Here is a 72089-nt window from a genome sequence, read left to right as displayed (position 1 = left end):
TGCAGCATCTCCTCTCCGGGCTTCTCCCGGAGAGGAAACTTACAATGTAGGTAAGTATGGATTAATAACACGGAGATAAAGTACCAACCAATCAGCTCCTAACTTCCATGTAACAGGCTGTGTTTAAAAAATGACAGTTAGGAGCTGATTGACTGGTACTTTATCACCGTGCAATTTATCACTTTCTATGTTGAGGTTAGCAGCTTAGCATTTTTCCCTGTGGCAATAGAATTTAACATACATTGTGTTCCACTCACCAGGTGACCGGTGACATGTTTCTAACCTGTGTTACACAATGGCATGTCTGCTTTATGTGTGATTAAATATTACCATACATTTAAACTAACAAAGGCAAACAGTAAGTGCACTCTCTTTTTTCGAACAATGCTTTCAGTTCTTCTGTATCTGAATTCACAGCACAGCGAATACACTGCTTAAGGTAATGGGGGAGGGAAACCCATTTACTGCATGAGGGACAGATCATAGGGAACTGGTAGTCCATAATGTGCAAGACCTTTAAATTGGTGTCTTATCTTTCCTGCAGTCATTTCCTGCCTTGTGCCTTTATCATCAATCTGCAAATAAGAGTGATTCAGCAGCATTTCAAAAAAATAAAGTACAGTGACTGGTTTTAGCTTAATTACTGCTGACCTGCTCTTTCACTTCAGTTCAGAGCACTGCCCCATTGAGTTAGGTAATTACTCTAGTGTCTCTGCAGGAACTGATGACTGCTATCTCCTAGTGACACATTTACTAAAAAGTGCATAACTGTCAGCGTGGAGTGTAGTCCTATCTAAGGCTGGTGCCATACTCACTTTGCACTCCCTCACTTGTACAAAGCAGAGTTTGCATGATTTCAGAAGCTCCCATAGTGACACATTCCATACAGCATAAGCACTGTTCCTGTCATGTTGAGGCCACTATAACTGTGCAAATACTGCGCCTATTACATTCCAAGTGAGATTCGCCTATGCTGTAATACAAGACGGCATGCAGCAATTGTGGAGAGGCAGCGCACTACTGTGACATGAATATCACCCGTTTTTGGGTTAAGACAAGTTTTCTGCATCTTCTGCCATATTAAAATATTTGATGGCATCTCTCTAAATTGGGGGCTTGGTTTGAGGAGGTTGGAGCTCTACCTCATCTCTTCTTGGGCTCATAAACTTGGATTACGCAAGTGTCCAGCCTAGTCATCCTGACACAGGGACCCTCCAGACAAGAAGAGTGTCCGCTCTGTTAATAGTATCCCCTTAAGTGCCGTACTGACGGGGAGATTTCCCCAGAGATGTGTGCCGAGCGGTCTAACACAGACCGTTCAGCACATCTCTCCCCCCGCTCAGCACAGCGAGATGTGCTGAGCGAGGGGTGGACGGACACGGGGGGCGGTGAAATGAGCGACCTGCAGGATTGTGCCTGCATGCAGGCAAATCTAGCACCGGTGATAGAAACGCGCGGGATCACACATCACTGTCGTCGGCACCCCTACACACGGAGCGATGTACAGCTAATTTCTAAGTAATCTAATCAGATTGCTTAGAAATTAGCTGAACATCGCTCCGTGTGTACCCCCCATTTTTGTCAGCAGAAGGTGAAGTGCAGAGATGGCACCACCATTCTCTTATTCAGCAAGAGATTTCGGTATAGACAATTTCTTCCTTCCTGCTATGTGCTTCGTTTACCCCTTCTCAAAGCAATGCCTAGGGTACTCTTAGGAAGTAGGACCATATCAATTAAAATGAACTGTCTTAGTTAGAGCATTGATCAATCGTCCTGATGGTCAGGCCAAATTCCCTTCGGCCTGGACCAGTGGAGATTGGCCGTACAAACTAGCTGATGTAACGAACGGTGGAACAACATCTATTTCTGTCCTTTACAATGCACTGAGGTGCATGCTATATCTTCAGGTTGGCTGTGCAGCATGGCAAAACTTAAGTTGTTGCATTCGACCCGCGGATGTGTGCAATCATGTATACACATTAGGCGATATGCACGATTTATAGTTACGAAATACAAATTTCATATGGTCTAATGTGTACCCACCCTAAGGCTCTGAAAACATCAATAAAGATACAGGACGGTATTCAATTCTTTTCACCCCCTTCCACACCCATTCTGTTTCTGCTGACGGGAGTTGTATAATCATTTCAGCTCGCTACCTCTGGGGTTTGCGAGGGTGCCCAACCCTTTACACAACTAAACCTGATTACTATGGGCACAATATGCACGATAATGGGGATCACTTTAGAAAGGGTTGGATGTGATATATCATTTGAATACCGCCCATTGTATACGTGTGCACAACAAATCATTATATATCCGAACACTTTTTCTTGTATCTAGTATGTAAGCTTGCAAGCAGGGTCCTCTTGTGTGATATTACCCAGTCTTGTTTTATTACTGTTTTGTTCCCAATTGTAAAGTGCAACGGAATGCCTTCCTACCTCTGTCTGTTTTTACCCACTTTTGTTCTATTACTGTTATTCTAATTGTAAAGCGCAATGGAATATGCTGCGCTATATAAGAAACTGTTAGTAAATAAAATAAATAATACAGTATTCTGGCGATACATTAGAAAATGTAAATAAAATAATTTAGTTACAACTGTATTTTGAAGCTACAGCCTATTTTCAACCCTACATTTCTGAACACAAAGGCTGAATAAGATGGTGGCCAGTTTAAATTCATAATAATGGTAAAGCGCCTTCCTGTAATACTGTATACTTTAACGAGGTTTGTTTTACTAAGCAAGTATTATTGTGAAGACGTGTGATAAAGCAGAAATATGTAAGTCTATTTAGCTAAGCCACACACAGAATATAAAATTCCTATAAGCTGCTTTTATCCTTAATGGACAATAATGCTGAAATCCTGAATGGATAGGAAAGTCTGCCTAACAGGCCTGTAGGTGAGTTTTAACTGGATTTTTATTACATAGTACTCAACTTTGCTACTCTCCGTATTTGAAGACTCTGCATCAGTTACATAACATAGATGTCTTGAGACGTTAGTAGGAAATGACTGCATTTCAAAGCGAGGATACGCTAAGATACATTCCTCATGTTTACATGGAAGAAAATTTGGAGCGTGGTACCACTGTCACACTAGAGCAATACTGCATGAAGAGCTCTGACAGCAGATAAGCCAGTATGTGGCTAAAGAAAACCAGAAACTATGCATTCTGTGGGACAGTGTTTTTGTGGACAACAAACTTTGGGCCTAATTTAGAGGTAGTCGCAGAAGTGCCAGCTTTAGTGTTTATTGGCGGTCGCCTGTCTGTAACTTTATGCAAATGCTGCTACAAACACCTTCATTTGTGTAAATGCTTGTGTCCAAATGTGCAAGGACTGAGATTCCCACATTTAGGGGTATATGCAATTAGCGGCGAATCGCGGCAATTTTTCGCCCGTTTTTTAATTCGACACAATTCGACCATCTAATTTCGGCAAGTGGGTGCCGAAATTGACCATATTCAATAAAAAACGGATTCGACAGTCCCGCTGTCGAAAAACGGGCGATTTGACGGATTTTGATCCGATTTTTAAAAAACTGTAAAAAAAAACGAAAAAAAATGGCGTGGGGTCCCCCCTCCAAAGCATTACCAGCCTCGGGCTCTTCGAGTCGGTCCTGGTTCTAAAAATCCGGGGGAAAAAATGTCATGGGATCCCCCGTATTTTTAAAACCAGCACCGGGCTCTGCGCCTGGTGCTGGTGCAAAAAATACGGGGGACAAAAAGAGTAGGGGTCCCCCGTATTTTTTACACCAGCATCGGGCTCCACTAGCTGGACAGATAATGCCACAGCCGGGGGTCACTTTTATACAGCCCCCTGCGGCCGTGGCATTAAATATCCAACTAGTCACCCCTGGCCGGGGTACCCTGGGGAAGTGGGGACCCCTTCAATCAAGGGGTCCCCCCCCCCAGCCACCCAAGGGCCAGGGGTGAAGCCCGAGGCTGTCCCCCCCATCCAAGGGCTGCGGATGGGGGGCTGATAGCCTTTGGAAAAATGAAAGAATATTGTTTTTTCCAGTAGTACTACAAGTCCCAGCAAGCCTCCCCCGCAAGCTGGTACTTGGAGAACCACAAGTACCAGCATGCGGGAGAAAAACGGGCTGTCAGACAGCGCATCGCACAGCTCCCTCCATTAGTTTCAATGGTGGGAACTTTGCGGGTAGCGGTGGGGTTACCCGCGGTCAGCCGCTGACCGCGGGTGACCTCACCGCTGACGCAAAGTTCCCACCACTGAATATAATGGAGAGGCTTTGCGATGCGCTGTCTGACAGCAGACGCGCATACAGCCAATCAGGTGAGTGCCACGAAGTAGCGCTTCCTGATTGGCTGAAGGGACCTTCTGTGACCGCAGCCCTTGGATGGGGGGGGCAGCCTCGGCCTTGGGTGGCTGGGGGGGGGACCCCTTGATTGAAGGGGTCCCCACTCCCCCAGGGTACCCCGGCCAGGGGTGACTAGTTGGATATTTAATGCCACGGCCGCAGGGCGCTGTATAAAAGTGACCCCCGGCTGAGGCATTATCTGTCCAGCTAGTGGAGCCCGATGCTGGTGTAAAAAATATGGGGGACCCCTACTCTTTTTGTCCCCCGTATTTTTTGCACCAGGCGCAGAGCCCGGTGCTGGTTTTAAAAATACGGGGGATCCCCTGTCATTTCCCCCCCCCCCCAGATTTTTAGAACCAGGACCGGCTCGAAGAGCCCGAGGCTGGTTATGCTTTGGAGGGGGGACCCCACGCCATTTTTTTTCCGGGATTTTACCATTCCATTTTAAAAAAAAAAAAAAAAAATATTTTTAAAAAAATATATAAATAATACTTGTGCCTCCAAAATAGACAAACCAAGTACCTAATCCCTTCTAATATAAATAGATATGCTATTACCAATAAAAAAACCACAAAAAAAACATGTTTTAATTTTTTTTTATTAGATTCCCCCACCAAAGTGTGGCGGATTGAAAATGACGAATTTACTGTCTAAAAGCACTGTTGTCGAATTTCCAAACTTCAATTGAATATACTTTTGGCGAATTGCTGCATTTGTACCATTACAGAAAATAAGAATTTACTTACCGATAATTCTATTTCTCGGAGTCCGTAGTGGATGCTGGGGTTCCTGAAAGGACCATGGGGAATAGCGGCTCCGCAGGAGACAGGGGGAATAGCGGCTCCGCAGGAGACAGGGCACAAAAGTAAAGCTTTCCGATCAGGTGGTGTGCACTGGCTCCTCCCCCTATGACCCTCCTCCAAGCCAGTTAGGTACTGTGCCCGGACGAGCGTACACAATAAGGGAGGAATTTTGAATCCCGGGTAAGACTCATACCAGCCACACCAATCACACCGTACAACTTGTGATCTAAACCCAGTTAACAGTATGATAACAGCGGAGCCTCTGAAAAGATGGCTCACAACAATAATAACCCGATTTTTGTAACTATGTACAAGTATTGCAGATAATCCGCACTTGGGATGGGCGCCCAGCATCCACTACGGACTCCGAGAAATAGAATTATCGGTAAGTAAATTCTTATTTTCTCTATCGTCCTAGTGGATGCTGGGGTTCCTGAAAGGACCATGGGGATTATACCAAAGCTCCCAAACGGGCGGGAGAGTGCGGATGACTCTGCAGCACCGAATGAGAGAACTCCAGGTCCTCCTTAGCCAGGGTATCAAATTTGTAGAATTTAGCAAACGTGTTTGCCCCTGACCAAGTAGCTGCTCGGCAAAGTTGTAAAGCCGAGACCCCTCGGGCAGCCGCCCAAGATGAGCCCACCTTCCTTGTGGAATGGGCATTTACATATTTTGGCTGTGGCAGGCCTGCCACAGAATGTGCAAGCTGAATTGTATTACACATCCAACTAGCAATAGTCTGCTTAGAAGCAAGAGCACCCAGTTTGTTGGGTGCATACAGGATAACAGCAAGTCAGTTTTCCTGACTCCAGCCGTCCTGGAACATATTTTCAGGGCCCTGACAACATCTAGCAACTTGGAGTCCTCCAAGTCCCTAGTAGGTGCAAGGCACCACAATAAGCTGGTTCAGGTGAAACACTGACACCACCTTAGGGAGAGAACTGGGGACGAGTCCGCAGCTCTGCCCTGTCCGAATGGACAAACAGATATGGGCTTTTTTGAGAAAAAACCACCAATTTGACACTCGCCTGGTCCAGGCCAGGGCCAAGAGCATGGTCACTTTTCATGTGAGATGCTTCAAATCCACAGATTTGACTGGTTTTAAACCAATGTGATTTGAGGAATCCCAGAACTACGTTGAGATCCCACAGTGCCACTGGAGGCACAAAAGGGGGTTGTATATGCAATACTCCCTTGACAAACTTCTGGACTTCAGGAACTGAAGCCAATTCTTTCTGGAAGAAAATCGACAGGGCCGAAATTTGAACCTTAATGGACCCCAATTTGAGGCCCATAGACACTCCTGTTTGCAGGAAATGCAGGAAACGACCGAGTTGAAATTTCTTTGTGGGGCCTTCCTGGCCTCACACCACGCAACATATTTTCGCCACATGTGGTGATAATGTTGTGCGGTCACCTCCTTTCTGGCTTTGACCAGGGTAGGAATGACCTCTTCCGGAATGCCTTTTTCCCTTAGGATCCGGCTTTCCACCGCCATGCCGACAAACGCAGCTGCGGTAAGTCTTGGAACAGACATGGTACTTGCTGAAGCAAGTCCCTTCTTAGCGGCAGAGGCCATAAGACCTCTGTAAGCATCTCTTGAAGTTCCGGGTACCAAGTCCTTCTTGGCCAATCCGGAGCCATGAGTATAGTTCTTACTCCTCTACGTCTTATAATTCTCAGCACCTTAGGTATGAGAAGCAGAGGAGGGAACACATACACCGACTGGTACACCCACGGTGTTACCAGAACGTCCACAGCTATTGCCTGAGGGTCTCTTGACCTGGCGCAATACCTGTCCCGTTTTTTGTTCAGACGGGACGCCATCATGTCCACCTTTGGTATTTCCCAACGGTTTACAATCATGTGGAAAAAACTTCCCGATGAAGTTTCCACTCTCCCGGGTGGAGGTCGTGCCTGCTGAGGAAGTCTGCTTCCCAGTTTCCATTCCCGGGATGAAACACTGCTGACAGTGCTATCACATGAATTTCCGCCCAGCGAAAAGTCCTTGCAGTTTTTGCCATTGCCCTCCTGCTTCTTGTGTCGCCCTGTCTGTTTACGTGGGCGACTGCCGTGATGTTTTTCCCACTGGATCAATACCGGCTGACCTTGAAGCAGAGGTCTTGCTAAGCTTAGAGCATTATAAATTTACCCTTAGCTCCAGTATATTTATGTGGAGAAAAGTCTCCAGACTTGATCACACTCCCTGGAAATTTTTTCCTTGTGTGACTGCTCCCCAGCCTCTCGGGCTGGGCTCCGTGGTCACCAGCATCCAATCCTGAATGCCGAATCTGCGGCCCTCTAGAAGATGAGCACTCTATAACCACCACAGGAGAGACACCCTTGTCCTTGGATATAGGGTTATCCGCTGATGCATCTGAAGATGCGATCCGGACCATTTGTCCAGCAGATCCCACTGAAAAGTTCTTGCGTGAAATCTGCCGAATGGAATTGCTTCGTAGGAAGCCACCATTTTTACCAGGACCCTTGTGCAATGATGCACTGTTTTTAGGAGGTTCCTGACTAGCTCGGATAACTCCCTGGCTTTCTCTTCCGGGAGAAACACCTTTTTCTGGACTGTGTCCAGAATCATCCCTAGGCACAGCAGACGTGTCGTCGGGATCAGCTGCGATTTTGGAATATTTAGAATCCACCCGTGCTGTTGTAGCAGTATCCTAGATAGTGCTACTCCGACCTCCAACTGTTCCCTGGACTATGCCCTTATCAGGAGATCGTCCAAGTAAGGGATAATTAAGACGCCTTTTCTTCGAAGAAGAATCATCATTTCGGCCATTACCTTGGTAAAGACCCGGGGTGCCGTGGACAATCCAAACGGCAGCGTCTGAAACTGATAGTGACAGTTCTGCACCACGAACCTGAGGTACCCTTAGTGAGAAGGGCAAATTTGGGACATAGAGGTAAGGATCCCTGATGTCCCGGGACACTATATAGTCCCCTTCTTCCTGGTTCGTTATCACTGCTCTGAGCGACTCCATCTTGATTTGAACCTTTGTAAGTGTTCAAAAAATTTTTTTAGAATAAGTCTCACCTAGCCTTCTGGCTTCAGTACCACAATATAGTGTGGAATAATACCCCTTTTCTTGTAGTAGGAGGGGTAATTTAATTATCACCTGCTGGGAATACAGCTTGTGAATTTTTTCCCATACTGCCTCCTTGTCGGAGGGAGACCTTGGTAAAGCAGACTTCAGGAGCCTGCGAAGGGGAAACTTCTCGACATTCCAATCTGTACCCCTGGGATACTACTTGTAGGATCCAGGGGTCCTGTACGGTCTCAGCGCCATGCTGAGAACTTGTCAGAAGCGGTGGAACGCTTCTGTTCCTGGGAATGGGCTGCCTGCTGCAGTCTTCTTCCCTTTCCTCTATCCCTGGGCAGATATGATCTTATAGGGACGAAAGGACTGAGGCTGAAAAGACGGTGTCTTTTTCTGCAGAGATGTGACTTAGGGTAAAAACGGTGGATTTTCCAGCAGTTGCCGTGGCCACCAGGTCCGATGGACCGACCCCAAATAACTCCTCTTCCTTCATACGGCAATACACCTTTGTGCCGTTTGGAATCTGCATCACCTGACCACTGTCGTGTCCATAACCTCTTCTGGCAGTTATGGACATCGCATTTACTCTTGATGCCAGAGTGCAAATATCCCTCTGTGCATCTCGCATATATAGAAATGCATCCTTTAAATGCTCTATAGTCAATAAAATACTGTCCCTGTCAAGGGTATCAATATTTTTAGTCAGGGAATCCGACCAAGCCACCCCAGCTCTGCACATCCAGGCTGAGGCGATCGCTGGTCGCAGTATAACACCAGTATGTGTGTATATACTTTTTATGATATTTTCCAACCTCCTGTCAGCTGGACCTTGAGGACGGCCCTATCTATAGACGGTACCGCCACTTGTTTTGATAAGCGTGTGAGCGCCTTATCCACCCTAAGTGGTGTTTCCCAACGCGCCCTAACTTCTGGCGGGAAAGGGTATACCGCCCATAATTTTCTATCGGGGGGAACCCACGCATCATCACACACTTTATTTAATTTATCTGATTCAGGAAAAACTATGGTAGTTTTTTCACATCCCACATAATACCCTCTTTTGTGGTACTTGTAGTATCAGAAATATGTAACACCTCCTTCATTGCCTTTAACGCGTGGCCCTAATAAGGAATACGTTTGTTTATTCACCGTCGACACTGGATTCAGTGTCCCTGTCTGTGTCTGTGTCGACCGACTAAAGTAAACGGGCGTTTTAAAACCCCTGACGGTGTTTTTGAGACGTCTGGACCGGTACTAATTGTTTGTCGGCCGTCTCATGTCGTCAACCGACCTTGCAGCGTGTTGACATTATCACGTAATTCCCTAAATAAGCCATCCATTCCGATGTCGACTCCCTAGAGAGTGACATCACCATTACAGGCAATTGCTCCGCCTCCTCACCAACATCGTCCTCCTACATGTCGACACACACGTACCGACACACACAGGGAATGCTCTGATAGAGGACAGGACCCACTAGCCCTTTGGAGAGACAGAGGGAGAGTTTGCCAGCACACACCAAAAACGCTATAATTATATAGGGACAACCTTATATAAGTGTTTTCCCTTATAGCATCTTTTTTATATATTTCTAACGCCAAATTAGTGTCCCCCCTCTCTGTTTTAACCCTGTTTCTGTAGTGCAGTGCAGGGGAGAGCCTGGGAGCCTTCCCTCCAGCCTTTCTGTGAGGGAAAATGGCGCTGTGTGCTGAGGAGATAGGCCCCGCCCCTTTTTCGGCGGCCTCGTCTCCCGCTCTTAACGGATTCTGGCAGGGGTTAAATATCTCCATATAGCCTCCGGAGGCTATATGTGAGGTATTTTTAGCCAAAATAGGTATTCATTTGCCTCCCAGGGCGCCCCCCTCCCAGCGCCCTGCACCCTCAGTGACTGCCGTGTGAAGTGTGCTGAGAGGAAAATGGCGCACAGCTGCAGTGCTGTGCGCTACCTTTAGAAGACTGAGGAGTCTTCTGCCGCCGATTCTGGACCTCTTCTTACTTCAGCATCTGCAAGGGGGCCGGCGGCAAGGCTCCGGTGACCATCCAGGCTGTACCTGTGATCGTCCCTCTGGAGCTGATGTCCAGTAGCCAAGAAGCCAATCCATCCTGCACGCAGGTGAGTTCACTTCTTCTCCCCTAAGTCCCTCGTTGCAGTGATCCTGTTGCCAGCAGGACTCACTGTAAAATAAAAAACCTAAGCTAAACTTTTCTAAGCAGCTCTTTAGGAGAGCCACCTAGATTGCACCCTTCTCGGCCGGGCACAAAAATCTAACAGGCTTGGAGGAGGGTCATAGGGGGAGGAGCCAGTGCACACCACCTGATCGGAAAGCTTTACTTTTGTGCCCTGTCTCCTGCGGAGCCGCTATTCCCCCTGTCTCCTGCGGAGCCGCTATTCCCCATGGTCCTTTCAGGAACCCCAGCATCCACTAGGACGATAGAGAAATGTCGAATTTGACAAATGTCGAATTTCAAAAAGTCGAATTTTGAAAGTCCGTTTTTTTGACGGAAAGTACTGAATTGCATTGTCGATTTTTTTTTTTTTGCCGAAAAAGTCCAGTTTTTCGACAATTTCGGGAATTCGACTGCAATTGCATATACCCCTTAGCGTCCATACATACAATGAAACCAATTGGTGATGATACCATCAACAGTCACACCATTGAAACTTGCACCCTCCTCTCCGTCCGAGTATAAACTCCCATGTGAGCGATTAAAAAAATCTGTGACCGGAAACACTTTCACCAACACGCCAGTGACACCCCCACACCATACCCATAAGACGGCCCATATCTCAGTCCACGCATTAGGACACCTCCCTGTCACCGACCAGGAAAGCCCACTGTATTTTCTATACACTTCTCCCTGCATGCACCCGAAGTTCCAATTGCCCACCTGTAAATGCTACTGCTTCAACTAGACATTATGCAAGGCATGACTTACATCACCCGGAGCGAGTCTAGAACTACCTCTCTCTACCAAAGTGCAAAAGTGAGGAACAAATTGTGCCATACAGTATTACAATTATAGACTGCACACTGATATCTTGAAGGTGGAGCCAATGCAAAATTCAAGTCTTTTTTTTTTTTTTTTAGGATTGCAAATGGACCACTGCATTGTTTTATCTCACTATAATAATCTTGCTCTATGTACTAATAACTCATTTTTGCACTGCTCGTAAAAATAAACTGAACAAGTACCCATGTTCTCCGCTTTGCTAGGAATGCTTTCATTCTGCCCAACCCATCCGCCTCTACAAAATGCTGCTTTTCCGCAAATATGGCCATCTTAAGCCATTAACCTATGAGCTCCAGGATAAATCTAGGCACCCTTGCAGAGCTCCCATTTTATTCTTACAGGAAATTACTGCATTCTTGTAGCTGGGAATAGTCCTACTTAATTGTTCCCAAATATCTGATGAAGTTGGAAAAAATTAGGTGGAGATTTAAAGAAGTTAATGATTTCTTACTCACGAAGGTACTTTCATATTATGTTGTCTAATTGAACGTTGCAAGGAAAAGGATTTTCTATGTATGAATAGCAACTGGGAGATGCCAGACTTAAAGATTCATATGAATTATGGAGACATGTCATAGGATCTGTTTTCTGGTCACTTATTAATATATGTATATAATAAATTCTTTTAACCATTTACTGTAGAGTTTTATACCATAGTCCTGATTATTTAGCGTTAAGAAAACAATAAAACATTGACATTTTTGTTAAACCCACAGAAAGCACACTCAAAACCGATTCCTATCATAAATAATGTATTTATTGCATATGGCTATTAAGACAGCATTCAAGATCAATAAACACTAAATACAATGCACTATCCTAGTTTTATTTATTATGTCTCCAGCAGCATCACATTTATCAATATATATATATATATATATATATATATATATATATATATATATATCTATCTCACAAATTTATTTTCCCATGTATGTCGGAAGACACTGCAAGATAAAAGTTAGGTCTCTTGTCATACCACAATTGTAAGAAATATATTTAACATCTTAATATTCAGAAACAATGTGTACCCAAGTAAAGAAAGAATAAAATACTGTTTGATAACTTTTAAGTTTACGATAGCAAAATATTTTAAAGGTAATTGGGCAAAAAATGTACAAAGATTTAAATATACATTATGGTGTTTCTGCAAAACCTGTACATTTTGGTTGCATTCTGTAAACTAAATCTCAAATTTAAATATTGCATATACCTTATGTGAAATTTACAGAGCTGAGCTAGCTTTTCGTACAGTTCGCCCACCTAAACTAGTATGACTGTAAATCAATCTTACAGAGACATTTAGCCACTTATATAGGTTTAGATTTTCAGTATAAATCAAATATTGATGTCAGCAGGTAACAACGTTCAGTGCCATTATGGTTCTTATGTAGCAAATATTAATTAGATTTCATTTGGAGACAGACAAAATATTTTAGAAAGTTTTACATCTTTACACCATATTTATATATAAAACTACACTATACTAACTTTCAATAAACAGACCATTTCTTTAGTGACCTGAACATTGCTGTATGAAGCGATACTTTCCCCTGCCTACAACAATCAAACTAGAAAAAGGAGCAATAGAAAAAGAGATATGAATTTACATTCATTTTTGTCTGGCAATACAATCCTTATTAGTAAGACTTTGTGTAAGCAGGAAGACCAGGGTTTGTTTTTTTATTAAATTGATTTGTAAAAAGCATTGTTCAGAGCCAAAAAAAAAAAATGATTTTGTCATTTAATAGTTGCAACCATCAAACCTTGATAAAACAGAGTGTTCACTCTCTGAAAAATCACATTCAGCGAAATTAAGAAATTGATCATTTACACAGAAACCTTGCATTAAAATGTGTATGATCTATCTTTGTACCTTCTGAAAATAATGGCTTACAGCCAATCTAATTAAACGGCATCCCATAAAAATAGAAAGGCAGTAAACACAATATATTATTATAATAATATAATATATACACACACTAATATATATATATATATATATATATATATATATATATATATATATATTTTATTTTTTTTGCTCTTCGCAAGGAGGGTAGTGTTAGGAGGACTTCATTTTCCAGTAGAATGAGAATGAAACACACTGACCACTATCTGAGTGTGCACATATTTTTCTATTCTCTTTCCTTAGGTTGACAGTGCATTTCATACAGATATGTGGCATCCAGGAGACCCTACTAAGCGATTTGTTCAACCAGGAAGAACCATGTCAGATGGCTAGCCCATTCATTTCAGTGTTGTAACAGCACATTTCTTAGTATAAATACTCCATAATGCAAAACATGGAATTTTTTGGTTAAGAGCAATGCAGCTAAGTATGTATGTGTTACAATCAATACTAAAATGAAAGTACTGTACCTAAAATGAAAAACTGCAACCGCGAGGAAGTTATTAGTGTATGTCAATAGTATGCGGGTCAACGCATAAAATCTCTTGATGCTGAAAATGTACATAATATTTGCACATCAGTGATATAAATCCCCATCCTCAGCCTGCTGCTACTGTACATATAGTAATCGGCTAGACCAAACTACAAGGAGTCAAGTGAAGCTCTGTGTAACCGTGTAGTGCATGCGGCGGCCATTGGTGCAACTAGGTCATTAGTCACATTTTTTGGTCCACTTTTGGAAACATGAAAGCAAATGTGCACCAATGCATTATTAATATTATAATAGTTGCCATGTCACTTAGTGCCATGGTGTGTCTGTTTTCCAAGCAAACTGGTGCAGCCAGTCATTTTGATCCAACAAGCAGTAATGTTCTTCTACTGTATAACAACGCTGAACACTTTCTCCAGAAACTTCATTGCACAATTCAACATTAAAAATTTCATCTTCTCTTAATTTATTATTTTCTTTGTTTACTGAGGTAGGGCACATGGTACACTTAATTGACAATATGTCTGATGTTACTGCCTTAGCTGATAGTCCCAGTTTACCGACGAATAAATAAGGAAGATTGATGAAGGCCTCATCATTAAATGTGGACTTGACAGTATATGGTAGGTTTTCATGTTGGAACAGACAGAAGGAATATAATGCCATCCAGTTTTATAGAGTCAGGTCTCTCTGTCAGGGTAGCTCTTTCCGAAGCATGTCCACCACAGTGTATACCTGAGCGGAGAAATTTCAAACCGCATAAGCGGAAAGAGTGAGACTGTAGCAGCATCTGGTAATAATGTAGTAGGCCCATGGATATTTTCTGCAGTGTGGTGAGGTTTGGAGCCAGCGTCTTCACTCTGAAATGCAGGGAAAACAAAAATGGTTAGATGTGAAAGGTTATAATATTTCTTTCAGAAATCAGATTTAGCATTCAATAAACTTGATTCCATTATGCAACTTATGCTGGGTACACACTAGGCCGACCTATCCGATGATCCGTAAGTACATAGACACGTACCAATCATTGGCCCGTTGTGTTGTGCCTGATGTCACAACTGGGTGGGTATTTACATGTGCCCACCCAGTTGAGCTACCAGTCACCGGCGGCCTCTGCATCTAGATTATGGGTGGTACATACAGCATGATGAGGTGAGATATTTATATTATATATATATATATATATATATATATATATATATATATATATATATATATATATATATATATATATATAGCACAGGCTGTGCTGCACAGCTGACGCGATATGTCTGAACAACGTCGTTCACAGACATATTGGGCGTACACACCCGCCGACGCTCCCACGATCTATCGGGCAGTCGCGGAAAACAGACTCTCATCGCGACAGGTCCTGTGAGACTCTGCTAGCATCTTTTTCAAGGACAATGTGACTAGGACGCAACAGGAGACTGTGCTAATTAATTTTATATGAGACACTTGTATATTTGTGTGCAACTGAGTCTCTTACGCATACAAAGTGCTGCGATGAAAAGTTCTGTTTTGCTTCATATACAGACTCAGTCACACACAGATATACAAGGACAAAAAAAAGGGCCAGACTAGATGGGCTAAGTGGTTCTTATCTGCCGTAAATTCTATGTTTCTATGTTAAGTCTTGCATATCAAATGAACAACACAATGGGCCTAATTCAGACCTGATCGTAAATGTGCTAAATGTAGCACATCTATGATCAGTCACACAGACATGCGGGGGGACGCCCAGTACAGGGTTAGTCCGCCCCGCATGTCAGGCTTGAACCCCCCGCACAAGTACAAAAGCATTGCACAGCGGCGATACTTTTGTACTTTAGGAGTAGCTCCCTGCCAGCGTGCAGGTGTCGCAGCGGCTGCGTGTGATGTCACGCAGCCGCTGGGCCCTGCCCCCCCAACAGTCCGGGCACGCCTGCGTTCCTGGACAGCGCCCCCTCAATGTCGGCCAAACGCCGCTGGCCCACCCCCTCCCGCCCAGCGACCGCCTCTGCCTGATTCGATCGCAGGGCTAAGACAGCCGTCCGCGCAGTTCAGACCTGATCGGCTGCTGTTCGAAAACGCACAGCAGCGATCAGGTCTGAATTAGACCCAATATCCTCGTGCATCCTAGCCACATTGTATTTCAGGTGAAAAGGACGCTTAGCACAAGTCACAGAAGACCTGTCGTTCACTCAGGAGGCACATGGCATATAAACACATTTATTTATATAAGTGCATGAAAAGAAAAAATTATACCTAGTCATGTAAACTGAATGCATAAATAGGCGACGTAGGAATACGGTTTTGTTTAGCATAAAACTAGGACATGTATAATTTATAAATGATAATGCCAACTGAAGTAAAACAGCTTCAAGAGATTCTATTCTTAGAGATACTGTTTATTTATGTACATCAACAATCTGAAACTAAGAAAAAATATAATTCTAAAATAGACACAACGGTCATGTGTCAGATGGCAAAGGTATAGAATAAGCGCAATGGAATATGCTACACTATATAAAAATCTGTAAATAAATAAATAAAAAATAAGAGTAGAACACCCAGAAACAGTAGGCTATGTACTGTATTGCAACTATTTACAGTTGTAAACTAAGATAAAGGTGAGGCAATATATAGGTTCACTTCATAATCCTCCCTTCCTCTTCCTTTCACTGAAAATACAGCAGGAACATGTTACACTGGTTTGTTCTGAAATCAAGTAAGCATGTAAATTACACTTGACTAGAACCGCTGAAAATATTTGTTTCCCTAAAGTGCTTTCCAGAAGTGTTTTTGAATTATTCACCTGTGATCACGTTACAGCACGCAAAGCAGTGACAAGCCTCACCTGCACCTCCCTACACTGCTAATCCAGTAAGAAACAATAATAGCAGAGTAATCCATTCATATCTACACTGTGAGCACACATTACCAGCAAAGGACATATTGTAGTCAGAGTTACTTATCAGATAGACAATCTATGGGATTTCCAGTTATTACACAAGAATTAATCAGAACCATTTTTAACAGATAAAAAAACCATGTATCCATATAATGGTTTACATTACACGGATGGACCTAAGAAACCACTGAATCATATCTGTATAGCTGAGCAAAACGGGTGAGAAACCTGACAGGGAATAGGTAAGTATACGCACCTTCCGCCAATGCCCCCTAATCCTCCCTTTCCGCAGCCTAAACCTGACCGTTTTCCTCCCGCAGCCTAACCTTAACCCTCCCCAGTGGTGCTTAAACCTAACATGAACATGTATGGTTTAAAAGAGGCAAACAACTTAAAACTATAAGTGGCCTCATAGTCGGTAATTCCTCCATTCCCCCCCCTCCCCCCCCCCCCCCAAAAAAAGTCCATCAAATTGAATCTTAATGACAATCACTTTTTAGCAAAGCATTTTTTAAACATACTTACGTAGATCAAGATACACACGTACAGCAAATCACCAATGAGTTTGTGTGAATATGCAAAAGAAACTAGACAGAGCCAAATCCTGGTTACTGTCTGCTGAACTTACTAGCAGTCATCAATGCAAGCAGCCACTGAAAGGGTTAAGGTGTTTCCCTGTGTTCTTGTGATCTGCCACAGGTCTGAACAGCTGCCTAGTGCTTTTGCTGTAGCCCATCTGTCACACAAAAGGAAAATAGGGAAATTCCTGCTTCCTGTCTGAATCCTGCACTCACAAAAAAAACTCAGAGATAAGTTTACCAAAGGAGTTTGTGCTCATCTGTTTACTTTACAATAATCCAGAATTAAATGTAATGCAGTAAAATGAATATGATGTTTATCTATTATGTCCTAAATCAATAGCACGTAAATGTTTGCATCATTTGCATCTCTGATGACGTGGGAAAATCTGTATCCTCATCATTGGCGCAAGTCTTGGAACACTCAATAACTCTAGTCTTGGCTTTGTGTACACAGGGAGATTCCCTCAAACAAAGACAAGCAAAGGTTGAACTACTGTACCTACACTGATGAAAATTATACTGTCATGTAAATATTGCTTTAATATGTGTTCATAGATCCATTCTCTTTAAATGGAGACACCATATTAGAAAGATCAAATTTCAGTACAGGTAAATATCCACAACTATGTTCAGAAATGCTTAGAACATAGGTTTTCAAAGTGTTGCTAGCGACCCCAAAGTAGGTTGCAACCAGTAGCAGATTTTACAACCCCCCCCCCCACCCCAGTAAAATCCTCTACAGCCCCCAGTTTCCTAGTCCGTGCACTGACAGCCGACAGGCTTCTCATTGCAATCGCTCTCTGCTAGTCACACACTTAACTATCAGTGTCCTGGGGTGAAGTTTTGTCCACCTGGTGCTGCCAGTCCAAACTGCCGTTAGCATAAAGTGCTACCAATGGGAAGCCACTTCTGCTTTGAGTACACCAGCACTACCTGACTCTAGGGACTGCAGACGATGCAGTCACTAAAAGCCAGGTTTCGTGGCATGCACGTTTTTCCCTACCTTCCCTGTTAAGGCCCACACACGGCACGATATAGCTGCTGATCCGACGAATTGGAATAATCTAGCAGCTATATAGTTCTGTGTGTGGGTATGATGTTATCCATTGCGCGCATGACTGTCTTTCTGCCCGCATGACTGATCTTTCTGTATGTTGAAATGATCAGCTATGCATGCGGATGATCCCATGCAGCGCTATGCAGAGAAGGGCCGGCATAGCGGGCAGTTGGGCACCGGATCGCCCCGTGTGTGGAGACCGCCCGATATATCAGCCCTCGGACGCTCCGTCGTATCAGCCGCACACATCGCTTCATGTGTGGCTAGCCTTAGATTAGTCACATGGCGGTGGTGCTCCATCCTCCAGGTGCTCCATCCTCTCCCCGCTGCTCTCAGCACCCTCATCTCCATCCGACTTTTTTTGAAGTTGAATTGAGATGGTCGGAAACGGGGCCAAAACCTGTCAGATTTGGCCCCGCTTCAGACAGAAGCACGCGGATCGGCAGCTATTCCGCCGATCCACGTGCTTTCCGACAAGTCGAATTCCCCGACTTGTTGGATAAAAATCCTGGGGATTGAATAGGTCAGAACCCCTTCCGTCCTGAAAAAGTCGAAAACTGCCGTCTTTCCGACAAGACGGCAGTTTCGACAGCAATTGAATATACCCCAAAATCACTTAAAGACCTTCAGATCTGTAAATTTGTTTGAAACCATATAAGGAATAGGGAAAAATGTGCCACATATACATATTTAAATAATGCATATAGTCCTCCGCCCACACCACCAGGGCAGTAGAGAGACAGGCTAGGCCCAGGTACTTTTCAGGGGATGTGGCCTAATCACAGGAGGCATGGCCATACACCCTTAGAAAAAATAATGAAAAAATAATAATAAATATTTTAAGTGCCTCCATGGCCACACTACAGACTAGCATATGCTGGGCTGAGGAGAAGAGCTGCAGCTGCCACTAGGTAGGAGGCCCAGGTAATTTGTACCCTTCCCCCCTCTCTCGGCACCACTGCACACCACCACCACTTCTTCTGGCCAATCACAGCAGTGTGAATGGAGTTGCGTGAAAAGAGTGTTCAGTCAAAAATGTAGGAGTGTGTGGTGTGCCAGCGGTTGCCTGCGTGTAGACAGGGAGCTGCATGCTCTTGGTGTACAGATTATAAAAAAAGCTGCAGGAGAATTAAGTGCTTGATACCTTGTGTGAGAGAATGTATCTAGCTTACACACAGAACACCTTATAAATGTCATTTAACACCTAAAATAATAATTCCACAAAAGGTGAACGTTGCCTTTAAAGGCGTTCTCCATTATTTTAGTGAGTGACTTAATATCAGGTGTAAGTCAGCACATAAGTGGTCAAGACGTGGTTCCGCTGCACTCATATGCTACCATTCCAACCCAGCATTACTATCAACATCATCAACATTGACTGGTCTTTGTGATGGTGTCGGCAACCAACTACTTTAAAGAAGAATGTATAGCATTAGCTGCCTTTTGGCATATTGAAAGAGATCTTTTTTCTTTTATTTGGCAACCACAGCTTTCTGTTACATGAAGTTTGTCCAGTAATTTATAGCAATCTATTCCCACAAATTATGCTAATCCAAGTAAATCAGGCAATATTTTTTTTTTTCCAGAGAATGGTGTTCTGAATGTCATTTTAATGACAGCTAGAACTCAATGGAAACCGGTGATGCCAAGGGTAATGTAGGAAAGGACATGAGCCCTGATTCAGTATGAGTTGCAACAGTCCAAAAAGCACAAAAGGACGATTTTCTGACTATTGCACATGTGCAGCGGCCGCACAGCGTGTGCGGACTTTCACATTGCGATCACATCCGGAAAGGTGTGATCGCAATGTGATAGACAGGGCGTCGGAGGGTAGTGGTCCAGACAATGAAGGAGTGTCTGTACCGTTTTAGGGGCGGCCACGTAACGTCACATGCAGCCACTGCGGGGTAAAAAATGGTGCCAGTTTTACCTTAAATGTACGATTCTGCAATGCGATCCTAATTGAACTGCGATTGCATCGCTGGGCTGCACTTAACATGCTGGGTGGCAATACCCTGTGCTGGGTGGCCCCCAGCATGCGATCACAAGCAGTAACAGTTCTGTTATTTTAGCAAAACTGCTACTGATGCGGAATTAAGCCCCTAGCTGAGTTTTAAATGATACTCTACTAAGGTCACCAATCACAGGAGCCATGGGAATGCTTCATTCCATAGTTTGTCTCGGCCCTGTGGTTTATCTCACAGTTTAGGCTGATACAAGGTCTGGGTGACTATGCAGAGGGTGTGTTGGAACTATGCAAGCTTAAAAGTAGCAGCAATCACAGAGATTGTTTGTTCCTCTACGGCAGAGGTTCCCAAACTGTGTGCCGTGGCTCCCTGGGGTGCCTCGGGACACTTGCAGGGTTGCCCTGGGTTGGTGGTCCAGTACCAATTCAAATTATTCATGGTCAATATAATAGGCAAAACCAGTGCTGGTGGCTGCCAGTCATAAAATATGTGGCCAAACAGAAGCAAATCTTGTCCCTCACCACACAACTGACCCGAAGGATGACATATAAATGCGATCTACTTAATGTAATATTTATTTCTAAATTTCTCAATAAGAAATTTTTGGCCTAGGGGTGCCGTGAAAAAAATTCTGATATTCTAGGGCGCCGTGATTAAAAAAAGTTTGGAAACCACTGCTCTACGGTAACCCTGCTGACACAGAATGACCTCCCACATATATCTATGATTGCAGCTTTAATATACTTTAGGCTCAGTGCCCAAAATGATTATAGAAACCCTACCCAGGGCATGTAACTTCCATGGATTCCACACCTGTAATACAATAACTCTAGGGTTATGGATCAACCTGGATAAGGTCGACCACTATTTGTTGACATGGACGACACAGTGAAAAGGTCGACAAGGGGAAAGTCGACATATGGAAGGGTCAACATGAGATTTTTAAAATGTTTTGACGTCATTTTTTGAGGAACATGACCAGGAACCCCAATTAGTGCACAGCGTTCCCTTGTGTGGTGAGTGACTGCGGGCAAGGTTACTATTCCCAATCATAGTCCACATAAATGGTAAAGTATAAACAAGATAAAAAACATTTTTTACAAAGTTATGTCAACCTTTTCTTGTGTCGACCTGTCCTGTGTAGACCTTTTACTGTGTAGACCTTTCACCCATGTCAGACTTGTCCATGTAGACCAATAATGGTTGACCTACCATCCATATACCAACTCTAAAGTGTTTCTTAATTCTGGTCATCACACTGCCCGAGAGCTAAGTTTTGGAATTTCTATCTTTTGAAATAGAGAGACTAATTATTCAACCAGCCAAGCAGAGTAAGTGGCCTGAACATGAATAAATAAATCCTGAAAACCTGAGCTGCTGAGGGGTGTGTGGGGTTTGGCATTAAGGGTTGTTTTCATGAAGCAGTGAAATGTTTTGGAGTAGTGAGCCAGTGGAGAAGTTGCCCATGGTAATCAATCAGTTGCTACATATCATTTTATAGAATGCACTTTGTAAATGTTACATCAAAGCTGATTAGTTGCCATGGGCAACATCTCCACTGGCTCACTTCTCCACACTTTTTACTGCTTCATGAATAGACCACCAATACCCCTTTTACACCACCTGAAATATCCCGGGATTTTGCACGGGGCGTGCAAAATCCCGGGACTGCAGGTGGTGTTAAAGGGTCACCCTGGGTCCACTTTCCCGGGAATCCAACCCGCCACATACGCAGGACACGGGTAAGACCCGGGAAGGAGGCGGTGTATATGGGTAAGCCCGGTCAGCCGACCCGGCACCCATTTACAGCATGGCAAACCTCTCGTACCGCAGTGTCCGGCGGGCGGTAGGCTGGGGGTCACGGCGCACGATGTCTATGCAGACAGCGTGCACCATGCTGCGGCTGGAGACGTGGCACATGCTGTCTATGCAGACAGCAGCGCCATGTCTGGTGCCTGGAAGCACCGGAGGCTGGGGCAGCACAGCAGCTTCCAGATTGCTGTGTTTGCCCCCGGCGAGACGCTCCGGAGTCCCGATCTGCAGTGTAAACACTGCCAATCCGGGAATATCCAGGATCAGCACTGCAGTGAAACAGTGTTCCAAATCCTGGGTCAGAACCGGGATTTTGGTGTAAAAGGGGTATTAGAAACACTGCTCTAGAATATAACAGTTACAATTCTAATGCCTGAGACTACAGAATTTACATTTTAGGAAAATAAGGACTGTTTTGTTAAAAGGAAAAAATATAAAAAAATTTACACACTTCCATCTCCCCAAAATAACAGTCATTTCAGCCAAATATAAAAGCAAGGCTGTCTTTGGTTGGCTACTACAATATCAGAGTCCTTCACTGCGAGTTTAGCAATTAGCCTCCGGTTACATTACTATGCAAACACAATCTCTGTTTGACAGTCTAGCTTTGTGTCAGCCTCAAGGCTCTGACTGAAGAGGCACATCAACGGGAGCAAGGAAAACATTATTTTTTATTTTTGCAAAAAAATGCTAATCATTTCTCATTCTAGTGAAAACATTGGAAACTGTGCAACTTAGAAGAATATTCATGTATATGTCAAGCTGTAACCGTACACACAATAAATAAATACAGTAAATCTATTGGGATTTATTGATGCAACTGTTAGCTGAGGCAACTGTTTAAAGAGGTTTCCCATTCACAAATCTTGCTTCAGTAAGGTAAAATATGTTATTCCATCCATGTTTTCTTACTCAAAATACAAAAAATAGTGACTAGAACAAAATGCATACTAAATATGCTTTTATGGTTACTTTAGTCAGTGATGTCTTGCTAACTTTAAACCAGTACTCATTTAGTCTGAAAAATCCTCTTTTGTAGCATTTTCTATTTCCTATGAATGTTGAAACAGTTTGTTACCTATATTTCATTAGTTGCTCATTTATAGTTATGGACGTCTCCAGTGCTGGATTGGGGGGGAGGGGAGGGCCAAGTAACCCCAGGGACCGCAATCTCAAGAGACGTACAGTCATCCCTAACGCCTGCACTCATGACTCTGTGCCCGCATGCTTGCTTCCCTCTGCCTGCAGTGCTGGTCTTGAGTAGGCGGCGCTGCGCAAAAGACATTAAAGTCTCGTCCTCCAAGAGGGCGACGAGGGGCGGGACTTGGGTGGTTGCTGGACTCTGAAGCTGCTTGGCAGCAGAGATCAGCGAGTATATAAAGATATGGGGGGTGTGGGGGGTGGAAATTATTAAATATATTTTATAAGGTGGGGTGAGAGGTTATTAAATATATAATTGGTGAGGGTGGGCACTCATTAAAATATTTAGGGACGGGGGAATCATTAAATATTTATGGGGTAGGGGATCATTTTATATATATACAGGTTGAGTATCCAATATCCAAATATTCCGAAATACGGACTTTTTTGAGTGAGACTGAGATAGTAAAACCTTTGTTTCTTGATGGCTCAATGTACACAAACTTTGTTTAATACTCAAAGTTATTAAAAATATTGTATTAAATGACCTTCAGGCTGTGTGTATAAGGTGTATATGAAACAAATGAATTGTGTGAATGTGCACACACTTTGTTTAATGCACAAAGTTATACATTTTTTTGGCTAAAATTACCTACAGGCTGTGTGTATAAGGTGTATATGTGACATAAATGCATTCTGTGCTTAGATTTAGGTCCCATCACCATAATATCTCAATATAGTACACAATTATTCCAAAATACGGAAAAATCCGATATCCAAAATTCCTCTGGTCCCAAGCATTTTGGATAAGGGGTACTCAACCTGTATATATTATATATATATATATATATATATATACACATATATATATATATATATATATATACACATATATACACAGATACACACACACACACACACACACACACATATATATACACACACACACACACACACACACATATACACATATATATATATATATATATATATATATATATATATATATATATATATAAATATATATATATATACACTGCTCAAAAAAATAAAGGGAACACTAAAATAACACATTCTAGATCTGAATGAATGAAATATTCTTAATAAATACTTTGTTCTTTACATAGTTGAATGTGCTGACAACAAAATCACACAAAAATTATCAATGGAAATGAAATTTATTAACCCATGGAGGTCTGGATTTGGAGTCACCCTCAAAATAAAAGTGGAAAAACACACTACAGGCTGATCCAACTTTGATGTAATGTCCTTAAAACAAGTCAAAATGAGGCTCAGTAGTGTGTGTGGCCTCCACGTGCCTGTATGACCTCCCTACAATGCCTGGGCATGCTTCTGATGAGGTGGCAGATGGTCTCCTGAGGGATCTCCTCCCAGACCTGGACTAAAGCATCCGCCAACTCCTGGACAGTCTGTGGTGCAACGTGGCATTGGTGGATGGAGCAAGACATGATGTCCCAGATGTGCTCAATTGGATTCAGGTCTGGGGAACAGGCGGGCCAGTCCATAGCATCAATGCCTTCATCTTGAAGGAACTGCTGACACTCTCCAGCCACATGAGGTCTAGCATTGCTTGCATTAGGAGGAACCCAGGGCCAACCGCACCAGCATATAGTCTCACAAGGGGTCTGAGGATCTCATCTCGGTACCTAATGGCAGTCAGGCTACCTCTGGCGAGCACATGGAGGGCTGTGCGGCCCACCAAAGAAATGCCACCCCACACCATTACTGACCCACTGCCAAACCGGTCATGCTGGAGGATGTGGCAGGCAGCAGAACGTTCTCCTTGGCGTCTCCAGACTCTGTCACGTCTGTCACATGTGCTCAGTGAGAACCTGCTTTCATCTGTGAAGAGCACAGGGCGCCAGTGGCGAATTTGCTAATCTTGGTGTTCTCTGGCAAATGCCAAACGTCCTGCACGGTGTTGGGCTGTGAGCACAACCCCCACCTGTGGGTGTCGGGCCCTCATACCACCCTCATGGAGTCTGTTTCTGATCGTTTGAGTAGACACATGCACATTTGTGGCTTGCTGGAGGTCATTTTGCAGGGCTCTGGCAGTGCTCCTCCTGTTCCTCCTTGCACAAAGGCGGAGGTAGCGGTCCTGCTGCTGGGTTGTTGCCCTCCTACGGCCTCCGCCACGTCTCCTGATGTACTGGCCTGTCTCCTGGTAGCGCCTCCATGCTCTGGACACTACGCTGACAGACACAGCAAACCTTCTTGCCACAGCTCGCATTGATGTGCCATCCTGGATGAGCTGCACTACCTGAGCCATTTGTGTGGGTTGTAGGGAGGTCATACAGGCACGTGGAGGCCACACACACTAGTGAGCCTCAGTTTGACTTGTTTTAAGGACATTACATCAAAGTTGGATCAGCCTGTAGTGTGTAATTCCACTTTCATTTTGAGGGTGACTCCAAATCCAAACCTCCATGGGTTAATAAATTTGATTTCCATTGATAATTTTTGTGTGATTTTGTTGTCAGCACATTCAACTATGTAAAGAACAAAGTATTTAATAAGAATATTTCATTCATTCAGATCTAGGATGTGTTATTTTAGTGTTCCCTTTATTTTTTTGAGCAGTGTATATATATATATATATATATATATATATATATATATACACATACATACATATATACATACACACACACACACACACACACACACACACACACACACACACACACACACACACACACACACACACACAGGTTGAGTATCCCTTATCCAAAATGCTTGGGACCAGAGGTATTTTGGATATCGGATTTTTCCGTATTTTGGAATAATTGCATACCATAATGAGATATCATGATGATGGGACCTAACTCTAAGCACAGAATGCATTTATGTTACATATACACCTTATACATACAGCCTTAAGGTAATTTTAGCCAATATTTTTTATAACTTTGTACATTAAAGAAAGTGTGTGTACATTCACACAATTAATTTATGTTTCATATACACCTTATACACACAGCCTGAAGGTCATTTATACAATATTTTTAATAACTTTGTGTATTAAACAAAGTTTGTGTACATTGAGTCATCAAAAAACAAAGGTTTCACTATCTTACTCTCACTCAAAAAAGTCCGTATTTCGGAATATTCTGTATTTAGGAATATTTGGATATGGGATAATATATATATATATATATATATATATATATATATATATATATATATATATATATAAGAATTTACTTACCGATAATTCTATTTCTCGGAGTCCGTAGTGGATGCTGGGGTTCCTGAAAGGACCATGGGGAATAGCGGCTCCGCAGGAGACAGGGCACAAAAAGTAAAGCTTTATGATCAGGTGGTGTGTACTGGCTCCTCCCCCTATGACCCTCCTCCAAGCCTCAGTTAGGATACTGTGCCCGGACGAGCGTACACAATAAGGAAGGATTTATGAATCCCGGGTAAGACTCATACCAGCCACACCAATCACACCGTACAACCTGTGATCTAAACCCAGTTAACAGTATGATAACAGAGGAGCCTCTGAAAGATGGCTCCCTACAACAATAACCCGATTTAGGTAACAATAACTATGTACAATTATTGCAGATAATCCGCACTTGGGATGGGCGCCCAGCATCCACTACGGACTCCGAGAAATAGAATTATCGGTAAGTAAATTCTTATTTTCTCTATCGTCCTAGTGGATGCTGGGGTTCCTGAAAGGACCATGGGGATTATACCAAAGCTCCCAAACGGGCGGGAGAGTGCGGGTGACTCTGCAGCACCGAATGAGAGAACTCCAGGTCCTCCTTAGCCAGGGTATCAAATTTGTAGAATTTTACAAACGTGTTCTCCCCCGACCACGTAGCCGCTCGGCAGAGTTGTAATGCCGAGACCCCTCGGGCAGCCGCCCAAGAAGAACCCACCTTCCTTGTGGAGTGGGCATTTACCGATTTTGGCTGTGGCAGGCCTGCCACAGAATGTGCAAACTGAATCGTACTACAAATCCAGCGAGCAATAGTCTGCTTAGACGCAGGAGCGCCCAACTTGTTGGGAGCATATAGTATAAACAGTGAGTCAGATTTCCTGACTCCAGCTGTCCTTGAAATGTATATTTTTAAAGCTCTGACAACGTCCAACAACTTGGAGTCCTCCAAGTCGCTTGTAGCCGCAGGCACAACAATAGGCTGGTTCAGATGAAATGCTGACACCACCTTAGGGAGAAAATGCGGACGAGTCCGCAGTTCTGCCCTGTCCGAATGGAAAATCAGATATGGGCTTTTGTAAGATAAAGCTGCCAGTTCTGACACTCTCCTGGCCGAAGCCAGGGCTAGTAGCATGGTCACTTTCCATGTGAGATATTTCAAATCCACATTTTTTAGTGGTTCAAACCAATGAGATTTGAGAAAGTCCAAAACAACATTGAGATCCCACGGTGCCACTGGAGGCACCACAGGGGGCTGTATATGCAGTACTCCCTTAACAAAAGTCTGGACTTCAGGAACTGAAGCCAATTCTTTCTGGAAGAAAATCGACAGGGCCGAAATTTGAACCTTAATAGATCCCAATTTGAGACCCATAGACAATCCTGATTGCAGGAAATGTAGGAATCGACCCAGTTGAAATTACTCCGTCGGAGCACTCCGATCCTCGCACCACGCAACATATTTTCGCCAAATGCGGTGATAATGTTGCGCGGTTACTTCCTTCCTTGCTTTAATCAAGGTAGGAATGACTTCTTCCGGAATGCCTTTTCCCTTTAGGATCCGGCGTTCAACCGCCATGCCGTCAAACGCAGCCGCGGTAAGTCTTGAAACAGACAGGGACCCTGCTGAAGCAGGTCCCTTCTCAGAGGTAGAGGCCACGGATCCTCCGTGATCATCTCTTGAAGTTCCGGGTACCAAGTCCTTCTTGGCCAATCCGGAGCCACTAGTATCGTTCTTACGCCTCTTTGCCGTATAATTCTCAATACTTTTGGTATGAGAGGCAGAGGAGGAAACACATACACCGACTGGTACACCCAAGGCGTTACCAGCGCGTCCACAGCTATTGCCTGCGGATCTCTTGACCTGGCGCAATACCTGTCCAGTTTTTTGTTGAGGCGAGACGCCATCATGTCCACCATTGGTCTTTCCCAACGGGTTACAAGCATGTGGAAAACTTCTGGATGAAGTCCCCACTCTCCCGGGTGAAGGTCGTGTCTGCTGAGGAAGTCTGCTTCCCAGTTGTCCACTCCCGGGATGAACACTGCTGACAGTGCTATCACATGATTCTCCGCCCAGCGAAGAATCCTTGCAGCTTCTGCCATTGCACTCCTGCTTCTTGTGCCGCCCTGTCTGTTTACATGGGCGACTGCCGTGATGTTGTCCGACTGGATCAACACCGGTTTTCCTTGAAGCAGAGGTTCTGCCTGGCTTAGAGCATTGTAGATTGCTCTTAGTTCCAGAATGTTTATGTGAAGAGACGTTTCCAGGCTCGACCACACGCCCTGGAAGTTTCTTCCTTGTGTGACTGCTCCCCAGCCTCTCAGGCTGGCGTCCGTGGTCACCAGGATCCAATCCTGTATGCCGAATCTGCGGCCCTCCAATAGATGAGCACTCTGCAACCACCACAGAAGAGATACCCTTGTCCTTGGAGACAGGGTTATCCGCTGGTGCATCTGAAGATGCGACCCTGACCATTTGTCCAGCAGATCCCTCTGGAAAACTCTTGCGTGGAATCTGCCGAATGGAATTGCTTCGTAAGAAGCCACCATTTTTCCCAGGACTCTTGTGCATTGATGTACAGATACCTTTCCTGGTTTTAGGAGGTTCCTGACAAGCTCGGATAACTCCTTGGCTTTTTCCTCCGGGAGAAAAACCTTTTTCTGAACCGTGTCCAGAATCATCCCTAGGAACAGCAGACGTGTTGTCGGAATTAACTGGGATTTTGGAATATTCAGAATCCACCCGTGCTGCTTTAGCACTTCTTGAGACAGTGCTAGTCCCATCTCTAGCTGTTCTCTGGACCTTGCCCTTATTAGGAGATCGTCCAAGTATGGGATAATTAATACGCCTTTTCTTCGAAGAATCATCATCTCGGCCATTACCTTGGTAAAGACCCGAGGTGCCGTGGACAATCCAAACGGCAGCGTCTGAAACTGATAGTGACAGTTCTGTACGACGAACCTGAGGTACCCCTGGTGTGAGGGGTAAATTGGAACGTGGAGATACGCATCCTTGATGTCCAAGGATACCATAAAGTCCCCTTCTTCCAGGTTCGCTATCACCGCTCTGAGTGACTCCATCTTGAACTTGAACTTTTTTATGTACAGGTTCAAGGATTTCAGATTTAGAATAGGTCTTACCGAGCCATCCGGCTTCGGTACCACAAATAGAGTGGAATAATACCCCTTTCCTTGTTGTAAAAGGGGTACCTTGACTATCACCTGCTGAGAGTACAGCTTGTGAATGGCTTCCAAGACCGTCACCCTGTCGGAGGGGGACGTTGGTAAAGCAGACTTCAGGAAACGGCGAGGTGGAGACGTCTCTAGTTCCAACCTGTAACCCTGAGATATTATCTGCAGGATCCAGGGGTCCACCTGCGAGTGAGCCCACTGCGCGCTGAAATTCTTGAGACGACCCCCCACCGCCCCCGAGTCCGCTTGAGAAGCCCCAGCGTCATGCTGAGGCTTTTGTAGAAGCGGGGGAGGGCTTCTGTTCCTGGGAAGGAGCTGCCTGTTGCAGTCTCTTCCCCTTTCCTCTGCCTCGTGGCAGATATGAATATCCCTTTGCTCTCTTGTTTTTAAAGGAACGAAAGGGCTGCGGCTGAAAAGTCGGTGTCTTTTTCTGTTGGGGAGTGACTTGAGGTAAAAAGGTGGATTTCCCGGCTGAAGCCGTGGCCACCAAATCCGATAGACCAACACCAAATAACTCCTCCCCTTTATACGGCAAAACTTCCATATGCCGTTTTGAGTCCGCATCACCTGACCACTGTCGCGTCCATAAACTTCTTCTGGCCGAAATGGACATAGCACTTACCCGTGATGCCAGTGTGCAAATATCCCTCTGTGCATCACGCATATAAAGAAACGCATCCTTTATTTGCTCTAAAGACAGTAAAACATTGTCCCTATCCAGGGTATCAATATTTTCAATCAGGGACTCTGACCAAGCTACCCCAGCACTGCACATCCAGGCTGTCGCTATAGCTGGTCGTAGTATAACACCTGTATGTGTGTATATACTTTTTTGGATATTTTCCATCCTCCTATCTGCTGGATCTTTAAGTGCGGCCGTCTCAGGAGAGGGTAACGCCACTTGTTTTGATAAGCGTGTGAGCGCCTTGTCCACCCTAGGAGGTGTTTCCCAGCGCGCCCTAACCTCTGGCGGGAAAGGGTATAAAGCCAATAACTTCTTTGAAATTAGCAGTTTTTTATCGGGGGCAACCCACGCATCATCACACACCTCATTTAATTCATCTGATTCAGGAAAAACTATAGGTAGTTTTTTCACACCCCACATAATACCCTGTTTTGTGGTACCTGTAGTATCAGCAATATGTAACGCCTCCTTCATTGCCAAAATCATATAACGTGTGGCCCTACTGGAAAATACGGTTGATTCGTCACCGTCGCCACTGGAATCAGTGCCTGTGTCTGGGTCCGTGTCGACCGACTGAGGTAACGGGCGTTTTACAGCCCCTGACGGTGTTTGAGGCGCCTGGACAGGTGCTGATTGATTGTCCGGCCGTCTCATGTCGTCAAACGACTGCTTTAGCGTGTTGACACTATCCCGTAATTCCATAAATAAAGCCATCCATTCTGGTGTCGACTCCCTAGGGGGTGACATCCCCATATTTGGCAATTGCTCCGCCTCCACACCAATATCGTCCTCATACATGTCGACACACACGTACCGACACACAGCAGACACACAGGGAATGCTCTTAAAGAAGACAGGACCCCACTAGCCCTTTGGGGAGACAGAGGGAGAGTTTGCCAGCACACACCAAAAGCGCTATATATGACAGGGATAGCCTTATAATAAGTGCTCCCTATATAGCTGCTTTAATATATATAATTTTGCCACAATTTTGCCCCCCCTCTCTTGTTTTACCCTGTTTCTGTAGTGCAGTGCAGGGGAGAGCCTGGGAGCCTTCCTGACCAGCGGAGCTGTGTGAGGAAAATGGCGCTGTGTGCTGAGGAGATAGGCCCCGCCCCTTTTTCGGCGGGCTCGTCTCCCGCTCTTTAACGGATTCTGGCAGGGGTTAAATATCTCCATATAGCCCCCAGAGGCTATATGTGAGGTATTTTATGCCAAAAAATAGGTTTACATTGCTTCCCAGGGCGCCCCCCCCCAGCGCCCTGCACCCTCAGTGACTGCCGTGTGAAGTGTGCTGAGAGCAATGGCGCACAGCTGCAGTGCTGTGCGCTACCTTAAGAAGACTGAGGAGTCTTCTGCCGCCGATTCTGGACCTTCTTCTCTTTTCAGCATCTGCAAGGGGGCCGGCGGCGAGGCTCCGGTGACCATCCAGGCTGTACCTGTGATCGTCCCTCTGGAGCTAATGTCCAGTAGCCAAAGAAGCCAATCCATCCTGCACGCAGGTGAGTTCACTTCTTCTCCCCTAAGTCCCTCATTGCAGTGATCCTGTTGCCAGCAGGACTCACTGTAAAATAAAAAACCTAAGCTAAACTTTTCTAAGCAGCTCTTTAGGAGAGCCACCTAGATTGCACCCTTCTCGGACGGGCACAAAAACCTAACTGAGGCTTGGAGGAGGGTCATAGGGGGAGGAGCCAGTACACACCACCTGATCATAAAGCTTTACTTTTTGTGCCCTGTCTCCTGCGGAGCCGCTATTCCCCATGGTCCTTTCAGGAACCCCAGCATCCACTAGGACGATAGAGAATATATATATATATATATATATATATATATATATATATATATATATATATATATATATATATATATAACGTAAAGCCCAGCACTCCTCCTCTAGGTAATGTGCCCTGGTGCCCTCAGCAACAATAATGGATAGTTTGAAAGAAAAGTTGCGGCACTCAGGGACTTGTGGTTGTATGAAAATGTATTAAAAATACACAGCAGAAGACATCAACGTTTCGGGGTGTCTAACCCCTTTGTCAAGATGTAAGAGAGTCTCTTACATCTTGACAAAGGGGTTAGACACCCCGAAACGTTGATGTCTTCTGCTGTGTATTTTTAATACATTTTCATACAACCACAAGTCCCTGAGTGCCGCAGCTTTTCTTATATATATATATATATAGTGTGAGGGGGGGTCATTAAATACATTTTGTAAGGGGTGGTGATAATGAGGTAAAGGAAGGAGTAGGGAGATAGATAGATGGAGATAGATAGAGGACCTGCCACGGAGGAGGAGACACAGCCAGGGGTACGATGCTGACATGAGGGAGAGGGGCCCCCCTGTCTTCAGAGCCCACTGAAGGCTTAATACGGCCATGGACATTGGACGGCTCACAGCATACTACTCCGGAACTGCCCAAATAACCTTCATAAACTTTCCTATCCAATTACTTCACCAGGGACAGGTGGTGGTCACACAATGAGAGCGGTGAGGCAGCATTCTCTACCTGCCTCCAAGCCTGCAGCCACACAGTAAATGGCTGTAAGCATGCTTATTGGTGGTTGGGTGGAACTATCCTCCAATCAGAACGCTATTTGGCAAGACGGCACATGACCGCAGGAGGAGTAGGTTATTACTTTTTTTTGTATTGGGTCTCGTGAATGGGTGTGTAGAAGCCCCAGTGCATTGCTTTGCCCAGACCCTACAATGCTGTTAAGAAAGCCCTTTCCCAAGGAGAAGGAGATACCCACTGACGCACTAAGCAGGGGCAATATTATTGAAACAATGAGTGTTGTCCATGACTGGGTAACCTTTTTAATAAATATGAATGAAACCGGTATAATAGCATAGTGCTCTTTGTTGTTTGCTTTTGGCACACATAGAACATGAACCATGAGAAGTTCAAACGGCAGCATTTCATTTACTCAGCAAACATACGCAGAAGGGATGTGACACTTACCCTGTAGTAACCTTGAAGCTACGTGCCACTTGCAGTTCTACAGAACTTACAATGTTGTATTCAATACAATATACAACATAGCTAATACAAGAGAATGGTGTTATTGTGAAATAATGGGTTGTAGAGTCAACGCCCCCTTATAAAACATGCCAAACAGCAACAATATACATGAAAAGGAACAATTCATGTGTTATATATGTTAAAATATTGTGCCAACAACAATCACTATTGTGACTACAGAGAAAGTAATCAGAGGTACTATGAGGACATACAAAAATGTGCTATTTTGCTTTTATATGTATCTTGTGATTTGCAGTTAACTTTCCCTGGTTGATACTGGTATCAGCCAGTTTGGTATTACACTAATGCCACCATCTCTGACCCTTTCCATTAAACCAAGCTGCTCAACAATGCCTAATCCATGCGTCATATAATCCCCTTTAATACTGTATAAACTCTGGTTGATGTTTGGACATTTTTTTTATATTTAATTTAGCAAGAAACCCGTGGCCTATTTGTAGTAGTACCAACACAAAACTATAACTCTAAACTACAAAGACCTGAGCAAAACTTGTGGCATACTTTACTGTATGGCTATGTACTAATGTTCCATACTTATGTGGGTACACACCAAACTACATCGATGGGTACACACAAAAAAGATCACCTTCATATTCTTCATTTCTTTCCTTATTCTGTTGTACAGGAATCTTTTTTTTCACAGCACTTTTTAAAAAATTAGATGTAGAAGTAAATAGCTTGGATTAAGAAAAAAATTTATATTGTGAGGTCTATTTATTACATTAAGATAAGTCCCATCTCTGGTGAAAACGTGTGGTTTTGCTGAAGTTAAGTCTTCGCACTACCTAGTAAGGGATTACCTGCTGGATACAGGGGAGACACCACTGGATAAACTATTTGCTGTTTTTTTCTGATAAAAGCGGAGTATTTAACAAGCTTCGCAATTGGACAAGTATCTCAAGGTGTCAACTGCAGATATAAGAAAGTGGAACTGGAAACAGATTTTGGGGCTTACAGTCCATTGCTTATGTGTTAATTGGCAAAACCAGTCTTCTCTTACTGCTGCCAACCAGACTCGCAGGGGAGCCAAGTATCACTTTGATATCGCTGCATCTTAATAAATAAATCCATGTCTACTGCTTACAAAATTGTTTATGTTTTGTGATGGTTCTCTGATAATGTAATGAATTCCTTCTTGTTTTTCTAAACCTTTTTAACCTGCTCAACAAGATCACACATTCCGGTTTGCAAGCACATTTCTACAGATATTCTGGAACTGCACTTTGACCGGCAACAGTCATGAAAAACGAACACAAGGTTGTGTACTCCTTTTCATTTGCCGCATGTTGATTACAAAAGATCATAGTACACATGACTATAGCACAGAAGTATATCGTCAAATGTTATGCATGTATATTTATAACTAAGCCCAAGATTCTTAGGTTCTAACCATTCTAATCCTTTCAAATACATTCAACATTTAAGTTTAATGTTTTATGTACCAGGGAACAGCATACTTAAATTCTACAGGACCTAAAATGACCTAATCTGGGTGTTGGTACCTAAAATAACCTATTTTGACTGTTAGAACCTAAAAAAACCTAATTCTGTTACTTAAGTTGAAACTAAATAAATTTACTGTGGAAAAGTGTTGAATGAGTAGTTTTCATATGTAATTCATATATACAATGTGTCCTGTTACAGCCTTGCTGCGTAGCGTACGCAGTATAATTGCCAACTACTGAGATTTTTGAGCATATGCACCGCGATCCATTTGCTATTATGGGAAAGCGTTGTCTGCAAACGAATCATAGCCTCCCACAGCATAGTGCATTGTGGGAGCAAACGTTGCAAGGAAGTAGCAGGTCACATATGTAATAAAGGCAGTGTTTCAAACATAATGATACTTAGCAAGGTTTTGTTTTATTTTCATACAACGTATTCATTCCAAAACTGAAATTTATAAAAACCTATGAAATCCTAAAACATGGATTTAAAAAACTCATTTTAAGTTTTTAGATCCTAAAAATCCGGTGCCTATTCATACCTAACTGATACAACTGTTAATGAAATGTACCTGTGAATCATTTTAATATGCTCCCAGCAAATCCCCAAGGGTTTATAGTAGCTGAATGAAAGAGACAGCTCTCAATTCTTAAATCAGACTAAGCTCTTTCAAAACAAGTCCTGTACTGTCCCCTCCATCCTCTAATCTCACTTGCATTGTCACTATTGACTCTATAAAAATCTGCAGTTCCCTTGTTGAAGAAATCTTTTCCTTTATTTTGTACTAGGCCTGGGAGGCAGATGGCATGCAATCATTAGCCTATTGTCAACAGCAGTGCTGGGGTAGATTACTAGTGTCTCTTGCTTGTCGTGGCAGGTGCAAGGGCCGGAGGCTGCCATCTGCTGAGGAAGGAAGTGTTCTCCTGCAAGATATGGATGGGACTTACAGACAAATGTAAACAACAACAATGAATCTCTACTGATTGGTAGAAATCTGTTATTTGCATGGAGCAAAACAATTCTCTATGTAGATTAGACAGCTCTGTAGAGGAGACTACTAATATCTGCAAAGCACCTCACCAATTATTATATGTAGAAATAGCGAGCGTCAATGTGTGGCTGCAATTTGGAGTGATTGTTATTTCAATATCTGCATAGTATTCCCCTTTAGTCATCTAAACAGAAAGAAGACAGAAATTGCACGAAGACGCAAAAAAATCAACATGAATTCATAATTCAATAAGTGATTGGAAAAGGAGGCTAATTATCAGCCTCTCAAGGGTTGAAGTGACATAACAGACTGTAGATATCTGTACAGCGGAATACAGCTTGTCATCCAATGTATGCATAGTAATTGGCAGAATGCTGCTCTTTGCCCTATCATGCCAACACAACAGTCTAATAATCACTGATAGTCATTGATCCTGTTTACAAGTTATGACCTCAAGAGATTGGATAAAGGCATGCACAGTATGGGCTTATCTTCATTCTTAAACATGCCTTTAAGTACAAGTTTAAATAATAATAATAATAGTAATATGATGACAAACAATTCGGAAGAAGCATGGTTTAATAAATATTCCAAATTAACTCTAGTCAGTGCAGTCACAAAAATCTGAACCCCACTGGTTCAGCAGTAAGGTCATATGAAAGCCTGTTTGACATAATACTCCGTGTGTGGGTTTCCCACCCCAGGTCAAAATTTGCTCTTACTAGATTTAGCATGAGGAACTGCCTGGAGTCGGCGTTTAACATGGCACAGCAGCCAGGAACAGATATGTTGGCTTTGCACCGCAATCTGGCTCTTGCACACAATACCTAGGAAAGTAGTGCATTTTGTATGTAACTAAAATGCTCACTTATATTCTTTTTAAGTGCTTATTCCAAACAGTCAGATTGCTGCATGCGTACACAGCTTAATAATAGTTCCTTATTACAAATACAGTTTAGATTATTAACAATTATTTTCTTCTTCAAATGATTAGTTTCCTTAAACTGTAAATCTTAACGCTGCATAAAGATAGGTCACATTCGGTGCCCCAGGCAATCTAAAAACCTTAAAAAAAAAACAAAAAAAACTTTTTTCTCTAAATATACCTTTCAAGGTAATTAACACTTCTATTAAATCATTTCTATAGTTGAAATGTGGTAAATGTATACATTATTACAGAAAAAATGCATATATTGCTTTCCAAACTATTATTCTGTAATGAATAAATTATATACAAGTGCATTTTGCTATTGCAAACAGACTTAGGGGAAATACTTTGGGCGATTTTATATTTATAGTATTGTGAGACTACATGATACCTCATTCAGTTACACTTAAGGGAGCCAAAAATAAATGACCCGCAAACTGCAGTTCGTACATCTGCTCATGTATAATTACATGCACTGCAAACAAGTACCTTTGCTCTCCCAATAAAGCAGATTAGCTCACTTCATTCAGACATCCACTGACCTTGAATACAATTTTGGCACTGTGCACATGCTGAACTTCAACACACACTCTAATCCTGAACTCACAGGCAAAGCCTGGGGTCTGTTAAGGGCAGCATCCTTCCTCGTCTTTATTAGAGCTATTTATAACCATCAAGGACTATAATATGGAGAGGTAGTAATCAGACAGGAAGGTCTTTGGTACTAAATGAAGTTCTATTTAACCCAAAACACCAGACAATGAAAAGAGGTTAACTAAGTGCAGCCATATGCAACATTCATCTTGTAATTTACTGATACGTTATCTATACCCTTACCACATTTAATTCTTCATAAGATTCATCCTCACTCATTCCACCCTCCACATCACCCTTTCATTGGCACTAAGCCCAACCTCTCACCTCTGCCACTTTGCCTACACTGTGACAGTAGGACATATAATGGGGTATGCTGTGCGGTAGGAATGGCTAATTATTCTACGCCCACATTAAGCTGTAGTGCATGTCTGGCAGAAACACTGCGGCTGCACACTTCATGTTCTGCACAGTATAATACACTGTCACCAATATTTTATAGCACTTCATAGAAAGTACAGGTCGTGACAATTGATCCAAGTGTACAATATTATGCAAATGGCAGGGTGACCTCTGTAGAGATGTGGGTTCTCTCCTCTAATAGGCCCTACACACTGGGCGATATCACTCAAAGATATGAATGATCTCGTTCATCGCTGGTGCCCCGTCTGCTGTGTATGCAGGCCAATATGGACGATCTCGTCCAGATTTGCCTGCACTTCTATGGAGCCGTGTGACGGGGAGAGTGAAGTAACTTCACTCCCCCCCGTCACTGCCTCCCCGCCGCCGGGTCGCCCGTATACGCCATCGGGCAGCTCGGCGGCGGATTGTTAAATGTTTGGGGCCCTTTAGACAGTGATTGTCAACATGATACGCATCGGGGGCGCACTAGGTGGCCCTTTGACCTTCAAAAGGGCCACACATTAATTATCCTTAATCTCAAGTAATAGAGTAAAACATTTAGTAAAAGAAAGGCACGTATCAGTAACATCAGATCAGGAGGCATTTGAAAGAAGTGTTACAAGCTATATGTAACAATTATGAAATGAAGCAGAAGGCGCTGGGGCCAGGAGGGCTGTTACCCAGATCCAATTTATTCTAGAACTATTGTGTCCACTATTCAAAATGTTGAGTTATACTGTATTACTCATTTCTAACTGCTCTTTGATGTCCTCTATTTATATATCATCTCTTCTTGAAACACAGTTCATGTTAGGACCAGCCTGCATTCCTTATAAGTAAGTTTACAGCATCTGGTTGTCAAATGCTAGAGAAAAGTTATGAATCATAAATTCCAATTTCAAGTTCTCAAAGTTGGAAAATAGATTAGCATAACTTTCATTTGTGTATAGCTCTGCATTTTTAGTAACTGTACAGGATATAAATATATATTTTTGAAAAAAAAACAAACATACTGGTAATTAAACAGACTTCTAATCGAGAATCACAATACTGTGTTTGTGGTACAGAATTTATACAACGTTCCACTGGGTAAGGGACTGATGTGAACAATTAAATATTTAATTATTAAATAAATCATTAATATTTATAAAACACTACGTAATTTGTGCTCGTTATATTAAAAAAAAAAAAATGTAATAAACAGAGGGAATTACAGCATTTTCTTGGAGCTTGTATCGCTTGAAATAGTCTTTTAAATGTCCTCCGATCACAAACTAGTTCTTGTAAGCACATCCTTTGTTAGCAACTGTCAATGTTTTATATGGTTGTTTATGCATATAGAACAAGCTTGTCTTGCTATCTTGAAACCACCAAACTAAGCACTTCCACTGCCTTAAGCCACAACTGCTCTAGGTTTATTTTAGAACACATACTCCATTCATCACATTCTGCCACAATTTGCCACAAAAGTATCAACAGGCAGCCACTAACTGATGCTTTTCACACTTTGCCCAATATTTATTAATATACGACAAGAACACAGATGTTCTATCAAACCTTATCACGGCAAAAGAAAGGCAGTTATAAATAACATTTCTGGAATAAAAATCAATCAATCACCGAAGCAGTTGAGTGATACTCCACTCACAAATGATATTTGCTGACTTTGGCTTTGTCAAAATAATAAAATGTATATATTTCCTCTATTTCTGATTAGAAATAATACTTTGTTAAAATAAATAAAACATATTTCTAAGAATACCATCTTTTCTCTCTATCCTGAGATGGCATCGGCTAAAGGAGGATTACGGAAGTACATGTACTATAGCAAGGCAACCCTTATTAGAGTTTGTCATAAACACCCAGCAAAAATCTTAACCAGTGGGGGCTACCGCTTACAATACCAAGGCGGTAATCCCTTCACAGGTGGGCAGAAGCTCTATTTCCAGGGAAACATATGTTTCCCCGGACACATGCAAAAAAACTATTCTCACAGCCTACATTGAAAGTATACAGCATATGTTATTATTATCATCCTTTATTTATATGGCGCCACAAGGGTTCCGCAGCGCCCAATTACAGAGTACATAAACAAATAATCAAACAGGAAAACAGCAACTTACAGTTGATGACAGTATAGGACAAGTACAGGGTAAATAAACATAGCTACATCAGCAGAGGACACTGGAATAAGTATCAGGTGGCAGAGGACTGCTGGATTTGGTGCAGTTGAAGATTATTAAAGTAAGAAAAAGGATAAGCACATGAGGGAAGAGGGCCCTGCTCGTGAGAGCTTACATTCTAAAGGGGAGGGGTAGACAGACAGGGGTGACACAGATGGGTACATAGAGAGCGTGGAAGAGAGGGTTAGGATGAGATTTGGCACATGTGCACTGGAAAGAGAAACAATTTTAGTGATGCTTTTTATTAACATATTTCCAAAATCAGCTCCTTATTTGACGGGCGAAGCACAGCGGACCTATGTGGATAAGCCTGAGGGCCAGGCTGCGAATTATCAGCAATTAAAGACCGTGATTTTGGAGCAGATAGGGGTGGACTGGGAAGCCACAATGGCTTTATCACTGGCAATTTAGGCCAGGGTCTGCAATGCGTGCTGAAATTGCTGACCTGGAGAAGCCAATGAAGAGCTAGTTAGAGCATTAAAAAAAAAAAAAGTATAGCAATTTAAAGCTTGTGGCAAAACCATTAAAATGATCAGTTTGTAAAACAGACTTTTAGTAAATATACATCCTGAAATCAACTCAACACAATATTGTTTCATCATTTTGTGCATGAAACAAAGTTTATGTACACTGAACCATCAGAAAGCAAATATTCACTCTCTCAGTCGCGCTCAAAAATGTTTGGATTTCGGATATTTTTCGATATGGAAGACTCAACCCGTTATATATTTTTATGGACAAGTTTCCATGGACACAATTCAATTCGAAGAGAGTTGAATAGCGCTGGGAATTAGCTACCATGGCTATTCAATATAGCGCAGTGTAAATTGGAGAATGTCAGTTCTCCCGGATTAAACAGGGTGTTTTGTCGGGAGAACCGGCATTCCCCGACTTAAGCACCTGTTTCCGCTGTGCTAAGGGCAGACATCAGCATCGCACCGGCACCTCAGTGGGATTTCTGCTCGCACCCCTCCGGGGTTGCGAAAAATATTCTTCTCGTCAGGTGTCACGGGGTGCTGTACTGAATAGCACCGGGAGCTAATTCCCAGCTCTATTCAACTCTCTTCGAATTGAATTGTGCCCCATGTTTGCTTTCTCTGAATGAATATTACTTTTCTCAAGTAATTTTTTTAATACTGTCAATTATGTATTAAAATAAGGGTCACGTATTAACAAAAATAAGGAACTACCCTGGAGATACCAGCCACAGGATATGCATCCTATTTATAAACAAGCATAAATGCTGATAGCGGACAGACAACAATGGCCCAGAGATGCTCTATGAACCTTCTTTAGCTTAGTGATATATTCCATTATTTTTCAGTTCAAACAACTTTGATAAAATAAATTGCTAACGTAAAATGTGTTCTTTAAAATTTCATCTACAGTGAATTCAATAGAAAGGTCAGTGGACAAATAGGAGTAGACTGTTGTGTAAGACAGATGAGAGTACAGTATATCAGTATGACACTAGCTGGAGCTCAGACACACCAGAATCTTCCTGTTGTAACAGGAGAGTACAAGCTAAACCAGAATGGGTAAGTTATCATTACTGAGAATAACTGATGCGCTTAACTTGTGTGTACAAATGACACAGTCACATGTTCTCTAATTTAGATCTGTAACAAGTCCTTTTCCATACCGACAGTCGCAGCCTGACACGCCATGCAGCATCGCAGTAAGAGGAGCATGGCTACATCTGTATGTCCCACTAAAAATCAACACTGTCAAGACTGCATGGATCAGATGTAGTCTTATGGCTTTCACATTTTAATATATTGGACACCATGTATTATACAACTCCCATTAGTTATGTATTATTTTTATTTATATATATATATATATATATATATATATATATATATATATATATATATATATTCACATAAGTTTTGTTTCATCAAATTTAGTTATCTGCTGAAGGGAGTGAATGATAATTTTTGACATATCCCAATAAACATTAGGCAATCATACAGAACTAGGGAAGTCAATGATCTTTATATTTCCTAATGTATGGAATAGTTGGAGCAACATAAATTACCCATGTACTGGATGTTCTACCTCTGAAGTCAGTTGGTTCTGCATATCCCATTCATTGCTTGCCTAAAATGCTAGAAAGCAGACTTTACTCTATACATGTTGCTGAGCATAATTGGACAGATCGGACTTTCAGCACAGATGCCGAGAGGAATGTCTTTTATTGATCAGCAGATGACTGCATGCACAGATATTGGCCATCTGACAAGTGAATTTACAATATATCCGATTGGTTTTGATCTGATTTTTCTCAATTGTAGAGCGCAACAGAATAAGCTGGTGCTATATAAGTAAAAGGTAATCAATAATTAAGCACCAAAGTAATTTTGGTGCCAGCATTTCAGCCATGCCTCCGAATATATACAAAGTCCAGGATGGGGGAGGGGCACAGCTGCTAAATGTTAGTAGCATATCTTTATCACTGAGTGTGTCCTCAGCACTTCTAACGTGTTAAGCCATAGCCAACACCATCTTCACCTCCTAAATCACCACTTGACTGTCCTGCCAAAACCAGGAGAGTTGAGGGGGTATGTTTGAACCAAAGCACTGAATACAAATAATTGATAGGACCTAGCAGCAGTAACATGTTTTCTACCATTTAATCAATAAGGATTAAAAGCATAGAAACATAGAATTTTGATGGCAGATAATAACCACCTGGCCGGTCTAGTCTGCCCTAAACACATGTGCGTGCACACACTAGGGTTCATTTTTTTGTTGGGAGCCAATTAGCCAACCTACCAGTATAGTTTTGGATTGTGGGAGGAAACCGGAGTACCTATAGGAAACCTACGCAAGCATGGAGAGACTATGCAAACCCCACACATTTAGGTCATGGTGAAGTCAGTCACCTAGTAAAGACATTCTACATCAGCAGGGCCAACTTAAAATATAGGCACACTGTGCAGCTGCCCAGGGCATCAAGATTCTAGGGCCTTCAAACAGGGGTGGGCAGGGCAGGGGGGCATCTGCCTCCCGAGCTGGTGCCTCCGAAGCTTCTTTTGAGGCAGGTAGAGAATGCTGCCCAGCCACTCTGATTGTGTATAATCCACAATTAGACTGACTGAGAAGTATCTTTTCTACCTGCCTCTCAGCCAGCAGCCAGTGAATAACTGTCAGCATACTGCTTGGTGGATGTCTGGAACTATCCACCAATCAGAGTGCTGTCAGCCATTCACTACATGGTAGCATGTGGAGAGACTGTGCGGGCCGCAGGAGGGACAAAATCATGATTAAAAAAATAAATAAATGTATTCCCGTGAATGGGTGGTTAGGGGCCCCAGTGCATTGCTTTGCTCTGGGCTTACAATGCTGTTGGGATGGCCATATACATCAGTCATACAGATTCTGGACCTAGCAGCAGCTAGATAATCCTCTACTCCAGGCGTTACATCATTACAATCCATTAATACATTTAGTAATGCTGTCAAATAGAAAACATACATTAATTCTTCTGATATCTTTTTACATACAATATCAATAACAAAGTTTTCACCTGAACTAAAATCTATGATAAATTGACAACCTCAAATATTAAACATATATAAGGGAGGGAGTTCTCAATGTGTTATTCAACTACATATGCATTATATCATCATGCACTCCATGTAGTAACTGCAAATCTCCACTATGCAATCTCCCCAGTGCCTGCACTCCATGTAGTAACTGCAAATCTCCACTATGCAATCTCCACAGTGCCTGCACTCCATGGGGTAAATTTACTAAGGTGGGAGATTTTTAGAACTGGTGATGTTGCCCATGGCAACCAATCAGATTCTACTTACCATTTATCTAGCTGCTTCTAGCAGATAATAGATATAATCTGATTGGTTGCTATGGGCAACATCACTAGTTCTAAAAATCTCCCACCTTAGTAAATTTCCCCCCATGTAGTAACTGCAAATCTCCACTATGCAATCTCCCCAGTGCCTGCACTCCATGTAGTAACTGCAAATCTCCACTATGCAATCTCCCCAGTGCCTGCACTCCATGTAGTAACTGCAAATCTCCACTATGCAATCTCCCCAGTGCCTGCACTCCATGTAGTAACTGCAAATCTCCACTATGCAATCTCCACAGTGCCTGCATTTTTTAGTGTAAGATTACAGATGCCTTCTCTAAAACGTCCAAGACTTGTGACGTGGCCACATATAAAGAATGCACTGCCTGGATTTAGTCTCAACAGAAAGGTGCTATATAAAGGGAATGTTGTTGTCCTCGCCTGTTTAACATCCCATAAAGATAACAATCTCAAATAAGAGTGCCTAAATGTTGGATTATGTGACCTAGTACAAAATGTTACAGTGAAAGATCACAATGAAATTTTATATTAGACTAAAATGCAATGAACCGAGACAATTAAGTTGACATTTTATGGCAAAAAGTATTTAATGCAGTTTCAGTGTATTAGGCTGTCATGTGTTTGTGTTTCATTTGCATTGTATCTCATGATGCCTTTACACTACCAGTTGCCAAGTGAATAATGTTGCTGTTTGTTACATCTTCTGCAGCGTAGAGAATGATGAAAACAGTTTTTTCATTCTAAAGCTGGGTACACATCGTTCAGTGTGTACGGGTGATTGCACTCTCTCGCGGTTGCTAGTGATGGATGCTAGGTTTGATGTGCTGCACTACAAACCTAGCGATATCGCTAGCGACCTTATTTATGCAAATGAATAATGTAACATGATCGTTCAGTCGTTCATTAAACGCGTTGGATATGAGATGCCAGTGCCCGGGATCCTGGCGGTCAGCATACAGACGCAGGGATCCTGGCTACTAGAATGCTGGCAGGAGAGTGAGCGCAACAAAACCCCTTGCTGTGCTCGCCATGAGTGGGAATAGCCCGTTAGCCGGGATTCCGGCTGGCGGCATTGTCTGTGGTCGGGATTCTGGTGACGGCAATGTAACTACATCCCCATTAAACTTGTTCCAATGTGTACACTCAATCTGGGCTCAATGGCATTTGTTCAGATGTCGGAATGAAAGCCTGTCGCTTCAGTGCGTACCCAGCTTTAGGTCACACATTATTATAAGGAATGCTACCTCATACTTTGCTGACAGACAGAACGTGATACAGTATGTCACTTAAGTAGCTTATGGTTTACTACGTAATCATGTGAGACATTTTTAATATGTTGAGTACTGCTGTACATAGCCAGGATATATTTAAAAAAATAAATAAATAAAAATATCATCATAATACACGCCTCCATCTCATAACTGAAGCAGGGGGCCAGGGCTGTTATTATTGGTGCCAGGCCCTGGTGCTAAAGGACATTTAGTACTCCAGGGGGTATAGCTACGCCCCATCAAAGGCCCTATGTAGAGGAAGCACATCAACACTTTGATGATGCCAAGGAGAGCATGACATGTTTTCCAGGGGACATTGTTACACTCCTGAGCTCCCAGAGAGGCCCGAGTACCTTTTACCCCCTCCTCCCTGCGGACATTACAGAAGATGCTACAACCAGCCTTTTTACCCTGCGCAAATTACAGAATTAAATTAATTTGGTTATCCACCCTTAACCGAGATGTCTTTGAGGCATTAAAAACAGAAGTTCCTATAATAGCAGGAAACAACACAGCACAGGAGCACTGTAATTGGATGTAACAAATTTGTAAAACAGTGGTGGAATTTATTGACGATGTTTGCAGTAATCTTGAGGTAGTCTATTTTGACATGGTAAATTTCTTAAAAAAACATTGAATAAGCTATGGCTTTTGGACAACCCCTAAAAGTATAACATTTACCTATACAGCAGCCCAACCCTTATTTCCCGAAACCAAGAAATGGATTATACCATAATCCATGGTGTAAAGCTCAATCAATCTGCAGCTTTTCAATATAGCTCTACTGAAGAACGATGAATGGCTAGTAGTGTACTTGTTTTCCCTGCACAACAAGCTGTGGTGCGGTTTGCCTTTCAGCTTCAATGAGCAGAGAGGCTTTTAGGCAATGGAGGCTAGGGGGATGGGGGTGTTAGTTGATGCTACTACAATTTTAACTGAGCAGGGCTAGCCCATAAATATCCATCAATACTAAGCACTTGAGAATTTACTGACACCTCAAATATTGCAAGCTAAACTAAAACATTGCAAGCTAGAGGCTTTATTTACTATACCGCACATCAAACGTGCAAGTGCCTTTGGAAGAGGAGTAGTATGCAATTTACAAGAGCCTTCTTCAAAGCAAAACAACAGTGAGCTCCTCCCCATTCAATGCTAATCTCTGACAAGATGCTCTTCAATGACTGAGAAAGGGAAGTATACTGTAACTTCTACAAGCAACGCTTATAGTAGTATATGGAAAACACCAAATTCTCTGCACCAGAGACCACATTCATAAACCTTTTAAAAACAACCAACAACAACAACAACAACAACAACACAACCCCGGAATTACATTGTAATTGTAGGAGACTGAATGACAGAGCTATTTACACTTTCCCCTCAATAGCTGCAGACACTGTGTGCAATCTGAGTGGAAATATTTTGCTTATTTAACCTTTCCCTTACAAAAGAGGATTACATGGCACTTCCGGAGGTTATGTAAATGGTTTATGAAACTGGTTTCAGACACATGAAATTCATTATGTACATGATGAACTCCTAGAAAAATTTGCCTATAGAACTTAAAAGGGAAATAAATAAATACTGTTTACATCAATTAAGCAACATCTTGCACCAATAATACTTATTAGGTTTTTTTTAACTTCTCCCTATGCAAATAACAGCAGATACCTCCCCATTGAGCTGTGAATAGAAAGTATTTACCAGTGTATAAAAAAATAAATAAAAAAAAACCATCAAAAATGTATATATAATATTTGCATAGTAAAAAAAAATGCGAATGATAGATGATATTAGCCATACATGAAACATAACTGTACTGGAAAGCTGGATCCTACTCATCGATCAAGTATTCCACTAATTGACTGCTAGTTTTTTTTTCTAATTAGTCGATTTACATATTGAGGGACAGTCACAAAAAGCCATAGGTTGAAACAATTTTTTTTTTGTTTGTATGGCAAGAAGACTGGTAAAAGAAAGGGAATGATCCCTTTATACATCCGAGACAGTGACAGACAGAGAATAAGGGGGGGGGGGGGAGTTGTGTCCTCTCTCCAGGTTAAAGGTTAAAAGAATGCATTGCTTTGATGCCTTTGTAAACAGAGACATAGATGCTGACTATTGTTTTAATAGAAAAATAAAAAAAAATGTGTGTGTGTGAATATCAGAAGATAGATACACAACTCTCAGAAATTAAATGAACACATAAGCAAAAGTGAATTTCAAGGCTGTTTCGTGCCAGTGTTTCAGGAAGTTCTTTATAAACTCATTTACCTAATAAATTCTTAGGAAAAACACTGTATTTCCAGTTTTGGTACTATAAGCTACTGTGAGGATTATCATGTGACACGCCTGCATCCCACAGCTGATTAAAAAAACTACCTAAAACCCACTATTACTGATTCCACACAAACCACCCCAAATGCTGCTATTTATTTCAGTGACACTTTCTTTTAATCTCATAAGCTCTCATGAAGATTTATAAAACTTCAAACTGCACTGATTCTACACAGTAATTAATGCATTTAAGAATTTTTTTTTTACCGTTACATAATCTAATAGGCAGTACAGCTATTAGCCCATTTGATTAACTGAATAGGAAATATTAGGTATTTGCAGAAGAAATCGGTTTTTGAGGTGGACGAAGAGATTTTTTTTTAGCCATAAACGTGTTTGTAGTGTTAAAATTTGTACACGTTACTTTAGATATGCAGAAATTATACACATAAGAGGATAAATGATTTATTACCTTCCTCACTAACCATGGGACTATATTTACCAAAGTTATAACATGTCCTTACTGTATATATAAAAAGGTATGTCAGCTCTTGTACCACTTTGTTCAGCGAATGTGCTTGAATGACAATAGTTTTGATTCTAGCTGTGACTGAATGAGATTTTATTATGACACTAGTTCATTTACTGTTGTTTATCTGTATAAATGCAGAACTGGCAATTTCTCACCTCTGACAGTGGTGGCACCCTTCATTCGATGTCCCAGGAAATCAATGCTTGGATAAGACCCAATGTCCATACTGGCAAGTCCCAGAGCAGGCAAGTGACCCCTGGAAGAGGCTTGTGTTAGCAGCAACAGGTTTCGTTCTTCAGGTGACAACTCAATGGCAATGTAGTTAAGTCCATTTTGGAACCCAGCAGAGGTTTCCCTGCACATGGGACTGCCACACTCACCACCCTCTAAAGTCTCACCAGGCCTCAGAGACACATTCTCCACTGAAGCTGAGCTATGTCTCTTGGGACTGTGTGCAAACGAAGGAGATACAGGAGTCACTTGAGTTGTGGATGAGAAAGTCTCAGAGCTGTGGCGACGACGTCCCCCTTGTGGGTCTGCCCGAATGACCTTAGCACCCCTGTTTGGATCCGGGGGAGGACTGTGTAGATTAAATTCCCCTTTCATCTGATCCATGAGCAAACTGAGGCACTGCACACCAGAAATTGTACTATCTATAGGTAATGTTTCATTTCTTGGTGGAGAAGACACAGGAGTTGATGGTTGTGGTAGTGTCTTCCTTGGGCTCATTTCTGTGTAGTCTGAATTTGGACATAAGTTTGGAGAGACGTTCGGTTTTGGAGAAGGAGGTCCAAACTCTAGGTTCATATAGTCTGAAATTGGAGAGTGCTGAGACTCAGAACCAGAAGATAAGGAAGTTGGACTGCCTTCAGAATACAGTGGTGCAGAAACTGATAGAGCAGTTGGTTGAGGCAAAGTAAGGGAATTTTGTGACCTTGTCTCTCCAAAACATATGTGAATATATTCCCCTCCAGGAGGACTAGGTGGTTCTGGAGGATGCTCACTCATACTAGGCAGAGTCCGCAGTGCAAGGCGGGATGGTCGAGTTGCTCTACCATGTGGAGAAGAGGAAGCAGGGGATCTCATCATTACATAGGGTTCAGCGTCTGCTGGGCTAGCAGGATGGGGTGCAATTATATGATTCTGGCAGCAACAGTTATTTTTAGGTTGCATGAAGAAATAATCAGGGGGAGTAAAGGATTGTGGTTCGGCAGGGGAAAGTCGCTGATGCACAGGTACTGGTCGTGCTTTTGGACCACACCACATATGCATATAACCATCTGGTGAATCTTCCTGTGAACCTCCAGTGGACTCACTGCAGCAAGTACGTGGCTGTAAGATTTGTTGAGGGGCAGATACACTTGCAGGACTCATTGGAACATAATCTGTGGACGAGGAAGCAGAAGCTGTCCCATGAGTCATGGGCATGTATCCATCATCCTCATGACGTCCAATCTCCACATCCGCATAGTCTTCTGGATAGGAATGGCATGCTTTAGGAGATGAGGACAGAAGACCAGAACTACTCTTACATGTGGCACGAATCAGAGTAGCCTCATCAAGGGAAGCAGAGGAAAGTTGAGGAGTTGTAATTTTCTGTCTTCCTGGAGTAGTTAAAGAGTATGTTCTCTTCCTGGGGCACTTTTCCATTCCTGAACATTCCAATCGCCGGCCAAGGCATAGACAGCCACCTGGAAAAGGTCTATCCATTGACATGTACCCATTCATTTCTCCTGTATGTGGGGGAGTGCCAGAAACAGAATCTGGGGTGCCACTTCGGCAACTTAAATATGCCCGTGCAAGCTCTCCTGGGCTGGAACTATATTCATCCAAGGAAATAAAACCTGGGTCACTTGGCGACCCAGTTGCTGAAGCATTGCAACTAGAAGGACGTAGCGGAATCAGAGGGTCAGAGGCAGAGCCATGACTACTGCTGCCTGAAGACAAGCTAATTGGACTTGCAGCTGAAGGTGGAGATCGAGGAACTGGCATGGACATAGACCTGCTATGTTGAAGAGGACCAGGAGCTGGAAACAATTTTCCATTGCGACCCCCCAAACTCAAAGTATGAGAACGACTTAGTGGTGCACGTAGAATACTGGGACTTAAGGGACTACATGGAACTATCCTGCTGCTTAAATTATCTCCTTCACTAGCAGTTCGGAGTCGTGAAGATTGGTTCATGGGAACACTGGCAGAAGATGATGGAGGACAGTCTGTACGGGTTTTCCTGGCTAGCCCTGTCTGGCTTGGTGGCAGCTGGCTGTGATGTCGTCTGCCTGGGACAGTAATGGGGTTGGAACTAGAGGACTGGCTTTTACTCCGAGGTCTAAATTCAGCCAACTCCTTCATGGCCTTCATAGCCTCCAGAATAGTCTCATGAATGCTCTGGGCTACAACGTTGTCATCAACCTGCATCCAGATCTCCCCCGGTCCAGTGGAAGCTGAGCGGCCAACCTCTACAAAAAAGTAATTGTCTGAGTGACCACATCGTCGGATATTCATTAACTGGAGGGTCACCGACGGTGTTTCGCTATTTAGACGTACAAAACTGATGCTTCGTGAAGACAAGCACAGGCGATGTACACCAATCATACTTTTAATCTGTCCCAAACCTTTAGGTTTCAAGTTCACTTGCCAAATCTCTCTGTAGACTGCACTTGCTGGAGTTACTAGTCCATAAATTGGGTCCTCTGTCAAAGCCAGGTGATTGCTGCAGTTAGTGCTGCAGCCGGCAGTTCCTGAGCAGCAGCAGCCCCCTGTACCTGCACATACAGTTTTTTCTTTTCCAGTACTCAGCAGCTCAGTGAGTGCCCGATACCAGCTTTCCTGCTCCTGCTCACTCTCTGCTGCCACTGCAAAATACTCATCCCGGGTGTAGAGGGCAATCAGGTACTTGTTCTTAGCATCTGCCCGTTTGTTAATGTTAAGGCAGCTGTCCAGAGAGATCACCCTTTTGGCTGCCGCAGACTTGCTCCTCCACTTCTTCTCACTCTCATAGTACTCCAGCCTGGCAGCAGGGCAACCCTCCCCGGGCTCCTTCAGCACAAAAAAACGCTTGTGGCCATGCTTCTGTTTGCGTAAATAGCCACATTTTTTTACACTGCTGCTGTTGTTGTTGTTGTTGTGGTTGAGATTAGAGCCAGCAGGGAGAGGTGACTGCCCTGGTGGGGAGGGAGGGCTGGCCATCCTCTGCTCCCAGGTAGATGCTGCCCCAGCCACTGCGTGGGGACACTTGCAGTAGTCACAGATAATCTACTTGGAGTTTTGCACCTTCCAGAATAACAGCAGCAGTAATAGTAGTAGACTCGGGCAAGGCGTGGAGTAAAAGACAGGTGTCAGCACCTGAGTGCCCTTCTGCAGTCTCCTCGCTGTGCAGGTGGTAACAATGTCATCCAATGCAATTATAGTAGTAGCTCCGAATGTGTCTGCTTACAGTGTGTATCAGCAGCCTGCCAGCCAGACAGGACAGCGCCTGGGTAGCGCAGAATGTCCTGATGATGCACTAATAGCCGGTGCGGCACATCGCACTTCTCTGAATGGAGACGTAGTAATCCTGTGCGGGGTACCCAGGCGGGCGCACAGGGCGCTGCTACGCAGAAAGACGGGTGACAGACCTCAGAACGCAGACTGGGCGAGGGACGAGCTCAACGAATCCCTCCGGTCGGTCCCCGGTGATGTCCTCATAGCAGAGGCATGGAGATAAATAGCTGGCCGGTGTGCCTGTGCTGTCTAGCCATGCTCCTGTGCCCATCAGCTGCGCCGGCCGGGCATGGGGCTTCTCGCTGCAGGCGTGTGCTCCCGCTGCCGGTCACCGCGTAACAGTAAATAGCACATCTCAGTGACTGAACTAAAGAAGCAAAACAACATGTGACGTACCAAGTTACCGACAGCAATAACACACACACACATACACACAGGCGGTGGGCGGGCGGGGGCGAGACTGTCCGTCATCCTGCGTCTCACACAGCCATTGCTCAGCGGCGGGAGGAAGGGGAGGCCGCTGCGCGCCATGTATGAGTGCTGGGGCGGGGCCGCCATTGCAGACGGTATCTTCCACAGCCCTCCCCCAGTCTGCCCTCAGCCCTTCGTCCCCTCCCACCGCTCCCCACCCTGGCCAGCCAGACACAGGCAGAGCTGTCAAGCTCCAACGCAGGAAAATGACTGGGGACGGAGCACCTGCGTGGTTTCTGCCCCCCCACCACAGCCTCAACATAGCTTCTATTTACTTGTTCGTGAGCTGCCTGCGTGTGATGTGTATCTGTGTGTGAGAGTGATTCTTTCGGGAAGCGCGAGTGTGACGCTGGGGGAGAATACAGCAGCATCTGCCCTTGGGAGAGCAGGACAGCACATGGGAGATGTGTCACTATTATAGTGGGAGATAATGCACAAATGTCACTGCTCCATCGTGACGCCTAAGGTTGGTCAGGCGGTATGCACTCGGTGCAGGGCGACCTCACAGCCCCGCTGCTCCAGGAATGTGACACCGTCTCATTAGTGTGCAGACAGCAAGCTCTCCCTGTCCCTGCCATGTGTACTGCTCCCTCCTCTGTGAAATCGCTACATTGCTATAACCTTCCCCCCGTGTATACCCCTGCACTACACTTCCCTCACTCTTGTATCCCCTACACTGCTCCCCTTAACCCCTGCACTGTTCCCTCGTCTGTGTAACCGCTGCATTGCTATACCCCCTCCCCACACCGTGTGTACCCCTGCACTGCTCCCACCTCCTATAACCCCTGTACTGCTCTTCCCTCCCCCTTGTATCCCCTGCACTACTCCCCCCTTAACCTCTGCACAGCTCTACCCCCTCCCCCTCCATTCTCAGACACAAGGAATGCACCAAATTTGTACAGTCAGGCCCTATGAGGAGAGATCCTGCCCCCCTCAACAGACCCCACCCGAGTATCAGACTGCATCCCCATTAGGGCAGCTTCCATTAATGGTTTTCAATCCCAAACCGCTCCTGCCCTCATGTAACCCCTGTACTGCTCCCTCCCTTGTGTAACCACTGTATTGCTATAACCCCCCCCCCCCCCCCACTCACACACATGGTGTATACCCCTGCACTGTTTCCCCCTTCTGTATCCCCTGCACTGCTCTATACCCCCCATGTAAAATCTGCACTGCTCCCCCTGTATCCCCTGCACTGCTCCCCCCATAACATCTGCTCTTATTAACCACCCCCGTGGAACTACTGCACTGCTCCCACATCTTTGTAACTGCTGCATTGCTATTCCCCTACCATGTTTCCCCTCCACCCCCCCTCCGTAAGCCATGCACTGCGCTATCTCCTCCCCCCATGTAACCACTGCATTGCTTTACTCCCTTCCGTGTATCCCTTGCACTGCTCTCTTGTATACCATGCACTTCTCTTCCCTCCCCTTTATATCCACTGCACTGCTCCCACCTCTGTGTAACTGCTGCATTGCTATCTCCCCCCCCTATCCTCTGCACTGCTCTCCCCCACTATATCCCCCCGCCGCGTAAGCCCTGCACCGCTCCTCCTCCCGCATAAACCTTGCACTGATCTCCCTCCTGCGTAACCTCTCCACTTCTCTGCCACTCCTGCATAATTCTTGCTGCACTGCCCCTCCTCCCGCGTAAGCCCTGTTGCACTGCTCTCCCTTCCTCCCGCGTAACCACTGCACTTCCTGCGTAACCACTGCACTGCTCTGCCTAGCCCACATAACCCCTTCACTGTGTAACACCTGCACTATCCCTTCATTGCAATTGCAGCACATTGCCGAGAAGTGTATTTTGGTGGAAATCTTACAGGACCGTAAAGGGTGGGGAGAAAGCTGAGGTGTATCAGCTATGCACCCTGACGTTATGGAGGTATGGGTTTGCCTATATAAATGTTCCAGGCATCCTCCGCTTTTCTGCAGTGATTCATGTTTATACTGCAAAATAGTACTCGGAGGGAGTGTGAGTGGTTAATGCTGTGTAGTTCTCTGCTTATGACTCCCCTCCTCCACCACCACTAGCATCACACAGAATAAGGAGAGGTAAAGGGAGGCTGCAAGAGCTGCTCATTAATCAGTGCTTGTTTTGTATTATCATGTGGATTCTCTTACTTAAAAATACCACCCAGAGAGTAGCAGGGCTGCTGCTGTATTTCATCACTCAGCTGCGTTATGTATGCGTGTACACGTCCCTATAGTAGCCACCATGGCATTCTGTCTGCACTGGCTTCTTGAGCATTGCAGAGCTGAGCGTTCCTAAACCACTTACATCAATGACTTAAAACCCATCCTTTTTCATAGTGTCTTATATTTAGGCTTATGGTAAACTCTGGATGAATTGTATGTGCCATGAGAAATACTGTATGTTGAAAAGTGCAGCCTCTAAACAAATGTAGACTGGAGGTTCCCTCCTTGTTTACTAGGATCAAAATGAGTCATCCTGCTCCCAGCAGTTCTCTAGTACTACGCTGCACATTGCAGAGGCAGTACTGTAACCCTTTGTACAGTATCTGTAACCTGAACGTCTTGTCTGTGAAGAACGTATCTGTGAAGAAATTTGAAGGCTATACTTTATATAAAGATATTCTATAATAGAAAAAAAGAAAGAAGTGGGTTAATTTAAGCACGTCATATTGTCTTGTTTCTCATTTGTTTCAAGTAGTAGGTGAAAATAACGGCTGCACCCCGCAATTCCATGTTTAGCACTGTCTCCTACACCTAGCAATAAGCAAGACCCATTAACAGTACGTTCCGTGTGGTATGTTGTTATGACACGTGTTTATGTTCTCTATTTTGCAGGGAGTCCTATTGAAGTCATCTGTTTTGAATGAGCGTAGTTTCCATAGTGCATCCATGGGGTGGGATCTGCTTTCATCAGCCACACAAGGCAAACAATCACACCACTCCCTGTGCGATGTCTCAGGAAAGCACCAGCCCTAATCATCTAAACAAGCAGCAGACCTGTGTTATGCTCAGTGTAGGCTAGAATATCATCCTCTGTGTGTGTCTCTCTCCACCCCCTTGAAAAGACCACAAACAAAACAGTGGGCTGGAAAGAATTCCTAACCACGCCATATATGGCCACAGTCACACGTCTCTCTCTTATGCATTATGAATGTATTTTCTTTACAGCCTATGACAGGACTAGCCATAAGAGCTTACAGTCCAATGTTAGTACCAGAGAATGCACCAGGTGTCAGAATATAAACTGCTGACATGAAAACACGTTTGTGTTAAGCATTAGATAAAAGAATGTTCCGTAAACTCCCTTACGGTGTGTTTTTATAGATTCCTTCCATTGGTAAAGTTTATCTGAACAAGACATCTTTACTGGGTTAGAGTCCAGATTCGTCCAAAGTTCTATATTTGAATGACTAAGTTATACTTTGAAGTGTGAGCTTTGACAGGTGGCACCACGACATTCCTATTATTAAGAGTTTTCTCAGAAATTAGAGACTTTGTCTTGGCACCTTATCTGCTGATCAGCACAATGTCCCAGCATTTTGCAGTGACCTACAGATTATACTCATGGACAGCAGATGCATGGGGGCCAATCATCCCTATGCCTGCAGCATCTTAAAAGCACTTTGTGCATCTCATTTTCCATTTGGCAAGGTACAGTATATCAGGCGTTTGATGCACATGTTCTTAAATTGCTGAACTAAAGAAGTCCTTACACCTATTCTATAATCTCAGCGATGACTAGAGACAGCAATGATGATCTCTCTAAATGGACAGTACCATGCGTTAATAGTGAGAACAAATTATAGTGTTAATTATTATTGTTATTAACAACTGTTTATAGAACATCAGTATATTTTGTTGTGCGGAATTGGGAACAAGACCATAATAAAATGAGACCGGAAATTAACAGACAATGTGGTAAGATTGCACCGCTCACAACCTTAAAATCTATGTGGGGGTATTGCTCAGAGTTTGAAGTGAGGTAAAGGGGTCTATGTACTAAGCATTGGAGAGAGATAAAGTGAATGGCGATTATCTACCAACCAATGAACTCCTAGCTGTCATTTTTCAAACACAGCCTGCAACATGGCAGTTAAGAGCTGATTGCCTGGTACTTTATCTCCATTTACTTTATCTCTCTCCAAGGCTTAGTACATAGACCCCAAACTTGTCAGAGGAAAGTACCAACCAATCAGCTCCTGTCATTTTTCAAACAGTCTGTAAAATATAAGGTAAACGACGCTAATTGGCTAGTACTGTATCCCTCACAATTTTATCTCTCTTCGGGGTCGATTCTATTCGGCAACTTAAGAATAGCGCCGGGAATTAGCTCCCGACGCTATTCAATTCAGCTCCAGTTAAGTCTTCGATGTCCCGTTCTCGCCGACTTAACAGGTAGTTTTGTCGGGAGAACGGGCATTCTCCGACTTAACTACCCGCGGCGATGCTGATTCCCGACAGAATCAGCCTCGCGCCGGCCACGAGGCAGCACTTTTGTCGGGTTTCTTCTCTCATCCCCCGGGGATGAGAGAAGAATTCCCGACAATTGCGGGTCACTAGCAGCTGAATTGAATAGCGTCGAGAGCTAATTCCCGGCGCTATTCTTAAGTTGCCGAATAGAATCGACCCCTTCAAGCTTTGAGAAATCCCCCCTGTATGTTGTTATGATGTTTTGTGATATGTCAACAGCAAACCTGTATGTCTATGTAAAACACACTGTTATAAGCAATTTCCAAATTATTTATTTGTTTTTTGGGGGTAAAACATTGCTATTCTCATATTTAAAGAAATTAAAATAGTATATTTTGTGCACTTGTACATCATTACAAAATATTTGTTTTACTAGTTATCATCAATAAAGTTGACCTTACGCCATTCTTTCTATATGTTGTATCCTGTTATCATAGCACAGCTTCAGAGTAACCTATTAATGCCAAATAAATAACACATTAGCCTATAATAAAAAGACATAACAAACGCTCCGTCCTGCAAAAATGGAACATTTTCACAGGATTTAATGCTTCTGCCTATTTATCAAAAGCTCCCCTGCTGCTGTGTACTATTGCATAATATAGTCTTCGCCATGGGATTTTTACATTGCTTGTTTATCATGGACAGCTGTGTTATAACCATGTACACTAGCTAATATGATTATTATTATTATTATTATTATTATTTCTCTATCGTCCTAGTGGATGCTGGGGTTCCTGAAAGGACCATGGGGAATAGCGGCTCCGCAGGAGACAGGGCACAAAAAGTAAAGCTTTAGGATCAGGTGGTGTGCACTGGCTCCTCCCCCTATGACCCTCCTCCAAGCCCCAGTTAGATTTTTGTGCCCGGCCGAGAAGGGTGCAATCTAGGTGGCTCTCCTAAAGAGCTGCTTAGAAAAGTTTAGCTTAGGTTTTTTATTTTACAGTGAGTCCTGCTGGCAACAGGATCACTGCAACGAGGGACTTAGGGGAGAAGAAGTGAACTCACCTGCGTGCAGGATGGATTGGCTTCTTGGCTACTGGACATTAGCTCCAGAGGGACGATCACAGGTACAGCCTGGATGGTCACCGGAGCCTCGCCGCCGGCCCCCTTGCAGATGCTGAAACGAGAAGAGGTCCAGAATCGGCGGCAGAAGACTCCTCAGTCTTCTTAAGGTAGCGCACAGCACTGCAGCTGTGCGCCATTTTCCTCTCAGCACACTTCACACGGCAGTCACTGAGGGTGCAGGGCGCTGGGAGGGGGGCGCCCTGGGAGGCAAATGAAAACCTTTTTTGGCTAAAAATACCTCACATATAGCCTCCGGGGGCTATATGGAGATATTTAACCCCTGCCAGAATCCGTTAAGAGCGGGAGACGAGGCCGCCGAAAAAGGGGCGGGGCCTATCTCCTCAGCACACAGCGCCATTTTCCCTCACAGAAAGGCTGGAGGGAAGGCTCCCAGGCTCTCCCCTGCACTGCACTACAGAAACAGGGTTAAAACAGAGAGGGGGGGCACTAATTTGGCGTTAGAAATATATAAAAAAGATGCTATAAGGGAAAACACTTATATAAGGTTGTCCCTATATAATTATAGCGTTTTTGGTGTGTGCTGGCAAACTCTCCCTCTGTCTCTCCAAAGGGCTAGTAGGTCCTGTCCTCTATCAGAGCATTCCCTGTGTGTGTGCTGTGTGTCGGTACGTGTGTGTCGACATGTATGAGGACGATGTTGGTGAGGAGGCGGAGCAATTGCCTGTAATGGTGATGTCACTCTCTAGGGAGTCGACACCGGAATGGATGGCTTATTTAGGGAATTACGTGATAATGTCAACACGCGCCAAGGTCGGTTGACGACATGAGACGGCCGACAAACAATTAGTACCGGTCCAGACGTCTCAAAAACACCGTCAGGGGTTTTTAAAACGCCCGTTTACTTTAGTCGGTCGACACACACAGACAGGGACACTGAATCCAGTGTCGACGGTGAATAAACAAACGTATTCCTTATTAGGGCCACACGTTAAGGGCAATGAAGGAGGTGTTACATATTTCTGATACTACAAGTACCACAAAAGAGGGTATTATGTGGGATGTGAAAAAACTACCGTAGTTTTTCCTGAATCAGATAAATTAAATGAAGTGTGTGATGATGCGTGGGTTCCCCCCGATAGAAAATATGGGCGGTATACCCTTTCCCGCCAGAAGTTAGGGCGCGTTGGGAAACACCCCTTAGGGTGGATAAGGCGCTCACACGCTTATCAGAACAAGTGGCGGTACCGTCTATAGATAGGGCCGTCCTCAAGGAGCCAGCTGACAGGAGGCTGGAAAAATATCATAAAAAGTATATACACACATACTGGTGTTATACTGCGACCAGCGATCGCCTCAGCCTGGATGTGCAGAGCTGGGGTGGCTTGGTCGGATTCCCTGACTAAAAATATTGATACCCTTGACAGGGACAGTATTTTATTGACTATAGAGCATTTAAAGGATGTATTTCTATATATGTGAGATGCACAGAGGGATATTTGCACTCTGGCATCAAGAGTAAGTGCGATGTCCATATCTGCCAGAAGATGTTTATGGACACGACAGTGGTCAGGTGATGCAGATTCCAAACGGCACAAAGGTGTATTGCCGTATAAAGGAAGAGGAGTTATTTGGGGTCGGTCCATCGGACCTGGTGGCCACGGCAACTGCTGGAAAATCCACCGTTTTTACCCTAAGTCACATCTCTGCAGAAAAAGACACCGTCTTTTCAGCTTCAGCCTTTCGTCCCTATAAGAGTCATATCTGCCCAGGGATAGAGGAAAGGGAAGAAGACTGCAGCAGGCAGCCCATTCCCAGGAACAGAAGCGTTCCACCGCTTCTGACAAGCTCTCAGCATGACGCTGAGACCGTACAGGACCCCTGGATCCTACAAGTAGTATCCCAGGGGTACAGTTTGGAATGTCGAGACGTTTCCCCTGCGCAGGCTCCTGAAGTCTGCTTTACCAAGGTCTCCCTCCGACAAGGAGGCAGTATGGGAAAAAATTCACGAGCTGTATTCCCAGCAGGTGATAATTAAATTACCCCTCCTACAACAAGAAAAGGGGGTATTATTCCACACTATATTGTGGTACTGAAGCCAGAAGGCTAGGTGAGACCTATTCTAAATCTAAAAAAATTTGAACACTTACAAAGGTTCAAATCAAGATGGAGTCACTCAGAGCAGTGATAACGAACCGGGAAGAAGGGGACTATCTGGTGTCCCGAGACATCAGGGATGCTTACCTCCATGTCCCAAATTTGCCCTTATCACTAAGGGTACCTCAGGTTCGTGGTACAGAACTGTCACTATCAGTTTCAGACGCTGCCGTTTGGATTGTCTACGGCACCCCGGGTCTTTACCAAGGTAATGGCCGAAATGATGGTTCTTCTTCGAAGAAAAGGCGTCTTAATTATCCCTTACTTGGACGATCTCCTGATAAGGGCAGAGTCCAGGGAACAGTTGGAGGTCGGAGTAGCACTATCTCGGATACTGTTACAACAGCAGGGGTGGATTCTAAATATTCCAAAATCGCAGCTGATCCCGACAACAAGTCTCCTGTGCTTAGGGATGATTCTGGACACAGTCCAGAAAAAGGTGTTTCTCCCGGAAGAGAAAGCCAGGGAGTTATCCGAGCTAGTCAGGAACCTCCTAAAATCAGTGCATCATTGCACAAGGGCCATGGTAAAAAAAATGGTGACTTCCTTCGAAGCAATTCCAGTCGGCAGATTTCATGCAAGAACTTTTCAGTGGGATCTGCTGGACAAATGGTCCGGATCGCATCTTCAGATGCATCAGCGGATAACCCTATATCCAAGGACAAGGGTGTCTCTCCTGTGGTGGTTACAGAGTGCTCATCTTCTAGAGGGCCGCAGATTCGGCATTCAGTTTTGGATGTTGGTGACCACGGAGGCCAGCCCGAGAGGCTGGGGAGCAGTCACACAAGGAAAAAATTTCCAGGGAGTGTGATCAAGTCTGGAGATTTTTCTCCACATAAATATAGCTAAGGGTAAATTTATAATGCTCTAAGCTTAGCAAGACCTCTGCTTCAAGGTCAGCCGGTATTGATCCAGTGGGATAAAACATCACGGCAGTCGCCCACGTAAATAGACAGGGCGGCACAAGAAGCAGGAGGGCAGTGGCAAAAACTGCAAGGACTTTTCGCTGGGCGGAAAATCATGTGATAGCACTGTCAGCAGTGTTTCATTCCGGGAATGGAAACTGGGAAGCAGACTTCCTCAGTAGGCACGACCTCCACCCGGCAGAGTGGGAACTTCATGGGGAAGTTTTCCACATAATTGTAAACCGTTGGGAATTACCAAAGGTGGACATGATGGCGTCCCGTCTGAACAAAAAACGGGACAGGTATTGCGCCAGGTTAAGAGACCCTCAGGCAATAGCTGTGGACGTTCTGGTAACACGGTGGGTGTACCAGTCGGTGTATGTGTTCCATCCTCTGCTTTTCATACCTAAGGTACTGAGAATTATAAGACGTAGAGGAGTAAGAACTATACTCATGGCTCCGGATTGGCCAAGAAGGACTTGGTACCCGGAACTTCAAGAGATGCTCACAGAGGACTTATGGCCTCTGCCGCTAAGAAGGGACTTGTTTCAGCAAGTACCATGTCTGTTCCAAGACTTACCGCAGCTGCGTTTGACGGCATGGCGGTGGAACGCCGGATCCTAAGGGAAAAGGCATTCAGGAAGAGGTCATTCCTACCCTGGTCAAAGCCAGAAAGGAGGTGACCGCACAACATTATCACCACATGTGGCGAAAATATGTTGCGTGGTGTGAGGCCAGGAAGGCCCCACGAAGAAATTTCAACTCGGTCGATTCCTGCATTTCTTGCAAACAGGAGTGTCTATGGGCCTCAAATTGGGGTCCATTAAGGTTCAAATTTCGGCCCTGTCGATTTTTCTTCCAGAAAGAATTGGCTTCAGTTCCTGAAGTCCAGAAGTTTGTCAAGGGAGTATTGCATATACAACCCCCTTTTGTGCCTCCAGTGGCACTGTGGGATCTCAACGTAGTTCTGGGATTCCTCAAAACACATTGGTTTAAAACCAGTCAAATCTGTGGATTTGAAGCATCTCACATGAAAAGTGAACATGCTCTTGGACCTGGCCTGGACCAGGCGAGTGTCAAATTGGTGGTTTTTTTTCTCAAAAAAGCCCACATCTGTTTGTCCATTCGGACAGGGCAGAGCTGCGGACTCGTCCCCAGTTCTCTCCCTAAGGTGGTGTCAGTGTTTCACCTGAACCAGCTTATTGTGGTGTCTTGCGCCTACTAGGGACTTGGAGGACTCCAAGTTGCTAGATGTGGTCAGGGCCCTGAAAATATAGGTTCCAGGACGGCTGGAGTCAGGAAAACTGACTTGCTGTTATCCTGTATGCACCCAACAAACTGGGTGCTCTTGCTTTTAAGCAGACTTTTGCTAGTTGGATGTGTAATACAATTCAGCTTGCACATTCTGTGGCAGGCCTGCCACAGCCAAAATATGTAAATGCCCATTCCACAAGGAAGGTGGGCTCATCTTGGGCGGCTGCCCGAGGGGTCTCGGCTTTACAACTTTGCCGAGCGGCTATTTAGTCAGGGGCAAACACGTTTGTAAAATCCTACAAATTTGATACCCTGGCTAAGGAGGACCTGGAGTTCTCTCATTCGGTGCTGCAGAGTCATCCGCACTCTCCCGCCCGTTTGGGAGCTTTGGTATAATCCCCATGGTCCTTTCAGGAACCCCAGCATCCACTAGGACGATAGAGAAAATAAGAATTTACTTACCGATAATTCTATTTCTCGGAGTCCGTAGTGGATGCTGGGCGCCCATCCCAAGTGCGGATTATCTGCATTACTTGTACATAGTTACAAAAATCGGGTTATTATTGTTGTGAGCCATCTTTTCAGAGGCTCCGCTGTTATCATACTGTTAACTGGGTTCAGATCACAGGTTGTACAGTGTGATTGGTGTGGCTGGTATGAGTCTTACCCGGGATTCATAAATCCTTCCTTATTGTGTACGCTCGTCCGGGCACAGTACCTAACTGAGGCTTGGAGGAGGGTCATAGGGGGAGGAGCCAGTGCACACCACCTGATCCTAAAGCTTTACTTTTTGTGCCCTGTCTCCTGCGGAGCCGCTATTCCCCATGGTCCTTTCAGGAACCCCAGCATCCACTACGGACTCCGAGAAATAGAATTATCGGTAAGTAAATTCTTATTTTTTTAAATGTACAAATTGTGTTTATTTTATAAGCACAAGTCAGGTTTCTAGTTCCTTGGTGCTTAACTGGCCTGGTAAATTGTAAGACTATTCTTAAGCTGGATACACAAAATGGAATGACGGGCATTTGTTCCGACATTAGAACAAATGTCCTTGAGCCTAGATTCTGGTTACACATTAGAATGAATTTTATGGCGGATAGAAAGATCATGTTCCTCTCTTCATAAGCATAAACAAGGTCGCTAGCGATATTACTAGGTTTGATATGCAGCAAATCAAACCTGGTGCCCATTGCTAGCGACCACGAGAGTGTGGAATCACCCATATACAATGAGCGATGTAGGCGATTTGCCATTATGAAACCAGATTGGCCCAACATTTCACTCCAGTGTGTACCCAGCTTTACTGCTGCAGGTGAGCTGAGCATTACTCAGCTGTCCAGTAATTTTGTTTTTTATATAAATAACCAATAAATAATTTCTGCAGCGGGGTACACTAGGGTTCCACAGGGACTAACATTGGGGTGTTGAGTTGGATCTTGATCCGAGGCACCAACAGGCTAAGAGCTTTGACTGTTCCCAAGATGCACAGCGCCGCCTCCTCTAGAACCCCACCTCCAGGCACTGGAGCTCAGTTTGTAAGTTGGTGCCAGTGCAGGCAGCTAACAGGGAGGGCTGCGCTAGGCAGCCCTGAAAAGAGCTTTTTTAGAAGAAAGAAGACTTCAAGGTCCGCAGTACAGGCACTTAAAAGTGCTATATGTCAGTTTGACATAATCGTGCTGCGGCTCGCTCACCTCCCTCAGTGGCGCTGTATACTCCCACGCCCTGGTTGCCGGGTACTTACAGTGGAGGGCTCCAATTTCTCTTCAGGCACACACACATCTGCCGCCGATCTCCAGGATCGCGTGGCCGCATTACAGGGAGGAGGTCAGAGGGGCTCCCTAGACGGGACCCGCTGAAAACCGCAATCTGCCACAGGCTCTAGGAGACGGGCCGCGCGCGCTGGCCTGGACACTGTGGCCATATAGGGACCCCACTAGACCACCAGGGCAAGGGGCACAGGTCGGATTACCTCAGAATCCAGTTTAATAGGCCCCGCAGTACCTGGTGGTGAAGTCCAGCAAGGGGATAAGGCTCTGACCTGTAGCTCCTCCCCCAGCCCCAGGCGCCATTTACTGCACATGTTCCCGCCTTGGAGCTGCATCTCTCTGTCTCCCTCAATCCCTGTCAGCGTTTGGGCGCCATTACACACATGCTGAGCTGGTTCTGGGACTGCTTGGCAATGTCTCCTCTGTAAAGCCGCCTGCATCATCAGCGCTGTGCATTTACAGGACACTTAAGTATTCTACATGTTATTTAGACAGTGTTAGTTAAGAACAAGTGCATTACTACAGGGATATTTAGAACAAGTACCCTGTGATATACTATATGGAAACGGGGCCTGGACTGCACACCCTAGCTTATTATAATGGGATGCCCTAGCTTATTATAATGGGATGTGCTACCTTGCTGGGACTAAGTACTGTAATACTACAACATAGGAACAAAGGGTGCAGGTGCACCATATACCATTAAAATTATTATAACCATAAATATTATTTCTCTGACGTCCTAGTGGATGCTGGGGACTCCGTAAGGACCATGGGGATATAGCGGCTCCGCAGGAGACAGGGCACAATAATAAAAGCTTTAGGATCAGGTGGTGTGCACTGGCTCCTCCCCCTATGACCCTCCTCCAAGCCTCAGTTAGATTTTTGTGCCCGGCCGAGAAGGGTGCAATCTAGGTGGCTCTCCTGAGCTGCTTAGAATAAAAGTTTAAGTTAGGTTTTTTTCTTTCAGTGAGACCTGCTGGCAACAGGCTCACTGCTACGAGGGACTTAGGGGAGAGAAGTAAACTCACCTGCGTGCAGGATGGATTTGCTTCTTAGGCTACTGGACACCATTAGCTCCAGAGGGAGTCGGAACACAGGTCTCACCCTGGGGTTCGTCCCGGAGCCGTGCCGCCGACCCCCCTTGCAGATGCCGAAGTTGAAGAGGTCCAGAGATCCAGAAACAGGCGGCAGAAGACTTTCAGTCTTCATAAGGTAGCGCACAGCACTGCAGCTGTGCGCCATTGTTGTCAGCACACTTCACCAACAGTCACCAACTGTCACTGAGGGTGCAGGGCGCTGGGGGGGGCGCCCTGGGCAGCAATGTATAATACCTTTTTATGGCTGAAATACATCACATATAGCCCTTGAGGCTATATGGATGTATTTAACCCCTGCCAGATCTCACAAACTCCGGGAGAAGAGCCCGCCGAAAAGGGGGCGGGGCCTATTCTCCTCAGCACACGGCACCATTTTCCTGCTCAGCTCTGCTGTGAGGAAGGCTCCCAGGCTCTCCCCTGCACTGCACTACAGAAACAGGGTTAAAACAGAGAGGGGGGGCACTTATTTGGCGATATGATTACATATATAAAAATGCTATAAGGGAAAACACTTGTATAAGGGGTTGTCCCTGTATAATTATAGCGTTTTTGGTGTGTGCTGGCAAACTCTCCCTCTGTCTCCCCAAAGGGCTAGTGGGGTCCTGTCCTCTATCAGAGCATTCCCTGTGTGTGTGCTGTGTGTCGGTACGTGTGTGTCGACATGTAGGAGGACGATGTTGGTGAGGAGGCGGAGCAAATTGCCTGTATTGGTGATGTCACTCTCTAGGGAGTCGACACTGGAATGGATGGCTTATTTAGGAATTACGTGATAATGTCAACACGCTGCAAGGTCGGTTGACGACATGAGACGGCCGGCAAACAAATTAGTACCTGTCCAGGCGTCTCAGACACCGTCAGGGGCTTGTAAAAACGCCCATTTACCTCAGTCGGTTGACACAGACACGGACACTGACTCCAGTGTCGACGGTGAATAAACAAACGTATTTTCCTTTAGGGCCACACGTTTCATGTTAAGGGCAATGAAGGAGGTGTTACATATTTCTGATACTACAAGTACCACAAATAAGGGTATTATGTAGGGTGTGAATAAACTACTTGTAGTTTTTCCTGAATCAGATAAATTAAATGAAGTGTGTGATGATACGTGGGTTTCCTCCGATAGAAAATTATTGGCGGTATACCTTTTCCCGCCAGAAGTTAGGGCGAGTTGGGAAACACACCTTAGGGTGGATAAGGCGCTCACACGCTTATAAAAACAAGGGGCGTTACCGTCTCCAGATACGGCAGCCCTCAAGGAGCCAGCTGATAGGAAGCTGAAAAATATCCTAAAAGTATATACACACATACTGGTGTTATACTACGACCAGCAATCGCCTCAGCCTGGATGTGCAGCGCTGAGGGGGCTTGGTCGGATTTCCTGACTGAAAATATTGATACCCTTGACAGGGACAAGATTTTATTGACTATAGATGCATTTCTATATATGCGAGATGCGCAGAGGGATATTTGCATTCTGGCATCAAGAGTAAATGTGATGTCCATATCTGCCAGACGAAGACACGACAGTGGTCAGGTGATGCAGATTCCAGACGGCACATGGAAGTATTGCCGTATAAAGGGGCGGTCCATCGGACCTGGTGGCCATGGCAACAGCTGAAAAATCCACCTTTTGTTACCCCAAGTCACATCTCAGCAGAAAAGGACACAGTCTTTTCAGTCTCAGTCCTTTCGTCCCCATAAGGGCAGGCGGGCAAAAGGGCCAGTCATATCTGCCCAGGGGTAGAGGAAAGGGAAGAAGACTGCAGCAGGCAGCCCATTCCCAGGAACAGAAGCCCTCCACAGCTTCTGCCAAGTCCGCAGCATGACGCTGGGGCAGTACAAGCAGACTCAGGTGCGGTAGGGGGTCATCTCAAGAGTTTCAGCACGCAGGGGGCTCACTCACAAGTGGACTCCTGGATCCTACACGTAGTATCCCAGGTGTACATTGGAAATTCGAGACGTCTCCCCCTCACAAGTTCCTGAAGTCTGCTTTACCAACGTCTCCCTCCGACAGGGAGGCAGTATTGGGAACAATTCACAGGCTGTATTCCCAGCAGGTGATAATCAAAGTACCCCTTCTACAACAAGGGAAGGGGTATTATTCCACACTATATTGTGGTACTGAAGCCAGACGGCTCGGTGAGATCTGAAATATTTGAACACTTGCATACAAGCGTTCAAATCAAGATTGAGTCACTCAGAGTAGTGATAGCGAACCAGGAAGAAGGGGACGATATGGTGTCACTGGATATCAGGGACGCTTACCTACATGTCCAAATTTGCCTTCTCACCAAGGGTACCTCAGGTTCGTGGTACAGAACTGTCACTATCAGTTCAGACGCTGCCGTTTGGATTGTCCACGGCACCCCGGGTCTTTACCAAGGTAATGGCCGAAATGATGATTCTTCTTAAAAGAAATATGGACGCTTTCCTGATAAAGGCAAGGTCCAGAGAACAGTTGGAGGTCGGAGTAGCACTATCTTAAGTAGTTCTACGACAGCACGAGTGGATTCTAAATATTCCAAAATCGCAGTTTTTTCCGACGACACGTCTACTGTTCCTAGGGATGATTCTGGACACAGTCCAGAAAAGGATGTTTTCTCCCGGAGAAGAAAGCCAGGGAGTTATCCGAGCTAGTCAGGAACCTCCTAAAACCAGGAAAAGTATCAGTGCATCATTGCACAAGGATCCTGTGAAAAATGGTGGTTTCTTACAAAGCGATCCCATTCGGTAGATTTCACGCAAGAACCTTTCCGTGGGATCTGCTGGAAAAATGGTCCGATTCGCATCTTCAGATGCATCAGCGGATAACCCTGTCTCCAAGGACAAGGGTGTTTCTTCTGCGGTGGCTGCAGAGTGCTCATCTATGAAAGGGCTGCAGATTCGGCATTCAGGACTGGGTCCTGGTGACCACGGATGCCAGCCTGAGTGGCTGGGGAGCAGTCACACAAGGAAAAAATTTCCAGAGAGTGTGATCAAGTCTGGAGACTTCTCTCCACATAAATATACTGGAGCTAAGGGCAATTTACAATGCTCTAAGCTTAGCAAGACCTCTGCTTCAAGGTCAGCCGGTATTGATCCAGTGGGACAACATCACGGCAGTCGCCCACGTAAACAGGGCGGCACAAGAAGCAGGAGGGAAATGGCAGAAACTACAAGGATTCTTCGCTGGGCGAAAAATCATGTGATAACACTCTCAGCAGTGTTCATTCCGGGAGTGGAAAACTGGGAAGCAGACTTCCTCAGCAGGCATGACCTCTACCCGGGAGAGTGGGGACTTCATCGGGAAGTCTTCCACATGATTGTAAACCGTTGGGAAAAACCAAAGGTGGACATGATGGCGTCCCGCCTGAACAAAAAACTAGACAGATATTGCGCCAGGTCAAGGGACCCTCAGGCAATAGCGGTGGACGCTCTGGTAACACTGTGGGTGTACCAGTCAGAGTATGTGTTCCCTCCTATGCCTCTCATACCAAAAGTACTGAGAATCATAAGAGGGAGATGAGTAAGAACGATACTCGTGGTTCCGGATTGGCCAAGAAGGACTTGGTACCCGAAACTTCAAGAGATGTTCACGGAAGACCCGTGGCCTCTACCTTTAAGAAAGGACCTGCTCCAGCAGGGGCCTTGTCTGTTCCAAGACTTACCGCGGCCGCGTTTGACGGCATGGCGGTTGAACGCCGGATCCTGAAAGGGCATTCCAGATGAAGTCATCCCTACCCTGGTCAAAGACAGGAAGGATGTAACCGCAAAACATTTTCACCGCATTTGGTGAAGATATGTTGCGTGGTGTGAGGCCAAGAAGGCCCCTACAGAGGAATTCCAACTGGGTCGTTTCCTACATTTCCTGAAAACAGGACTGTCTATGGGCCTAAAATTAGGGTCCATTAAGGTTCAAATTTCGTCCCTGTCGAATTTCTTCCAGAAAGAACTGGCTTTAGTGCCTGACGTTCAGATGTTTGTAAAAGGGGTACTGCATATAAAGCCTCATTTTGTGCCCCAGTGGCACCTTGGGATCTCAATGTTGTTTTGAGTTTCCTAAAGTCACATTGGTTTGAACCACTCACCACTGTGGACTTAAAATATCTCACATGGAAGGTGACGATGCTATAAGCCCTGGCTTCAGCCAGGCGTGTGTCAGAATTGGCGGCTTTATCATATATAAAGCCCTTACTTAATTTTTCATTCTGACAGGGCAGAATTGAGGACTCGTCCTCAATTTCTCCTTAAGGTGTTTTCTGTTTTTCACATGAACCAACCTATTGTGGTACCTGCGGGTACTAGGGACTTGGAGGACTCCAAGTTACTTGACGTTGTCAGGGCCCTGAAAAATAAGTTTCCAGGACGGCTGGAGTCAGAAAATCTGACTCGCTGTTTAGCCTGTATGCACCCAACAAGATGGGTGCTCCTGCTTCTAAGCAGACGATTGCTCGCTGGATTTGTAATACAATTCAGTTTACACATTCTGTGGCAGGCCTGCCACAGCCAAAATCTGTAAAAGCCCATTCCAAAAGGAAGGGGGCTCATCTTGGGCGACTGCCCGAGGGGTCTCGGCTTTACAACTTTGCCGAGCAGTTACTTGGTCAGGGGCAAACACGTTTGCTAAATTCTACAAATTTGATACCCTGGCTGAGGAGGACATGGAGTCTCTCATTCGGTGCTGCAGGGTCATCCGCACTCTCCCGCCCGTTTGGGAGCTTTGGTATAATCCCCATGGTCCTTACGGAGTCCCCAGCATCCACTAGGACGTCAGAGAAAATAAGATTTTACTTACCGATAAATCTATTTCTCGTAGTCCGTAGTGGATGCTGGGCGCCCATCCCAAGTGCGGATTGTCTGCAATACTTGTACATAGTTATTGTTACAAAAATCGGGTTATTCTTGTTGTGAGCCATCTTGTCAGAGGCTCCTTCGTTGTTATCATACTGTTAACTGGGTTCAGATCACAGGTTGTACGGTGTAATTGGTGTGGCTGGTATGAGTCTTACCCGGGATTCAATATCCTTCCTTATTATGCACGCTCGTCCGGGCACAGTATCCTAACTGAGGCTTGGAGGAGGGTCATAGGGGGAGGAGCCAGTGCACACCACCTGATCCTAAAGCTTTTATTATTGTGCCCTGTCTCCTGCGGAGCCGCTATATCCCCATGGTCCTTACGGAGTCCCCAGCATCCACTACGGACTACGAGAAATAGATTTATCGGTAAGTAAAATCTTATTATTTATGGTTATAATAATTTTAATGGTGTATGGTGCACCTGCACCCTTTGTTCTATGTTGTAGTATTACAGTACTTAGTCCCAGCAAGGTAGCACATCCCATTATAATAAGCTAGGGTGTGCAGTCCAGGCCCCGTTTCCATATAGTCTATATTATGTGTGTGTATACACACCTGAGGGATTGGGACAGCCCTCATCTCTGGATTAGCACCCCACCCACTGCCTCTCATGATTTTAAACAGGGAACCAGCACATTCTGACTGCACAAAAGACACAGGTATGATCCTTTTAATTATATGCAAAGTCAGTTTGGGGGTGAGCTTTTGGGGCGTGGGGCTCCCTATATTGCTCTGGCTGGGCCACCTTGGGGCATCACCACCTTACATTTACTTTTAACACTTATATCACATTGTGTTTGTTTTATATTTATGTAGCTTTTTTCACATATCTCTTACACTTATAACACTGCTCAGCTAAACTTCACATTCTGATACTTTACTGCTGTCCTCCTCTTTTCTTTTATATTCAGCAGCCTCTTTCATTTGCTTAACACTGATCTTTCACTCCTATCCTTTTTCTGAGTGATGCCCTTGGGTGGTTTAGCTGGGGTGGTCTGGGGGTGCTCTGCGTCCCGGATGTGAACCCCTATAGTGTTAGGGACCTGTCCGATGAGGTCACCGTGAAGCAGGTGGGCAGGCTCATATACTGGCCAATATATGCCAAGAACCTCAAATATTATATTTATGGTTATAATCATTTTAATGGTGTATGGTGCACCTGCACCCTTTGACCCTGTGATATACATCCAGTCTTTACTGTGCATTGTTATTTCTCATACGTCCTAGAAGATGCTGGGGTCCACTTCATGACCATGGGGTATAGACGGTTCCGCAGGAGCCATGGGTACTCTTAAGACTTTTCAATGGGTGTGAACTGGCTCCTCCCTCTATGCCCCTCCTCCAGACCTCAGTTTTAGAAATGTGCCCAGGCAGACTGGATGCACTCTGAGGAGCTATACCGAGTGTCTCTGAAAATACTTATGAAGGGTTTTTTATTTTCAGGGAAAACTGCTGGCAACAGACTCCCTGCTTCGTGGGACTGAGGGGGCAGAAGTAGGAACCAACTGCCTGAAGAGTTTCATGGCTCTGCTTCTGGCTAACAGGACACCATTAGCTCCTGAAGGGAACTGAACGCTAGCTGTGCCTAGATGCTCACTCCCACAGCACACCATCACCCCCCTCACAGAGCCAGAAGACAGGTGAGTAGAAGACAGATCTTCTATCAAGAAAAGTGACGGCTGAGGTACAACGCGGCTGGCGGGGGGGGGGAGGCCTGGGCAGCAAAAACACCTCTTTCTCATACGTCCTAGAGGATGCTGGGGAAGCTTCAAGAACCATGGGGTATAGACGGGATCCGCAGGAGACATGGGCACTTTAAGACTTTAAAAGGGGTGTGAATCTCTGAGTCTAAAAACCAGACATGGAGGAAATCCATGGAAGAGGCATTGTCACAAGCTCAGACCCCTTTGGGGTCACAGAAACGTGCATTTACCCAGTTAACAGATACAGATACCGACACGGACTCTGATTCCAGTGTCGACTACAGTGATGCCAGATTAAATCCTAAACTGGCTAAGAGCATTCAGTACATGATTGTGGCAATAAAAGAAGTTTTGCATATAACAGAGGACCCTGCTGTTCCTGAGACAAGGGTCTGTATGTATAAAGGAAAGAAACCTGAGGTAACGTTTCCTCCCTCTCATGAACTGAACGCTCTCTTTGAAAAGGCTTGGGAAAATCCTGACAAGAAGGCACAGGTTCCCAAAAGAATTCCAGTGGCATATCCCTTTCCTTTTGGGGACAGGGAAAAGTGGGAGTCAACCCCCACGGTGGATAAAGCTCTATCGCGTCTATCCAAAAAGGTGGCGCTTCCGACACGGGAGCCCTAAAGGATCCTGCGGATCGCAAGCAGGAAAATACACTAAAATCCATTTATGTCACTACGGGTTCGCTACTCAGGCCTGCCGTTGCTTCGGCATGGGTGAGTAGCGCTATTGAAAAGTGGGCAGATAACTTGTCATCTGAGATAGATTCTCTAGACAGGGATAATGTGCTTTTGACCCTGGGTCATATCAGGGACGCTGCAGCATATTTAAAAGAATCTGTAAGGGATATTGGCCTTTTGGGATCAAGGGCCAATGCCATGGCAGTCCCAGCTAGGAGAGCATTGTGGATTCATCAATGGAATGCTGATGCCGACTCTAAGAAGGCGATGGCGTCTTTACCGTTTAATGGTAGTGTCTTGTTTGGTGACGGCCTCACTGACCTGGTATCTACGGCTACCGCGGGTAAGTCGTAATTTTTACCTTATGTTCCTGCACAACAGAAGAAAACGACCCACTATCAGATGCAGTCCTTTCGGCCCAATAAATTCAAAAAAGGACAAGGGTCCTCCTTCCTTGCTGCGAGAGGAAGAGGACGGGGAAAGAGGTCACAGGCTGTGGCAAGTTCCCAAGTGCAGAAGTCCTCTCCGGCTTCTACCAAATCCACCGCATGATGCTGGGGCTCCTCTGCGGGAGTCCGCACCGGTGGGGGCACGTCTCAAACTCTTCAGTCAGGTCTGGGTACACTCGGACCTGGATC

General features: G+C 44.5%; 1 protein-coding gene across 1 annotated transcript; it reads right to left on the bottom strand.

Annotated features, from left to right (window-relative positions):
• Nucleotides 1-11932: 11932 nt before the first annotated feature.
• Nucleotides 11933-51494, bottom strand: IRS2 (insulin receptor substrate 2). Its single transcript, XM_063953178.1, has 2 exons — nucleotides 47778-51494; nucleotides 11933-14459 (listed from the first exon to the last, which is right to left on the bottom strand). The coding sequence occupies exons 1-2, from the start codon at nucleotides 50809-50811 to the stop codon at nucleotides 14455-14457; spliced, it is 3039 nt and encodes a 1012-aa protein (XP_063809248.1). The 5' UTR covers nucleotides 50812-51494; the 3' UTR covers nucleotides 11933-14454.
• Between the last annotated feature and the right edge of the window lie 20595 nt (nucleotides 51495-72089).

The sequence above is a fragment of the Pseudophryne corroboree genome, chromosome 2 (genome assembly GCF_028390025.1).
Source record: "Pseudophryne corroboree isolate aPseCor3 chromosome 2, aPseCor3.hap2, whole genome shotgun sequence".
NCBI lineage: Eukaryota > Metazoa > Chordata > Amphibia > Anura > Myobatrachidae > Pseudophryne > Pseudophryne corroboree.
This window is presented reverse-complemented; position numbering and strand designations above follow the sequence as displayed.

Excerpts from the sequence above, each read along its gene's own strand:
- IRS2 (XM_063953178.1), bottom strand. The coding sequence starts at position 50,811 with ATGGCCAGCCCTCCCTCCCCACCAGGGCAGTCACCTCTCCCTGCTGGC.